General features: G+C 38.2%; 1 long non-coding RNA gene across 1 annotated transcript; it reads right to left on the bottom strand.

Moving 5' to 3' along the window:
- Nucleotides 1-33063: 33063 nt before the first annotated feature.
- LOC108501989 lies at nt 33064-46853 on the bottom strand. Its single transcript, XR_001876324.1, has 4 exons — nt 46655-46853; nt 41693-41758; nt 33645-33785; nt 33064-33230 (listed from the first exon to the last, which is right to left on the bottom strand). It is a non-coding gene; the product is annotated as an uncharacterized LOC108501989 (long non-coding RNA).
- Between the last annotated feature and the right edge of the window lie 25236 nt (nt 46854-72089).

The following is a 72089-nucleotide window of genomic DNA, read 5'->3' as shown; positions in this document are numbered from 1 at the left end:
TTCCATGGGTGAAGAAATGACCTGACATATCTGCTTCATAAAGTCTGGATGTGGAGGAAATTGCTGAATGAACATTTCAAGGACAGTATATTTCTGGGGTGCTGGAGGATGCTCTGTAGTTTGTACATTGGCCTAAAAGCTGCCTTTCCATTAAAAATCAACACACACACACAAAAAGAACCCCCAAAACACACAAACAAAAAAACCCAAACAACCAAAATAACCATTTTCCTCCATTTTCTTTCCATTTAATTTTCTTAATTTAATTTAAAAGAGTAGATCTTGAAACTCTGAAAGTCACTAACACTAAAAACAAAACCACCCTAATTTTTAGGAAGGTGTTTGTCTATCAGATGGAAATGTCAAATGTTATTTAACACTGACAGTCATCTTGTAGAAACTGTACCATAGATGAGGATACAAAGCAAACATTCATTTTCTTCATTCTCTTCTCTGTCCAACATAAGACAAGAGAAAGCAAAAACATGGCAGGGGAATCTTACAGCAGACAGGGTGAATCATTATAGAGTAATAGAACTCAGAATTGAAAACATGTTAAATTATCTGATCTGCTCCTTTGCCAGGATTGAATTGATTTCTAGCATGTATTCCCTGCAGTTATTTCCAGGTTAGTTTAGGATTTCCATCAAAGGGCCACAAGCTTCAAAGCTGTCATTTAGAAAGATTGAACACTTCTAGGAAAAAGAATACTTTACTACTGGAAAAATAAAACACTAAAAATCCAGATGTCATTAGAAATGGTGAAATTTATGTTTCACTACAGAAAACAGACAAAAAGAGGTGGAAGAATCCCTTTCTTTGAAATTTAAAATTACTTAGGACTGAGATGAGCCTAACTTTATCTGCGCTTAAGGCACTTTGCAAAAGCTTATCCAAAGCTCTTCAAATTCCTGAAAAATTTGAACACTGGCCACTCTATGTGTATCTCAAATCCATCAATTCCTGGGTAACATTTCATCAGGGCTTTTCAGAGCTTACATTTTGGAAATACACTGACTACATTGCCACTTGTATTTGAATTCACCCAAAGATGTTCCTTCTCAACTAGAACTGATGTAAGACAGAAATAACATTAGATGATTGTTCATTATAGTCATCTGTTCATGTTCCTTTTATATATGTGGATATTGGCCACCAAAAGACAGTAGAAAACTAGTCTGAGGTAGCATGTGTGCTTCAAGGACCATAACTACTGGAATTAATGTCTTTTCCTTGGCAGCCTCTTCTAATACAATATTGACTGTAAGGTTGTGAATGCATAAACAACTGAAGACCTCTGGGACTGTATTAATGGACATCCATCCCACCGACATCATATCTTCATCCACTTGCAATAAAAAATTTGTTCTTGATATATTGTAGCAAAAATAAAAAAAAATTTAGAGGTTGCAAATATATTGCAGAGTAGACCAATACGTAGAACCAGATAGAAAGACCTGTTAAATACAAATCCAAAAGATTAAAAAGTACAATAGATTAAAAAATATTGGGATCTATGTTAACCCCGTGAACAACAACACAAATCATAACATTCTTTAGAGAAAGGCCGGCATTCAAATCCTCCAGTGGTGACGAGACTAGACCTTAGCTACTGATCAGTTCCGTTCAAGTGAAATATTCCAACAATAAAATATATGAACTTTGACTTTATAGAATGCCTATTAGTTCATCTGTAAAAGTGTAAGTGGGGAATGAGGACTAAAAACTGCTGTATTATGAAGGCAGAATGATTTGATTAAATTATTCTTCCCAGGAAAAGCAATGCTCCACAGGAAGAGTGAATAGAGGAACTGTTTGCCAGTTAGATTAATCTCTCTGTGAGCATGATATATTATCAGGATATGCTCTGAGAAAGGATGAATCAGAAATGTTAAAAAATGCATTAAGAAGAAGATGATACCATTTATAAAAGATGTCTATTTCTTGTTTAATGTTGACAGGAAAGTATCCTTTATTTTACAAAACCTACAATTTCAAATTTCTGGGTTCTTTCTAAATCTGTCTGGGTTTTTTGGTTTTTGGTTTTTTTTAATTAAATTCTACTTTTCTAAATAAAACATGAGACCTGATAGTTGGTTCTCAGACCTGAAAATGTCTGTCTCCTACATAAGTCCTTCCTGTTGCTTCCTCTTTCAGGTGCTTCTGCCAGATGGATGGAGATGTGAGATTTAGCAGGGAGGATTAGGTCCTGGACTGCTGAGCATAACTGGAGAATGAGCAGCCCGGGCCACAGAATTCTCCCAGATCCCTTGTACGGTTCAAGGGATGGCTACACTCAGGTTTTGGCTACTCAGACTTGTCATTGTTACTCTGTGTCCTGGTCAATCATCTACATGTTTTGAAAACAGAAACCCTAAATTAAAGATTTTTACATTGTTATTCAAGGTTAGATAGTAGTGCACGCAGTCAAGATCTTCATGTACTGTAAAATACAGCTCACTGGTTTTTAGTATTACATCAGGGAATATGTCAGAGAAATATTTAAACTTTCTGCAAGTGCCCTATATTACCTCACAAGATCAGCATTTTCCCCACCTGTATTAAAGGCTATATAATATCCTATATCTTTTATCAGTTTCTATTCGGAAAAATAAACCGAGTTCTGAAATAGGACATAATTTAATGATGATGAATTTGTTGCAAAGAACAAAATATAAAAGAAATACCTTTGTAACCACAGTTGCTTACATCATTTCTGAGAGTAATTGACATATTAAAGATAGCTGTTGAAGCAAGCAAATCTTGTTAGCATGAAATTACTTCCTCACTGAAAAGGTGCCGGTGTTAATATTGTGTGTAAATACCCTGAAGCCCTCTTAAAGCTCCACAAGGTTCGTTGACCTCAATTTATTTTTTTCCATTTTTACCAGGTGTTAAATTCACCCATTTTCATGTATTCAACGTTGCAGGGAGAGTTTTTTCATGTGGTATGGTACCTACAGCTTCAGATTAGAACATCAACTGAAATGCTAGGTTCTCTGAAATTATAGATCTGGTTTCAATGCAGTAAGAATATTTCTGCTGCATATTTTCACTGCAGCAGAAATTTTAAAATGCATCTTAAAAAGGGTTGTCATGATTTGAGAGCCCCAAAAATCCAATTCCCTAGTCTAAGCCCCCTCTCACATCTCAACCCAATGTAGCCTTCTGTAGCACACTTTCTCATGTACTGTCAGGATGTTGGCAAAATCATTAAGCTCTGCTTAAGTAAAACCTTACAACAATTGCCAGAAAAGCTCCAAGTAACACGTTATTAAATATTCTTTCTTCACAACAGTATCTCTTTTGTTCAACTCCCCTTCCCCAGTTTTACTGCCTAAAGATTACACAGCTAGATCGTTCCCTGTGCTCAAGGGGAACACACAGTCAGTTCCAGAGGTTAAATCATCATACAGTCTAAAACCTTGAGCTCAGGATTAGCTGAATTACCACCAGGAAGCACCTGCTTTTCTCTATTAATTCAGTAGTTGTTTACACATCCTACTTAGCCTTTTAAGACGCTTAAGTTAGAGTGGATAAATTCCACCCTAAAAAATTGTGCCTCCTTCTGTGCCACGTGCTCTTTGTTACCATCCTTTGTTGTGCTGCTAAAGCTCCAGCAGTGGTCTGGATATTGTTTTGGCAACCCTGACTCCACATCTTATTTTTCCTTGTCATTAGTTTAACTTCTATTCACTTTGAAACTATGTTATAAACCATCTACATTTTATTAGTGTTAGTCTCCAAGGAATTAAATTGTTCCATACTAAAATCCTCACCAGCAGGCAGAGGCAACACCTAACAGTCAGAGACTGTTGATTAACCGTTGTTACTCTTAATCAGCCCATGCTGAGCTCCATGTTGTCACAACTTGGGTGTTTCTGGCATAGCAGCTTTCTCTAGTGTCTTTCATAACACTGTGGTTGAGTATTAGCAATGCTTGGAGTTCCTGATGGAGGAGGCGGAAAAGAGAAACAACCAGGCAAGATCAACACTGCATGCAGGCTTGAAGCCTGAGGTAAAACTCAAATGAAGCAGCTCATTTGGTTCACAACAAGGGAACTTGTAGTGATGCAAATGTTTCCAGTGGCTCAAATGAGATCTGTACAGTGCTTTGCACAAGAGTATCCAGCTCATGCACGTGCTAAAAATTATGGTAGCTACAAAAAAAAAAAAAAAAAAGTACAGTGGAAAGGTAAAAAAAGATAATTGTTAGGTTGAAATAGAATGTGTCAGGCAAAAACAGTTAAGCACATCCTAAACCTGGTGTCTTCCAGCAGGGCCCCACTCAAATTGCAATTACAAGTATGAAAATATATTTGAACTCAGTTTAATTACTGCAACATAGAAGATCATGCAAGGCAGGGCCTTTTTCTTGTAGATAAGTAAATGTGAAATGTGAGAAAGCTTAATAAAAATATATTAAGCTAGAATAATTTTTGTGTTTTGATCTCATTTCTTCCTCTCAGAAGCATTTTTGTGTATTTCCCCCTGAAGCAGACAATTCAGAGTGCTCGTGAAGGAATCTCAGCTTTGTTATTTTCCCCATGATTTGCTATTCTTGTGTTTACTTAGAAAAGATAATGCTTTCAATCACAAAAAAATGTTCTCACTGCCTCGAGATAGATTGGAGTAAGAAATATTTGCATGGTGGAAAGCTAGTTTGCCTTTTTAAAGGATTGACTCCTCACAGGACCATGCTGGGACGCTGAGCAGGTGCAAGGGAGGAGCCTGGAGAAGAGGAGGCTCAGGGGAGACCTCATCACTCTCTACAACTCCCTGAAAGAAGGTTGTAGCCAGGTGGAGGTTGGTCTCTTCTCCCAGGCAACTATCAGTAAGACAAGAGGGCATGCTCTTAAGCTGTGCCAGGGGAGGCTTAGGTTAGATATTAGAAAGAAATTCTTTACAGAGAGGGTAATCAGATACTGGAATGGGCTGCCCAGGGAAGTGGTGGATTCTCCGTCCCTGGAGGTTTTTAAGATGAGACTGGATGTGGCACTGAGTGCCATGGTTTAGTAACCATGGTGGTAGTGGACCAAGGATTGGACTTGATGATCTCAGAGATCCCTTCTAACCTGGCTGATTCTATGATTCTATGATTCTATTTGCACCTCTTCAACTATCCTCATTGAGCCCCAGCATTCTCACTGCTCCTGGTCAGCCTTCTTATGGCTTTGACCCAGGCATTCCACTGTGTGCTGAGCAGTAGCACGGACTTGTGGTAATTCACTGTTCTTTGGTGCTTCTCTTGGCCATGTCAGGAGAGCAGAGATTTTGCTCCTGTACCAGCCTGTAGAGCATGGTAAATGCTTTATCTTTGTCCAAACAGAGTCGGAATGGTCATGCCACCATCCAAGACAACAGTGTGTTCACAGACATGGCACCATGGCAGGTGCCATTCTTGCTTTTTGTTTCTTCGTGGCATCATATAATAGTTTCAGCAGCCCACACTCGGCTTCCTTTTCAGCTTCTTATGAGTGTAACTGACATTTAGCCTTCCTGCATTTGAGTGATTCATTTCCTACAGTCTACCTGCAGAGCAAGGATTAGCAGTGTGCATGTATCTGGCATTGCTCTTATGGATTGTGAAACAGGGGATGGGATGTAACTGGTTACACCTGGATACTTTCCTCTTATTTGAGTTCAGGAACAGAGACTTGTTGATGGGAGGGTTCTGCTCCACAGGCAGACCAAGGAGTAGGTTGTTTTTGAAGCTAGGACTCTTCACTCTTCACCTAACACAAAAGGGGTCTACAGTCTTCTGGGACTAGATGTTTGAACAGGCTCTCAGATGTAAGGCTATGGCTAATGAGAAAAAGCTAACCACAGAGTTTTTCCTGCAACTTTTGAAAGAGCATATAGACAGTACACAAATGCTTAGGAAGGTTGTAGAGCACAATATACAGGACAGTAAAACTTTCAAATGACCATTTTTCACAGTGGGTTTTGCTGCACATTTAACAACACTGAGAGAAAGACCTAACCAAATTTCCCGTATTGTTTCCTAATCAAGTACTTCAGCATACAGTGCAAGTGTTGTCCAAAATTAACTTCATAAGCCAAGGACAGCTGCTGCTCTATATCAAGCTTGTGTCCCAGCAAGAAGTACAATTTCTTCCTTGTCCAGCCTTTCCATTTTCATTGACACTGAATATCTTAGGCTGGATTGGTGTTTCATCTTTTTAATGCTTTCTTCAGTTTCAGAACAGGAATACCACTAAACTAGAGAATTTACAAAGGCATTTCTAGGACATTTTTCACACATTTTTCTGCTCTGCAGGTGATCAAAGCAATCCTGAAAGCCATCCAAGGGCCACTGTGTTTCATATTCAGCAGCCATGCCCAGAGCTTGCTTCATGATGACTTGTTACAGTGACTGCCATATGACTACATGATGGGACAGACATATCCATCTACCACTCACTTCTTAACAAGGTAGTCATCAATTTGCCCCAAGACACTGCCCAGAAAAGTACTGTAATAACTGTGTTTGGTTCCTGACCATGAATAGCTGCTTTTTTCCCGTGAATATGGTTGTTCAAAAACACACCGCATAATCAACAGTCCACAGTAAGAGGTGTATTATCTCCCTCTGCCTCTAGATGGATGTTGGTGACAATCACTGCATTAAATTGAGATCTTTCTCTTGCCTATGTTGTGTTCCATCCCATCTCTTAAAAGCACCTTAATGTGCACATTGTGAAGCTAGTTTGGAGAAGTAAGAAGGGTGTAGGGCTAGGTTTATCACACAGTCCTGCAGTTTATCTGTAGTTTCACATACAGCAGGTGTTAACATGTAAATAACAAGAATAATTTCAAATGGGTTAGTATTCACTAAAGGTCTTTTAAAAATTAATCCATTTTGTAATATATTGACATTCCAAAGCCAGTATTCAGAAGTAAAATATCTGTAAAATAAGTCAGCTTTGAATTCACAGAAAACTAGCCAAGTAACATCAACAATCTCCATGAAGAGTAACTTTTCACTTCCTTTAACAACAGTCAGTGCCAGAAGCGGCTCCCTTTGAAAAGCTGTACAACCTCACTGTGAAGCCAAGAAGTGCAATGAAAATGATTTCTCAGTTTGTGGCTAGAGGCTATGCTGGGATTGTTGTTATTACTTGGTAACTTAAAAGTTCAAAAACTATACCCTGAAATAAATGATTTTTATACAACAGTACAATAGCAGAGACTTTAACTTTTAAAGTAAAGCACGAGAGATCACTGAACCAGAAGCAAAGAGGAAGAGGCATCACATTAACAGTTTGATGCCTCCAGAAGACATGAAGACCACAAGATACAACTGCTAAATATTTGTTCTTTTCCTGCACAGCAACAAGGTAAGAAAATGAATTCCACTCATGTTCATTGTATTAAGTTTATCTTTTCCTTATCATGTACAATTGAAAGCCTATTGAAAGTACAATTAAAAGTAGATTACAAAGTTGCCCTTTCTTTTTAAAGAAAATTTTGGGCTTTATCCAAAAGCCAGTCTGGTTGAGTGCTGAAATAAAGACCTTTCTGACTCCTCTTCATTGGTCACTGGTGGTCCCAGGGTCTGAAGCAAGCATGACCTCCCCTGGCATGGTACAGGGCCCCAGCAGGGCTGGCTGAGTGCTGCTGCAGCTCCGTGGTGCATGCCAGAAGCTCAGCACAAGCTCAGCTCAGCACCTCACTGGCTGGACTATTATAGCACCAGCTTCATTCTAGTCAGTGTCCTACTCTCATATCCTTTGCCTTTAAGTGTCTTTTTTTTGCCCTGGTGATTACTTACTCATGCAGTGATGCATCCTAACATTTCCTCTTGATCTGAAAGTCCAGCTGACTTCATAAGGTCCTGCGAGTGCTAATGGAAACAATAACCAACTGCCAATACTTTACATGAATACGTTCAGCCTTGTTCTCCTAGACTTTGGAAGATAAAACCTTATAGTTCAAATTTCAAGTTACAGCTCCCAGTACTGAAAGCTGTTTGTCTAATCTTTCTGCATTGACCATCATTTTCATAGTTCTTTTTTATGGAACCTACTGCACAGGCAGGAGAAACCACACTGTCTGAAGGAGGTCCCAGTTATCTGAAGGGAAACTCCATCTATTTGCAAATATTTTGTGTGACAAGAAGTGCATTCAACTCCCTGGTTTCAACTCTTCGCAGTATTTCTTTTCTACAGGATCCACCACAAAAAAATTAATGCAAGTACTGTGTGAAGATCTTGAGAATTACAGCAAAATTAAATCTCCACTCTTACCAATACTATTTAAAATGCCTAATTTGAGACAGTTAATGAATGAGAAATAATCCAACAAAAAGAAATACTTTGGCATTTACTTAAGAGGCCTAAATGGAAGCGACTTAGCTTTCTAGCAAAAAAGAACTTAAGAAACGAATAGAGTTTTTCAATTATTTTATATCCTCACAGGACCATTTATTTTGGATTTCAGCTCAGAATGGTGAAAGGGGTCTCATTTCTATTTTCAGTGAATCAAAAAACATTGAATTTCTATGTGCATCTATGAAGCTGTTGTGCTTTAGGTTTTTGTGAATTGCACCTTTACTTTCAAAAGTTCTATGCTGTCATCAAACACAGGCATCTAGGAAAAAGAACTACAACAGAAATAAAGATATCCAGATACTGATTACTGCAAACTGTTGGAAAACAGCAAAACAAGCACATGCTGTCTGGGGAAACACTAGTTTGCCTTTTTCTCTCAGGCTAAAATTAAAGTTAATTCTTACTGAAGGCGGGTGGGGGATGGGGGTGTTTGTGCTCAGATAATCATGTCACCAAATCTCTCCAAATATTTCACCTCGAGCATCTGCAGGGCAGTGTCATGTTATATGGAGGTCATCCAGGCAGAAGGCTCTCCAGAATATCTTAGAAGGCAGTTATGCTTTTTGAAATTGTGTTAACTTTGATGGTGTCAAATGTAAAAAAGCAAGCAAGCAAACAAACAAACAAACAAACAAGAACCCAGAAAATATTAAATCAAAACAATGAAAAGATAGCTGGAAAAGATTTCCACGTGTGGAAACTCACAGGATTTATAACATTCCTTCAAGGACTGCTACTACTAGATAAGGGGTCAAGTGCCAGTCTATCTGGCTGCAATCTCACTTCTAGACCAGTCCCACTTCAAGGTTGCCCTATCGAAGATGCATTTACAGCTAGCTGAAGAGCCCACTCACAACTGTTTATTCTGGGAATTACTGATTTCCAGATTGGACAGAGAATCTAGGAACCCACAGCCAGGACTGCTGAAGGTCCAAATTAGGACCTTCAGCATTCTTTAACTGTGTCAAAACCAGCCCCCTTTAAGCACATCTGTCTTCATCCAGACCTCATCCAAAAGCAGTTCAACTCCTTCAGGCTGGGTGAGGTAGAAGCAGCTGTACATGATGGCAGCAGGTGCAAGCAGCCACTTCCAGCCCTGGAGGGACAGAGCTTCTCTGAGCCATCACAAGGACTTAAGAGCAGATTTTCTGTTCCTGATGTGATCCCTTTGGCTGTTTCTGATGCCTTCCTTGCTAGAGGAACTGAGCTACTGACTACTAGCAAACATTTTGCATCCCTATGGTCACTTTTGAGTCCTTGGGGGTTCATGACACATGGTTAAGTGACACATTGTGAAAGAGTAATTGTATCAACTTCTTGGATAATTACCTAATTTTAACACCCACCACATTTTAGTGGAGACAATTTATACATGCTTTGGAACAAGTGTCTTTCTGGGGAACATGGTCAGTGGTATAGTCACAGCTTGCTTTCTAATGCCTGTATGAAAAGGTGCACACACATCCTAAACCTTCTGCTGACTTATTCTCCAGTATATCCCAAAAGACTTGCTGGAGCATTTCTTGGATGCAAAAGTTATCTGGAACTTTTTTCCAAATATATAATAAATACTTTTTCCACATCTTATCTTACGCTTGTTTCAGTACTGCTAAAAATTAATGGGATTCTGGGCAAATCAAAGCAATTTTCAGCATGAGCCATTCTACTTTGAACCTGATTTTCAAACACCTTGAGTATCCCATGACTTTATTCAAAGTCATGAAGTTGGAGTAGTCTTGGAAGTAGATCCCTGAATGACTGACAGGAGGTCAGAGACACGAGTAACTGGAGATGCACTTAAAAAGGCTCTCATCAAGAGAGGTTTGTGATATCTCAGAATATTCTGATATGGAGCACAATCCCATATTTCTGAAATCTGTGGTGAAATGAACAACAAAGTTTGCCCCAGTTTATGGGAAAGGCTGTGGGACCACAAGAGGAAAAAAGGGGACCTGGGAAAACTCGGATTTAGAGCAGCCTGCATGAAGCCATCCTCTCCAGTAGTGCTGGGGTCCTGGGGTCATTGTTTCTTTGGCAACTTGGGAGCTGGGAAAGCAAGGAGAGCAAACACAAAGAGCTTCTTAAAAGCCTTTCCTATATTGCTGAAGGTTTCATGTACAGTAAGAGTATAAGCTTTCAACTTTAACAAACGGTCATTGTTTTCATTGAAATCTTCCGACCAGATCTAAAACTAATTGTTGCAATGCAGATTTGTTGTAGAAGGCTGAAAGCTGTTCTGTAGTTTGCTCACCATATTTTTAACTCCCTCTTACCTGATCTCTTATTCAATTCCTAGAAATATTCGTATCTGTAGCCAACACACTAGCTGGTAGGACTCCTTTTTACTCTCAGAAATAATTCACAGAGACAAGTCTGAGGAGGGGGGAAAAAGCAATTATAATTTATTAAACCTGTAATAAAATCATGTCTAGATACAGAAATATATGTATATAANCCAAAGCCTGTGAAACTCCAGCCTGCCCAAGCCCATTGTCTTAGCACAGCTCTCCAATATGACTCTTGCCTGAAAAACATTTTCTTCTTCTAACAAAACACTAAATGATTCAGGCTACTTGCACAGCAATGTCAGCAACATTGGCTGCAACACATAACCTGGCCAAAGCCATAGCAGAGAGGAACTCGCTCCATGTGCTTTCAGTCTCTGGGCTCAGACCAGGTGTAACAATACACTCTTGGTCTCACATAAATATCCCACCTGTGAAAGGTGCCAAGATGTTTCCATGGTCATGAGAATCAAACAGTACCAGGAATGGATTGCGAAATGATTAGTTATACAACACACTTTTCACTCTCCAAAGGGAGAAAACTCTGATATTGGTATTTGTAAAAGAGGAAGTATTGCAGGCTTGTAGTTTGAACAATGGAAAAGAACCTCACTTCTCTGCAGTTCTTTGTTTCTAATCTTCCGTATTAAATGTTTTGAAATTTTTTTCCCCAGAAAAGTATACCTATTCACTTAAAACCCTTAGAACTCCTTAAAATTCTGTACTGAGGGTCTCTTGTTATTTCCTCTTGGTACCAATCTGCCTTGTGTAGTGTGTCTGAGCTCAGGTATCCCATCTCTTAACTACTCAACTTGCCAAATCCTTATTATTATTATTATTTATTCAATGAATATTTCAGAATTTTTCACTAAATACAAAGATTTAAATGAAGGAATGGAGGAGACACGTAAAAATTATTTAAGTTCAAATACATTGTTTTGAGGAGGAATGCACCCAAGATTTCTGTTTTCTTGGGTAAATGTTCTTACATGAGGTTCTCTACCTGGAACTGATCCAAGTTCTACTGGGGTACTACATCAGTCCATAAGATGGGGCAGACTGTTAGCCTTCAGGCTGGGACATCACCAGGGAGGTATGACACCTGGTGATTCCTTATCTGCAAAAAATGAAGACTGCCGGAATACACCTCTAGTCTGGCTTGATACTGAGCCATACTAGAATGAACTGAGAGTTTGGATCTACTCAGGTAAAAGAGTAGAATCATAGAATCATTTATATTGGAAAAGACCTTTAAGATCATCAAGTCCAACCATTAATCCAGCACTGCCAAGTCCACCACTAGACCACCACCCATCCAAGCTATGAGTAGCCAGTTTCTCCAGGAAAATGATGTGGGAAATGGTGTGAAAGGCTTTACTAAAGTCCAGGTAAACAATATCCAGAGCCTTTCTCTCATCCATTTAAGCATGTCACCTTGTCACAGAAGATCAGCTTTGTCAAGCAGGATCTGCCTTTCATAAACCCATGCTGGCTTGGGCCTGATTCTGGTTGTTCTGGGAGAAGCAAGACCAGTCAGTGTGACCTTGGTGCTGGGAAAGGTTATGGAGTAGATGATCTGGAGTGCCATCAGAATTGTGAGACTTTTCCCAGCTGCTTATGGAATATTTCATCTACCTCTTCAGCCTGGTTAGGTGGTCTAGAACACACTCCCACCACGACATCTGCTTGTTGGCCTTGTCCCCAGTTCTTACCCATAAAATTCAACCTTACTGTCACCATCATTAAGCTCCAGTAGTTTGTTCTGTACCTACACTATTTTAAATAGCTGTTGCAACAACTGAACTGATAAAATAAGTGAATTCTTGTCCAGAATCTCTATGAGTCTGCACTCCAACCCTCTTCAAAAATTGTTTGGCAAGTTCCTACATAAATTGACTAATAGATTTAAAATTACAAAAACTGCATCTTCTCTGCAAAATTTTATTAAAACTAACAAGATCCCTAGAGATGTGAGTAATTTGCATTGACTTTATGGTTATTGTATAATATTTTTTTAAAATACTTTTTCTTAAAACAAGTATCGTATGAAATACAATTTTGCAGCAGCAGCAACATCTTCATAATGACAACATTCTTCATTTTTTCCTGTTGGTATCTTGCTTATAAAGCCCAAGTGTTGGTATCTTGCCTTTAAAGCTTAGGCATCCTAAGCACTTACATGGAAAAGACTCAAAAACATACATGCAAAAAGCTAGCTCATTATGAAAAAAAAGAGGAAAATTCATAAGAACAGGAAAGCATACAATAGGATATCACATAAACTATAGTTGAAAAGACTTTATTTAAGTCACTTTAGAAAATTGTATTTCTTCCTTCACAAAGAAAAACTTGCTTTCTGAAAACAAAAAAAGCCCCAATCAAAATGAAAAACCACCCACAACTTTTATTCTAAAAAAAATCTTCATTCTATAGACATTGCCCTAAAGACAATATATATATATTGTTTATAGTTGAAGATCAGTATTGAAATGACTGAATTTCCAATATTATATTTCAAAAATGTCAGCTTTAGAAAAAGGCAAACAAAGGACCTTAGAAGACTAGCTCACATCATTGGAAAGAGCTGCAGCTGTTACCAAAAGCTTCTTTCTGTTTGCCTTTAACTGTGAGGACATTTAGCCATAAGCCATATTTAAAAAGTTTGCCAAGTAGTTATTTTCCTTTCAGATCAGGTAAAAAAAATCTTTTTCAGCAAAGTCATTTAGACAAGCTTATGTATTTGTTCAACATGTGACATTTTTTTGTGAACGGCTTCTATCCTCAACTGCTTGTATTAACTGCTGAATTTTGGTTTTCTGCAGGATTGTTTTTTGGGGGTGATTGTTTTTTGGGGGTTTTTTCGTGGTGTTTTTTTTTTCATTTTCCCTCCTGCTAAGTGCTGGCATAAGTGACTGGTAGACAGAGCTTGGCTGGCAGATGTTTTTTTCATAACTCCATTGCCCGGCGTAAGAAACATATATTTTTCCTATGAGATCATGGGCATTCTGTGTACCTTTCATAACTATTAAAGTTACTTGGGCAATGCTACAAAACGTCTTTTTGCCTTTACTTTTTCCACAGGACAGCTTCTTATTTTTATCTCTCTTTTCAATGGAAGGATCAGTATATTCGAAACTGGACCTAACTAAAGGATGTCTGGCTTTCGAGTGCAAGTCTGCAAATGCTAATTTGTTGTCAAGGGGAGTAAATGTGTCAGACTGATTGCAGCATTTCAGAATTGACCTTCTTCTAACTCTTATTACTTATTTTGTCATTTAAATCCCATATGCTGGGTTGAAAAACAAGTAGCTATGTGCCCCCTGATAAACACTTCTAAATTCTTCTGTCTTCTCTTTCCAAGTTAATCTGTATTTTTCCTCTTAGATATATGCTTGAACTTCTTGTTCTGGGTATCCTAAAAGGTATGGATTAGCAGGCTGCAGGGATTTCTTTCATAGTATCATAGAATAATTTTAGAGATACTCTTATCTAACTCCCAGTTTCAAGGAGTCAAGTTACACTTTCCCTAAAGCTCTCAGAGAACTTTCCTTTTTCTCCCTACACCTTTTCCCCTTGTAGCCTTTCTATTCCATTTTAAAACCTCTTTGGATATTTTTCTGGTGTATATATATGTGTATACCATGCCCAGCATCAAGAATGTGATCTTAAGGTGATTGTTTTATTACTAAAACTTTGCTGCCTCCACATTTTCCCCTTTCTTTTCCCCTAGTTTTGTTCTTTGGATTGTTTCTGTAGGAACCAGATTTTCAGAGGCTAATCGGCAAATTCTGGGGAAGACTGGACAAAAATAAATGGCAACGTGTGAAAACTAAACTTTGAAGTACGTATAAAAGAGTTTTGCATTTTTCTACCTAGAGTACCTTAGCCCACATATAAAACAGAACAATTCTCAACCCATTCTACCCTACAGTCATTCAAAGCGAGTTCTGCTTCAACAATGTAATACATGCCTTCGGAAAAATATTTTCTGGAGTGTTTCCTTCAACACAATGCAGTCCTTAGGATATATTAATGAACCCTCCATGTTGCAGTTTGTATTGTTGGAGGTGTTATGAGTTAGTAGTCCAGCAAGTGTCTGTGAATGATTGGTGTAGTAAGACCTTAGCAATGTTCAAAGAATACGTGCCAGTTACATAAAAATTGTCTTTTGTTCTGTTTAGGCAGTCACATACGAAGTTGCGTAAACTGAGTGTGGTAACAGTATTTGTAAATCATGCAATCATAAAGGAGCAACTCAAATGATAAAAAAAGGTGAAATGGAATGTGGTTAGTCTGGAGTTAGATAGAAGGCTAGAAAATCTTCAGCAAACTACTGGATATCAGGACAAATCTCCACTGCAATCTTCTATTACTCTTGCAACATACTGTACATTCACAGCGTCATAAAACTGGGATTATATGAGACCAGTCAATCTCTGTCATTTTCTCTTCATTTTAGGGGTTTAGAAAAATCAATTTTCTCATAAGATTCTTCAAAGAGCACCTTGTTAAAAGAAATGGAAAAAAAGTCTTCACAAAATTCTGTTGTCTTAGTGAATGTTGTCTCATTTAACTGCAGAGAAGAGTCGGGCAAAGCTTTCAGTACAAAACTCCAAATCATATAAAACATCTGTTTTTTAATTCTTTTAAAATGCAAAACTCAGACCAAGTTCTTCGAAAGTTTTGCTGAACTTCACAAGCATTTTTGTATTATGAAACACAGTACTGAGAAAAGCTGTCCTGATTTGTGGTTTGAATGGATACCATGCAAAATATCTGGATTTTTCACAAGATTAGGTGAAACTTGGTGATTTTGACAGAAGGTTTTATTTGAATTTTGGGTTTTGACATCAGCAAAGACAGAAAATACAGTGTTTACCTGGATTGTATGGATTACAACCCAAACCCCTTGTGAGTAGAAAAACAATGTTTTGAATCCCAGTAAAAGAGGATGAGCAAAATATTTGTTGTCCCTAGATTTTATGAGACAATAACATAAACTAAAGTATATTAACTATGAATGTTTTTATATGTGTGGCTGGTTTAGGGTGCTGTTTATGAAAATTAAATAAAAATACCAAAGTTCATTGGCCTGATATCAGATGTATATTTGTGAATGTAAATGTTTATTAATTCTGCCTAAATGAATGATAAGAACTCATTTCAAATTTTCTGGTTCTGCCTTTTTGACAGTTTTTCCTAGGAAAAACCCACTGGGAAGAAAGAGGAGAAAAAGAAAAAACAGGAAAAAAAGCACCCAGTAGTAAAACATTCTGAGCTAGTGTTTTTGCCCAGTTCTCATCTGCAGCTTAGGTATTTAAAAATCCCTACAGAAATTATTATCTACAGTTCTGTAAAAGTTAGGTTTTAAAAAGTCTAGAATACTCCCCAGCTCATGCTCTGGTCAAATAATTATGTCCACAATTATTTATGTATAAGTTGAATTAACTTATGTATGTGAATTATTGATTTACCTTGAACTTCATGTACAGTGTCTGTTTCTTATTATACAGGTGATGTTTGTGTTTACTTATGTTACTCAACATTCAAATACCAGCCCAGAAAACTGCTTTAAATACAAATCTCATAATTTCCCAGAGCCATTTCCAAGCTCCAAGGGAAAGGCTGACTACAATAGAACAGGTCACATCAAGACTCTGCTGTCACCAGAGTGCCACCAGCTGAGATCTTAACTATGTTTTTGTTTTTCCACAATGCCTGGTTTTAATCAGTGTATTTGCCAGTCATATCACAGCATTCTTATACTAATTTCAACTGCATTTATACAATTAAATTTTTAATTTCTTTTTTTTCATCTGTTCAAGAAAAAGTTTGCCATATTAAATGGAACAAGAATAATGGCATTGTCTTTCAGAATAAGTATTCTGCCAGGAGGAAACAGAACCAAGACTTGTTTGACAGCAACTATTTCCCTCTACTTTTACCACATCCTAACCCATACAAAACCACCTCAGTCTGGGTATCAGAAAATGTCTAATGTAAATATTACTCTGAGATTTGGCACAAATTTACTTTCCCTATAGTGTGATATTCTCTGCCTTCATGCTGCTGAAATATTCTTATTAAAAATAGAAAAAAATGTCTGATCTTGACTTGATCTGCTTTTTGTCAACAGAGTGGATCTCACAAGTGAAGTGGAGATTGGTGGCTGTCCTGGCCACAGTGACTACAAAGCAATCAAATTTAAAATCTCTGTTAACAAGAGGAAAAGTGCCAGCAAAACCTCAGCTCTGGACATGAGGAGAGCAGACTTCAGGCTGCTTAGAGAACTACTGAGTAAAGTCCCCTGGGAAAATGTTCTTGCAGGTGCTGGGATAAATTAGTGCTGGTCACTTTTCAAACATCACCTCCCAAGGGCACAGGAGCAGGCAATTCCCAAATGTCAGAAGTCAAGTAGGTGAGACAGAAGGCCTGCTTGGCTACGCAGGGATCTTCTCTTGGAAATAAGGCAAAAAAAAAAGAAGATGTATGCCCAGCAGAATCAAGGTCAGGGTGATATGGGAAGAATTGAGAGATATTGCTTGTCACTGTAGGGAGAAAATTCATGCATCCAAAGCTCAACTGGAGTTGAAGCTGGCCAGAAATGTGGGGGGCAATCAAAAGAGTTTTTCCAAATATATTAATGGCAAAAGACAGCTTAGAAATAACATCGGCCCATTAAAGGATCAGGATGGTCACCTCACAAACAGGGACAGAAACAAGGCAGAGGCGTTTAACACTTTCTTTGCCTCTGCCTTCAACACAGATGATGGACCAAGGGGGTCTCAGTGCCCTGAGCTGAAGGACCATGACTGTGAGACTCCCAGTCAACCCTGATATTGTGTGGGATCTGCTGCTCCAGCTGGACCCCTACAAATCCATGGGCCTGATGGCATTCATCCCAGAATCCTAAAAGAGCTAGCTGATGTCATTTCAAAGCCTCTCTCAATGATTTTTAAGAGATATTGGGAATCTGGAGAAGTCCCAGCTGACTGAAACCTGGGAAATGTTGTCCCAATTTTCAAGAAGAGCAAGAAGGAGGACCCTAGAAAGAGTCCTGCCAGTCTCATCTCAGTGTCAAGTAAAATCATGGAAAAGATTATTCTGGGAGGTGTTGAAAAACACCTGGAGGACAATGCAGTTCTCCAGTTCGGTCACAGCCAGCACGGCTCCATGGGAGGAAAGTCCTGCTTGTCAAACTTGATTTCCTTCCACAACAGTGTAACCCACCTAGTTGATCTAGGAAAACAGTAGAGGTAATCTTTTTTGACTTCAGCAAAGCTTTAGATACTGTCCCTTACAGTATCCTTCTGGATGTTCAGCACACAGCTGGATTACCATGTTCTACAGAGGATGAGCAGCTGGCTCATAGATCAGGCACAAAGAGTTATAGTGAATGGAGTAACATCGGGGTGGTGACTGGTCACCACTGGGGTTCTGGAGGGCTCCATCTTAGGCCCAGTTCTCTTCAACATCTTCATTAACAATCTAGAAGGTCAAAGGAATGCTAAGTAAGTTTGCTGACAACATTAAAGTGGGAGGAGCTGTTGACTCCCTTGATGGTAGAGAGGCCCCAAAGAGAGACCTCGACAAATTAGAGAATTGGGCAATCACCAACCATAGGAAGTTTAACAAGGGCGAGTGCTGGATTTTGCACCTGGAATGGGGCAATCCTGATTGTGTGTATAGATTGGGGAATGAGAGGCTGAAGAGCAGCATAGCAGAAAGGGTCCTGGTCGATGACAAGTTGAATATGAGTCAGCAGTGCCCTGGTAGCCTGGAGAGCCAACCTTGTCCTGGGGGGTATCAGGCAAAGCATCACCAGCTAGTCAAAGGAAGTGATTTTCCAGCTCTGCTCTGTACTGGGGTGGCCTCACCTTGAATATTGTGTGCAGTTTTGGACCCCACAATGTAAAAAAGACATTAAGCTATTAGAGAGCATCCAAAGGAGAGCCATGAGGATGATGAAGGTTCTTAAGGGGAAGCCATATGAGGAGTGGCTGAGGTCACTTGTTCTGTTCAACTTGGAGAAGAGGGTACTGAGGGGAGACCTCATTGCAGTCTACAACTTTCTGATGAGGGGAAGTGGAGGTTCAAGTACCGACCTCTACACTCTCGTGATCAGTGACAGGACTCAAGTAAACAGCATGAAGCTGAGTCAGGGGAGATTTAGGTTGGATATCAGGGAAAAGTTTTTCACCCAGAGGGTGGTTGAGGCTCCCCAGGGAAGTGGTCACTGCACAAAGCTTGAGTTCAAGCAGTATTTAGACAACACTTTCAAGCACGTGGTGTGATTGTTGGGGTGTCCTGCACAGGGCCGGGGGTTGAACTTGGTGACCCCTAACACTAACCCTACCCCTAACCCCAACCCTACCCCTAACCCCTTCCAATTCAGCATATCTTATGATTCTATGACCTTCCTCTGTCTTTCCTCTCTCACTTTTTGTCATCCCAGCAACTAAGCAACAACAGATACAATACACCTTCCCATAAGTGCAGGGGACAGATTTCAGAATTCCAAATTTTCAAAAAGGTGCTGCAAGAGGTTCCAAACAAATTATGCTGATCATTTTTCTGATCTCCCTGGTGAAAGGTAGTGTTCAGAATGCAATATTTGGTCTGAAACTTCAATTAGTAAAAAGGAAAGCTGAGAGAAAAAGCTCAAAATCTGCCTCTTTGGAGAAATCTAATATTTTTATGTTTAATTTCACCCTTAATAAAAAAAAAGTTAAATATTTAAACTCACTGTTTTAGCAGTTCACAAAACACATCCCAAGCAAAATTAATAATTTTGACATTGCAATTTTGTTTGGATGTGAACATAACTTTGCCTGAAATGCACAGGTACCTTAAAGGGAAATGTTTGGTTTGATGAACAAAACAAAACTCTGTCCCACTGTGGGTCACAAAACCTTTATAATCAAACCCCCACTTTTCTTTTCCTCTTTCTTTTTTTTTTTTTTTTAATTTTCGGGTTTTAAATTTTATTTTTGTTTTCACTAAAAAGCATTCTGAGAGGAAAAATCCTTGCATTTAGCAACAGGGAGCTACTGCCAGATGTACCTCCCAATTGCCAGAATCCTCAGTAGAAAGTCATTAGTTTTCTTTAACCTAACCATTTTGCTGGTAATTCTAGGATTTTATTCTATGATTCTATAAAGAAATGCAAAAGAATGACTGTGGGAAAATTTTATGTTCACAGTGAGGTATATTCGTTCATTGTTGTTATTGTTATTAAAGAAGACAGTCTTGGAGACATAAAAAGTTGTAAGACAACTCAGAAATGATAGAAAGAGATGGAAAAAAATCTGAATAATTAGAAAGAAAAAGAGAACCAAAGAAAAAAGCAGTGCTATGCAAGAATCCAACTCTAGAACCAAAGTTAGGGCTTAGACTGAGTGAGCTGTTTTGAATATCCTGTGCAAACTCACTCTTTCTCTCAGTGATGGAAGAACCAGTGATGTCTGTTTAAATTATCAGACATTACTTTCAAACACAGATCTGTTTGGTCACATAGAGTCTAGCAGAATTGTGAAAAACATTACTGTAGGATGCTGTGAAGTCTATGTATGGTTTAATAATTTCAGTATCAGATATCTCAAACTGATGGAAGCTAGACTATTAGATGGAATGGTCAGGATACAATTTCTGTAACAGGATATCATTAAACCTTTGATTGATCAGGGCTAAAGAGACATCCCATTTTTGCTATTTTTCCCATTAAAATCCACTAGAGACCAGTGATACAGACGTGGTACCACATACAAACTACCTATCTGATAGTACAAATTCAGCCTATATTTCTGTTTGTGATTAAAATTCCACTTACTTCAGGAGTAGTAGTAGACCTAAACCAATTTCATTGCCAAGCATTCCAGAAAACCTGGATGTAAGTGCAATATAAAATGATTCTTGGTAACCCAAGAGCAACTTGGTAGCAGTGACTGCAGATCCTCACTTCATTACTTAAGTGAGCACCAGGTTTTCAAGATGTATATCCTAGGCTGAGCTTAAGCTGTGGTGAAGTCTGAATTTTGTCTTTTNTCTGGCAGAAAGAGTAACACCACAACCTGTAGTTTTGCTGATGTGCTTGTTTTGATTATATTGTCATTGTTGTTTTCTTTTTCTATTTAGTTGTAACAGTAACTTTGACATGTATTAGAACTGTTCAAATATTTTCTTTGATCTTGTATTTCAGTCTTCCACTTTGGCTTATCGTGACAAAAATTGCTCTAAGAAATGACAATTTTTTGTTCATTTCTTATCTCACACTTAGTTTTATGTGTTCTTTGACAATGACAAAACCTTTGCGGGCTTGTTATTTCCCACATTTCTGCCAGGTCTTTTTGAGCCAGAGGGGAGAAAAACCCTCACAATAATGTGTCAGGTTTATAGGATGATCTTGAAGTGGAAAGATAATCAAGCTTGGCTTATTTGTTTGAGATTTATTTGGTTGGGTTTGGTTATTTTACACAAAGCATCTTCTTTTGCAATGAACAGGAGTTTTGAAAATGAAGTAAAAAAAAAAATCAAACAAATCACTTCGGACTTAGGCATTTTATTCTCTGGCCAAGTCTTTCAGTTCAGTATCATTGACAGCTTCAGAACTGCTGCCTAATTCCTAAACCCTTTAGATGCCTGTATTCTTGTAGGTAATTGCATGCAGGTTACATAGACATTGGGAACAGAAAAGTGTTTTTGAATTGGTGGGAGCCTGTATTTGGTCCATGCCCCAAGACACTACAAAACAAAATTACCAGTCTCGGAAAACACTGAAGTTAGTAAACAAGACCCAAAGCTCAGTGTGTGATCCCTACTAATATGGCAGACACAAGTTCAAATCTGTCTTTCAAATGGGGAATTAGACCTCACTGTTCATACCATAGGCCATGTGGCATTCAGTATAATCATCCCTTTCCTTTGGCATTGAATTCCAGAGGAAGATTCAGAGCTCAGGATACAGACAGAAGACCTGAGTCCCTATCCAGCTCCGCTGTGTCACTCCTTGTTAGGTGGGTAAAACTCATCCTTTTCCTCTGCATTTCACCTCAGTGTACCCTAGAAGTTTACTGGTGAGGAGTACTTTCTGAGGATCCCTCTGTGAGATAAAATGTAAGGGGAGCTTAATAGCCAACTCCAGTTCTGCATTGCTCAGGCTGGACACAAAGCTGGAAGCTTTTGTGTGGAGATGTCTTTGCTGGACTTTCTCATCCATTATAATTTTCTTCCATTTTATAATGCCAGGTAATTTCCACAAACCGTTCTTGAACAGAAGAAAGTAATACAATAACAGGTTATTCTGCCACAATGTATTTTTGCAGAGAATTCTCTTCTCACACAACATGGCTAAGTGTATCAGTCTAGATTCAGAAAAAGTGAATTTTAAATATTCAGTTTATTAGGAAATTTGCAAAAGTTTAAACAAGTTGCATCTGTAAGATCCATTTCAACTTCTGTCCATTTACCTTCCACTTAATGAGATAACCTTTGCTTGTATCACTCTCAATTGCATTGCTAAAGTTCAAAGATAAATCAAGATGATTTAAGGAAAGACTGAGGAGCTTTATGTATATGTATGTAGAAAATTTTTGTTAGTTAGATGTCATCTTATGCAATGAAACTAGTTCAATCATCCACATTCCTATCAAAACCAGTGAGGTTTTGGAAGGATGGGCGATTATACAATTTTGTCATCAATCTACAAATTTTTGAAAACAAAGTCCAAAGAACTTCAGTATTATTGAAAAAATTATTAGTATTCCAGACTTTCCAGGCTCTGGGAACAGGAAATCTCCTGCAAAAACTTAAACTTACCAACGATGGGATTCAAGTAAAGAATGTTTTGCATGTTTTTCAGCTGTCACATATTCTGCTTAAATTAATTCAGTTCTCAATAATATTATAAAATATACCATAAAGGCCTCTTCTTGATTAGTTTGTTTCCTTTAGAAAATCTAGGTGCTACTTAAAATCAGGGAAAAAATTCTTTTGCAAAGAAGACTTAACTCTATAATCATAGCATAATGCAGCAGTTAAGTATGAAGATTTATAGGCATGTTGCCAGCCTCTTGAAATTCATAAAAATCTTTTTCTTTGTCTCGGTGAATTCTGCCTAAGGAAAGCAATCTATATATGCCAGGTACAGGAACATCTACAGAATGCTTAGCAAGAACAATAATAACACTGAAACCTGGAAGTTCGTCCTGAACATTGAGAGTATTTGGAAATACAAAGCAGAACAGAGAATGAATTAGAAAATCTCATGGCCCAGTCCAGAAAGTCGATGGCACCAGCTACGAACATAAGCTTATTACCACTGCTGACAGCAGCTGGAAGGGAACCCAGATTAATAAAGTGAGAAAATGACAGCAAATCATACACACTTTGATTTTAACACTCATTTTAACATCATTTTTATCTGATAATAAGGTCAATACTGTTGAAGGATTTTAATGTGATGACCACTGTGGAGTGCTGACCACTTTGTGTACCCTCTCAGGACAATAAATCAGAAAGGAAACTTCTTGCACTAAAGAATCTGACTTAAGGTAAATGGGAAAGTCAGAAAATTTACTTGTATCTGATACACATTTGAAGAGAGGTGAAATGCTGTACTGCCCAGATTTGCAGTGATTAAATGGTATCTTCCCAAGTTTACCCTATAACACTGATGATTAAGCAACGATCTTAGAGAGTGAATTGCATCTAAAAATTAATGCTCAGCCAAAAAGATTTCTTTGGAGCCAGTACTTCTCAAATCTAATCAAAAAGGAATCTTGCCTTGTAGCACTATTGATATTGACTAATAGTAACCATTTTTATTTGTTAAATAGTCACCAAAATTGTTCAATTTTCACTAAATTTCACCAGCGAAGCAACATTTAGTTTCAAAAATAATTGCAAGAAATCTAGGTTAAACAACTACAACCTTTTCCACTGATATTTGAGGAAGTATCCAATCTAAATATTCATGAAGATTTCCTCACAATAATTCAAGATAGTCAGAAACTGATGCCCTCTATGTTTCATAGAAAAACAAAGAAATAAAATTAACAGCCCCCACTCTTATTATTTGTGCTTGAAGAAATTAACTGTGTCTTGGGTCAAACCATTATATACAAACATACTTCTTTTTCTCACTTCTGAGAAATTGCTGTTACAGAAAAAGTCTTAGTTCAATGAAAATAATCTGAGTTCTTTTCCAGTTTGAAATGATGGTTTGTTCCAAAATGGAAGTTAATTATGATTAAAAAAAAAAAAAAAAAAAGAGATAGAAAGACAAATTAGAAGTCATCTGTAAAGCTAAAAGTAAACATTCAGTTACCTGGAAACAAAAATTTGCTGGAGAATGAGAAAAGGTCAAACATTTTAGATGATTTCCTGAGCTGAAAAATCACTGTCCTTCTAGTTTTATACCTTTAATTTTAATATAAGTTAACTTCCCTCTGTTCTTTTGCATCTTTCCAATGTCTGTTTTTGCTATTTTCTTTTACATTTTGCCTGAACAGGCCAATTTGCCAATTGTTAGTCTGAAGCAGTGGCTGCAGATGGGGCTCAGAAGCTTGAAGAAACTTAACAAGTTAGGAGAGTCCTTCATCTTGTGACCAAGCATTCAGGACTGATACCCTGAGCTTTTGCACAGTCATGTTGTGGCTACATGGGAATGCCATTATTTTTATCTGCAAGTATTTCCTGCTGAGGTGAGATGGGATTTTATCCCATGTTAGGTCCTCCTTAGGAGCTGTACTAACCTTCTCCCAGCTGGAAATCATTCATTCCAGAGGCCCCTTAATTTGGGATATCAGAGGGTATGATGCCCATTCAGGAACTGATTAACTAATTTTTACATATTATGTGCATTCTTTATTTATTTCTAAAAGCATTTAACATGCACCTGCTGAAAACTGCCTCATACTATAACACTACATGCTGATAAGGCACCACTAGTAAAGAACAAGAAAAACTTTGCTAATGAGAAGAAAAAGGATAAAGATTTCACAAAGGACTATAAATTTAAACAGTTTTCTAATGACTGTTTTGATTGTTGGATCTTTCTAATATTGTTTTGGGTTTCATGGTTTTGACATAATGAGGGGGAATTCTTTGTCCAAAGAGACTCACACCCACATCTGAATCAGTTGTCTGGCCTTCTTTTTTCATCAGTGAAGGAGAAAAGGTCTTCCAGGAAGACATAGCAAAGTCATTTAAAGTGGGTGAGGTGGATTGCGGCCATTTTTTGCTATTGACTACGCAAGATGCCTGAGGATACTTGATGACTGTAGATGCCAAAAGCTGTTTTGGATCCCAGGCACCCCGAGAGACCATAGGCCTCCATACTACAGTAGTGGTTTCTTTGTTTAAGGGCCTTCTGATTAGTGGGGTGAATCCAGGCTGTATCTTACTGCATTTTGGAATCTGCAACAGACGTGTGGTTGTCATGTGAGATCTTGGTTTCACTTGACAGTATCCATCCAGCTGGACTGCTCTTACATAGGAAGGTTTTCAGTGTAGTAATATTTGTGTTAAGGGTTTCTAAAAACTTGTTTTAAGCAAAGTTTCTCTTATGAAAGATTTTTCTCCTTTAAAAACAAAACTGCCAAGTGATTAATTTCTTCAACTGTTTAATTGAGAAAAAATATGGTAGTAGCTTAATTTTTTCCTAGCATTACAGAAGTGTTTTAGATATCACTTCATTATCACTACGTGAATTTCCAGTTAACCCTTTGCATATTATCTAGTGATGTTTATTCTTAAGGTCATCTCAGTTGATTGTCACCTCTTTTTTGTCCTCAGCTATTTTTGATACCATTTCTTCTTCCCTGTCTTTGGCACTGCATACTTTTTTTGTGCTTACAAGTTGGTCATTTTGATTCTAAGTGCTTTTCTTAATCCTTCCAAAGTATTTCAATAACAGCCAGATGGAACAGCCCTGTTTTATTCTGATCATGGGATGAAACAACTGACACTGAAGTTTTAAAGGTAGTTCTTATAATTAAAAGCCTTCAAGGAAACTGTAAAATATAGCAGCAAATCCTGACCATGGCTACACAGTAAGCATGGGGCATCTGTATTTCCTGTATTCTGTATGCCTGTATTTCCTATAACTCCAGACCCACAACTCTGAACATCTGAGCCATGTAGTCTTCCCATGGACCTCCTTCCCTCCAGAACTAATTAGGTTAGCAGCAGACTAGTTTACTTGGTTGCTTTATGCAGTCTCCTATGCTTCCAGCCATCATATTTAAATCAATGGGAACATCTGCGGAGAACAGAACAAATTAAGGAATTATTTAATTTAGATTTTAGCGTAGAGCCCTACTATGCAGTCCTAAGTATCTTGCATTTATTTTTCACTTTCTATTCACATACATTTTTGCACATGGAAATAGCTCTAAGAGACTGATACATGAAAAAGTACAAATAGATCCTTCTTCCATCTTGACCTCTAAAACAGTTGTGCTATTTAGCAGAATTTTTAAAAACAGAATTCTTGTATAACCAGCAGTTTTATCTTACATTATCATCTACTGGAATGAGACAAATGTAGACAAAACAATGTGCTTCAGTAAGAGGGTGCAACATAAGCAGATTAATGAAAGGTCAGTTATACAACCTTTTAAGTTTTGAGATATGCAAAAAGGCATGGTACTTTCTGTTGTTGATAAACAATAAAATATTAAATATTGAAAAAATACCATTAATTCTGTTTTTTATTTTGCAATATTTGTAAAAATACTTATTTAAAACATGGAAACTAATTTAGATTTTTAGCACTTCTCTTTAATGGTTTGAATTGCAATGAGTTTAAGTTGCAGAGTTACAGTATCAAGATACCCTGCTAGTCAATACAATATTATCAGTGTGAGCTTCAGTCATACCAGTTAACTAATTCCAATTTTAATAAAAGGGTCAGGTTTCAATTATAAGCATAAATAATACCCTTCATGGGATTAGAGAGTCATCTGTTATGCTCCTAAATACCTGGAACAGCCCCTAATAGCAGTCACATCAAAATCTTTCCATTCTCTCTGATCAAGTGTTCATTAAACAAATTCACATCCTGCTGCAATAATAGCAAACTCTTTGCATATTTTATTGTGGTTATTGTTACTGATTTTAAAGCTCACTTGTTGCATTTGTCTATGGGAAAGAAATGAAAAGCAAGTGCACAATAAATACCTCACCCTTTTAGTAAGGCTTTGAAAAATTACTTGAATGTCATGGTCACATGGAATTGCCCTATAACTCCAGTCCAGAGTCCCCACATGCACCTTACAAGCTGAAGCCAGCCTGTAAAGAGGAAGGCTCAGCCTGGTCCACTGTGGTAGCGCAGCACAGGCCACATACACAGGCTTGGGAACCCAGAAGTGAGGGGAGTTGCTGAGAAGTGGTTGTGACTCCGCAGGGAACACATTACTGAAACTTTCCCCAGAACTCACAAGTTCTGCTTTTGTTAGTGGCTTCCTACAATGTTTGCTAAATTCTACAGATCAACTTTGGAGGAAATTATATCTCCCACTGACTATTTAAGAAGAGTGGACAAGTGGTATGATTTGTTTCACTTTATGCAAAGACAGAAAATTTTATGTTCTGCAAAACCTTACCTGCAGTTGCCTTTCAGGATCTCACACTAAGCCCCTGAAACTCATTCAGGTTGATAAACAGTTTGTATTGTCATCAGGAAGCTATGGGTTATGTTGTAAAATCTCCAGTCTTTGAGGATATACAAAATCCTTTACATTTATCTGTAGGAATTACTATGGAAAGATGTGCTGTTTTACCCTTTTTTTTTTTTTTTTGCTAAAAAGAAGTTCAAAATAAACCTTAGGAGACATGCAACAGGCCAAAGACTGATCTTCATTTTCCCCAGCAGACCTGGCATTCTTATCCTGCCATTCCAGACTGATTTAGGAAACATCACTCTACCTTTGAAACAGAAGCTTTTGCTCAGGGAATGTTCTTGAATAAATTTTTCAATGTTGACTGTACTTTCTGTGCTTCCTATGCTAAAATGAATGTCCTCATACATATTCCAGTGAGGGTTTTTTATTGAGTTAGCAGGTCTCTGTGAAAATTTCTTTTTATATATGACTAATGTCACTTCTTAACATGTGTCTGAGTTTTCTGACATAATATAATCCTTGTAAACTCAAAATCCAGAGGAACTGGCATAGGAAATTGTATCTGTAGGAGCATATTTCTCTTATTTTGTACCACTCAAAAGTCAATGATACATTGTTAGTTGCTCAAGTTAAAAAAAAAAAGGCCTTGAATTCTGAAGTATCTCTTATTTTGAATTTTGTTTGAAGAATATGCCATTGTTTTGATCTCACAAATCAGTCTGCCCATCCTAAACTCTGCCCTTTCCAAAAGAAAATCCTTTCAGCATTTCTGTTTTACTACAGTATAAGAGAGTTATAGAAAATTACATTGGGAAAGAAAAGCTTGGAGAGGCAAGATGTTTCTCTGACTCAAGCAGGATCCACTATCCCTTGTAAGTGCTTGCAAAAGTATATCAAAACATCTCTGAAAAAACTTTAGTGACAAGAACTTGCCCAGCTCCCCAGACCATACAAGCTAGAGCTAATCAAACCCTTATGTAGCTGGAAAGTTTCCATAATATTCAAGTTGAATTTTCCTACTGCAATTTAATATCTTCCCATCCTGTCCAACAGAGATCTGAAGAACAGATCCCATTCTCTCTATTTATAAACTTGAAGACTGCCATTTTTTCTTTCTTTCATCATATTTCTTAGACTGTCCAGCTGCTTTTAAACCATGTTCACAGGTAATTATTTCTGTGTCTTTATTTCTAGACTTCTCAAGACTGCAATAGACTTTTTGGTTGGAATGGGATGAAGATCATGCATGAAGAAGGGAGGAAAAAGTGATAGGTTGGTTTTTCTCTTGTGAGTGAACCCAGGATACAATCCAGGAGTTCAAGCCTTGGCTGGAGGGCACAGCATGAGAATCCCAGGTCATTCACAGGGAATAGGATTTAGTCAGGATGAGTTAGGACAAGGAGTAAGCTCTTCACATTGTTTTTTAGGGGGTGTTCTTTAGTAATTTTAAGTCATCATCTTCCTAAATGTGTGGTGAATAAAACAAGACAATATTCTGTCCTCTGGCCTCTCAAAAATTGAAATGAACAGTAAGATGATTTCATCTTTTGTGCAATTGAAACTTCTCTTTATATATCTCTTGTTTTTCTTCATATATCCCAGGATGATGATTGTCTCTTTTTTTAAGAGTGTGATGTGGCTAACTTTTGTTCAGCTTGTCATCTTCTATAAGTAATATTCTCTCTTTCACAGGTCTGCTGTAACTTTCTAGATTTTTTCCTCCAAACATGGATATGTTCTTTCATCCTTGTAGTATTTAATCCTTAATATTTTTCGGATTATTTCTCCAACTGGTGAAAATCATTGTGAATTCTCTGTCCTGCATCAGTCTAGCAATTCTTTCCAATTTCACTTCATCACTAGGCCATACTACTTGTAAACATAATGAATATCCTCTTCAGCCAAGGATATCCTGGGCTGCATTAGGAAGAACATTGCCATGTGGTTTATCCTTCCTCTCTACTAAGCTCTAGTGAGATCACCTGTGAAGTGCTGGATCCAGTTCTATGAAACCTAGTACAAGAAAAATATGGACTTACTGGAGCAAGTCTAGCACAGGGCCAAAAAAATGATGACTAAAACATCTTTGATATGAGAAGGGGTTAATAGCTGGGACTGTTCAGCCTGGAGAAGGAAAGGCTCCCTTGCTGAGGTCACTTTGTCCAGAACGCCTTCATGACATCACTGCCAACCCTGGCCACCAATCTATTTGCTTTCCCAGACCATGACATCTGGTCCTCCTGTGCTGCCAAAGATACCCATTGATGCTGCTCTGCCTTGAGGGATACTACAGCCAGATGAGATTGGTTTTCCCTGGATTGCGGGGCCAGACTGTTGGTGTCTTGTCTCTCGTTACAGACTCAAATGTGCAGTCAGAGCTGACCAGCCCCATCATGACAGACAGGTCAACTTATCCTGCAGCTCCCTGGCTCCTGAGAGAAGTAGCTGAGCAGACAGAGACTAACCGTATGCTTGTTGTAACTTGCCCATGGTCCCACATCTCTGTGAATTCTATCCACTCCAAACAAATTAGGGCTGATTCAGTAGCCTTGCAAAGTGGTGGAACCCAAACTTGCCTTTTATTTTTATTTAACTCCTTCATATTAATTATCCTTTAATTATCGGTTTCATTAGCTCTAATTAAAGAATACCTGGTACATTATATTACTGATACATTTGTGTATATATATTTAATATTTTTATCTTAATGTTTGGATATATAAATAAATATAAAGTGCAAAAACAAATAAAATGTATTTATGCATGTTTGTACACTCCTATCTATAAATAGAGAAAAATATATATAAAGGTATATGTTTTTATGTAACAGCACTTCCATACCCAAAGGAAACAAGTAGCCAGTCAGAGGATGCTTTGTGATCACATGGGTATTGACAGGTTCAAAAAATGGTAAACCTGCCATATGAAAACCTTGAGGTTATGACATTTTTAATGATGGTGACTTTGGTGTATCTGGTAGGAAGGGGCTTTTTGTTCTCCTGTATTTCAGGGTAAACTGGAAGAGGCCACTCTGGTCCTGCCAGCCAGACAAAGGGTTGCCTGCCAACACATGGAAAAGCCATTTTACCACAGGTGACAGAAGGAGGCGAAGTAAAGAGACTTCATGACCAGAGGAGGGGTGGGACTTCCAGGGCAGATAGGACATGGTACAGCCAGCAATGGTGGAACTTCCCTGAAAGGCAAGGGACACCCAGCACTCCTAATGTTGCCTCAAAGATGTCCTTACCCTCCTTCCCAGGAGGGTGGAAGACGATTTTCAAGGGGAACAGCAGCTACTCTGCTGTCTGAGAAAGGAGGACAATCAAATATTCAGCTGCTGTTTGAGAGGGCCAGTAGAACAAGACTGCACTCGCTATGTCAGATCCGCAGAGATTGACTACATGCACACTGAGCAGGGAACCGTTGTAGAAGAAAAGCAAGTCACAGCCACTCAAATCTGGAGAGGAAAAATAAATTAAAATCATTAAAACGAGGCCAGTAGATTAAAGAGTAAAATGTGTAGGTTTTGCTTTTCTAATTGGTTCATCAATAAAATTTATATATTGAGTAGTATCTTTAAAACAAGGCATTTTATAACTTTCCATTCCATAGTGAAGCTGATAGGACACTATAAAGTTATACAAAGCTGAGTTTAGAATGTCTGCTTTCTCTAAGTACCTTAATTAACTGTAATGCATATGCTGCATCCTGATGATTACTGACTGTTGAAGTAAATCAATCCCAAATAAAAATAGATAAAATTGGTACTCAGCAAGGACTCTGCACATTTCATGCATAGATTTGAGAGTTGTTCTCTAAATCTTTTGTAACAGAAACCTATATAAATTAACAAATTCTGTGTTTGTGTTCATATTTGCATTTTATTTCATTTTGTTATATCAGAGGATCATTTTTAGGCCTCCTTTTGGGGATGTCCCAAAAGATTATTAACCCTAGGGCTGAGTACTTTAGATAGCATAGGTAATCAACATACAAGTACTAAAACCACCTACCTTTAGGCATTAAACTTCTAGTGAATAAATTCCAGTTAATCAATTGGGTTTAATATCACCACATCATCTATAAATATTAATAAAAGAAGAGTGCCAACAAGATATTTTAATCTAGGGGGTTTTGATAGTGTTTTTAAACACATGCTTGACATTACATCAAATTGGGAACTTGGTAGAACTTGATTGGATGTACAGTGCAAAACTGGATTTTATCTTACATGGAACAAGTGAATTGGAGTTGATACAGAGAGCTATAAAGTACCATGTAAAATAAATATAATAAAGCTAAAGAAATGTCAGGTCTTCATAATGAAACGACTCCATAAACAAGATAGATCTAAAATGAATTTTTTATTGACAACTGATTGTCGACAATCAGTTGATGTCAAAACCAAAGTTCACCCGAATTAGGTACATTGTCGACAATCAGTTGATGTCAAAACCAAAGTTCACCCGAATTAGGTACTGAGAGTGTAAATCATCAGTGACTATTCCAAAACTTCTTTGGGGTGCTATAGTCTTTCAAGAAAAGAAAATTCAACACAGCCAGATACATAACAGTGCATGACAGGGCATCTTTCTTGAGGTCTATATAGTTTTACTGTCTTTTTCTTTCCAGAAAACCTTATAAACAGGAGCAGCTCAACTTGCAAGCCTCCTTGAGAAGGGAGAAAGGATTAAATATATCTTCCTCTGCAGTATGTTGTCTGTATCAGGACTGACCTTTTTATTGATCTTGTTTACTCACTGACTGTGATTAGTTTGTTCTGCAGATTTTCACTGGGGACCCCTGGTGGTCTAGTGGTTAGGATGCAGCACTCTCACCGCTGCAGCCCGGGTTCGATTCCCAGTCAGGGAAAATCTCCCCCAGGCAGATGGAGCTCGTCAGCCCTGTAAGGCAATCCATCTAAGAGAAGGTCACTCTAAACAAACCTGCGTTCTAAGGACCTCACTGCCACTGTCCAAGCTTGCTCGGCCCCGGCAGATGAACCTTAGGATTAAAGGGTGGGCTCAGTTCAGCGCACACTGGGTCTCACCTAAAAAATCCATTGCGCAGGCTCGAAGGGTAAAGACCTTTCCCAAATCTTCGCTCGCGAAGACTGGCCATACATACAGATTTTCACTGGTAGTTTTATGGAGTGCTTTCATAGCAATGTTTCATATGCATCTCTCTCTTACTCCTTCTCTTTTCAGATCACCAATGTGATAAAAATTGACCAATCTAGAACTAAAAGGAAATAATTTATACTAATTTTCCTGTAGCTTCCCACATAGTTTCTGATATTTTCTTTTGTCTGACATGAAAGCTTTCTATTAATCTTTTCTGAGAGAGATTTTCTAAATAGTTTGTTGTATTTAATCAGTATTTTATTTTTCATTTGACTGCTAAACATGATCAGTTCCCAGTAGAACTAATTTGAGGTTATAATTTTAATGCTATTATCGTTTTTGCAACTGCGTAATGGTTTTGCTGAGCAAAACTATGTAGGGAAAAAATTGCTCATCTGAACTTGAGGCAAAGGCTAATTAATTTCAGAATATTTTAATTGTACTTCCTAAGAACTAGGAACAAAACATCAGGATTATAAGCAGCAAAACTAAAACAAACCCTCTTTCTGCCTCATCAGACAAAGAAATATAATTATTGTATTTTCCCCAATACCTATAATGGTGGAGGAGAGAAGGTAGTTTGGATATGAAATTTTTAATATCCATTCTCTTATTGATTGTCTTGTCTTACTGCTTAACAAGTCTTAAGGCTGACAGAATTTGCAGGCAAATATGCAATATGAATTCTCTTTTCCCTTATTTTATTCCCCTCATTTTCTTCAGGTCGAAACTTGGATGATGAGGATGATGTTTGTTGATATTCAGATGTTGAATGCAGAATATACTTCCTGCACTCCTTATTGAAAGTTTTCATGTTCCAAATATATAGTTGTTTCTGCATAGAGGTACCAGGTGATGTCATGTAGTCTTATAAAATGGAGACACATGATATACTCAAATGAGATTTACTTTATAAACAGTTAAGCGAGATAAAACAGTTAAACCAAATAAAGTTATATCAGCATTTGAATACAGATTCATGATGTCACATGGAATTGGTACTACATGAATGACTTAAGAATTCTTTATGTTTCAGAAGGATAACCCATAATGTACAATCATATACCCAGTCAGTGGAGAGCTCTCAACCTTGTGGAATTACATTGAGTAGCAATCTGACCCAAGGGGAGAGGGTCCAGCTGCAGACTCCCTGCAGACCCACTGCTCCAAGGAGGACCAGCTCAACTGACCCGCTCTGGTGAGGCTCCATTTATATAAGAGCTGAGTCTTGTCTGTGGTTAAATATGGTCCCTTCAGCCTTCATTGGCTGGAGGGTCTTACCTGCCTCCCACAACAGCCACCATGCAGTCGTGATGGGGGTCAGCCTGCACAGGGGCTGGTCAGTGTTACATGGCTGCAGCCAACTATTACACATCTGAGGTCAGACACAGGTCACTGGCTAGAGGGCTGCAGCAGGTGCACCTGTCATGGGTGAAAACGTTCAGTCAGGACACATTAGATTAGGCAATATTGACCTGTAAATCAGGAAAGAAAGGTTTTTCAGAATCAGATGTCACTTAGTTTTTACAGGTGTTCATATTCCTATCTAATCAAGTAAGTGCCACGAAGATAATCTTACCTAATAGAAGGAGTAAGGCCAAAATAATAAACACTATTTGCTGAAGATAAGTGACTCTTTCAAACTCCTATTATTTGCAACAATTTATTTTCTACTTCCTATGTTCCAAATACAAAGGCCTCAACCCCTACAGAGACCTAGTTGTTACCACATTTCTTCCTTCTCTTTGTTTTCTGTAATGCTATCAGACAAGGTCCTTTTATGTTACCAACTCTAATCTTTCCTTTATGTTTTCTGCCAGTCCACTTGCTAGTAAGTCCTTGAAATAATGTCTGTTTTCATGCCAGATCTCACTTTGACATTCTGGTTCCATATTCCTATCTATCTTCCACTCAGCATCAGTAACCTTGACAACCATTCTCATTCAAAGGGTGACGCCAGGTCTTGCTTTGCCCGCTTCCTGACAGCAAGTAATTCCCAGAATTAAGGCCCTGGCTCTTCCCAGGACTTCCGAGCAATGGACCTGCAGAATATATCAGGTTCCTATGTAAGAGAGAGCATTTCAATGCACAGTAAATGTGTGTGCCACCTTTGCATTCATGGACACCAGCTTAATTGCTTCCAAAGTTTTCTTCGTCCAGGGCTGAATAAAGTATGACTGGTTGTGCTAGAAAACACAGCCCTGTGTGATCCTCTTTTTTTTTTTCCTTAGAAGAATGGATTCTTTTGTATGAGAAATATAATTTTAATATTCTCACTCTATAAAAGCACTATTACTGTCAGTGATAACCTTTCCTTAGCTTTTATAGTTATTAATATTCCAGTCCTTAAAAGTAAATGCCATAAATCTTACCCAAAGAATTTTTAATGTGGCAGGACTTTGTGATCAGTTCTTAAGTTCTGTCACTAGAATAATCAATCCAGCTTTCTTTTATTTCCCCTTTCTCCTTTTTCTTGACTTATATTATTTTGTTTTACAAGTTTTATCCACAGATGAATGGACAGGTAAGTAGGTGTCAATGTGCCATCACATACGTAGAAATACATTTACAAATACATGTTCAAATATATGCATTAAATAAGACACAAAATATCTTCTAATCCCAACATTCTTGTGATACAACCAGTATTGTAGCAGTAATGTCATTCTCTCACCTTTCTCTACAACATTAATTCAAAAACACATTTTAAAGTGTCCACAGCCAAAATCCCACAGCCAAAGTCATTGCATGACTGTAGCAGCAATAGTGGTCCTTTGTCCTTGAAGGATTTCCTCTGTACTTACTACCCTAATAGCTTGTCTTCTAAATATAATTTTGGCAGCATAAGCATTTTAAACATTGAATCAAAAAAAAACAAATTTTGCAGCACTCTTACAAACTTATTCCATCTTGTATTGACTCTGCTGGTACACCACACCTTGGATCAAATATCACTTCCTGATTTTTTAGTTTCTAATTATGCTAATAACTTCACAGCATATCAGAGAGGTAATGAGCCTTTGAATTCTTACCTTGAACCTAAACAGTGTGAAACATGGAAGATACTATAAAATTGTAGAGAGTTTGAGAATGTATTGTAATCACAGTTTGCGATGTCATATCTGTGTGAAGTGTGTGAATGTGTTTTGATACTTTCAGTGAATAGCATGCTGTCCTAAAAAAACCTGCACTGCAACAAACCCCCACAAAACTAAAGTGAAGGAGTGGGACTTTGAGTAGTTCTAATATATTGAATTTTATCCAGAAGCAAATGGAAAGTCAGACAATCACAGAATCAGGTATGTTGGAAAAGACGTCTGAGATCATCCAGTTCAACCCTCGACCAAACACCACTATGTCAACTAGACCATGGCACTGAGTGCCATGTCCAGTAGTTTCTTGAACACCTCCAGGAATGGTGACTCCACCACCTCACTGGGCAGCCCCTTCCAATGTTTAACCACCCTTTTTGTGAAGAAATTCCCCCTGATGTCCAGTCTGAACCTCCCATGGCACAGCTTGAACCTGTGTCCTCTCATCCTGTGGCTAGTTGCCTGGGAGAAGAGACCAATCCCCACCTTGCTAAAAACCTCCTTTCAGATAGTTGTAGAGAGTGATAAGGTCTCCCATGAGCCTCCTATTCTCCAAGTTAAACATTTGCAGCTTCCTCAGCCGCTCCTCACAGGACTTACCCTGTATACCCTTCATCAGCATCTTTGTCCTCCTCTGGACACACTCCAGCACCTCAGTGTCCTTTTTGAAGTGAAGGGCCCAGAACTGGACATGGTACTTGAGATGCAGCCTCACCAGTGTTGAGTACAGAGGGACAACCACTTCCCTAGTTCTTCTGGCCACACAACTCTTGATGCAAACCTGCTGGCTCTTTTTCAGACACTGTCAAACAGCACCCCCAGGTTCTTTGTAGCTGGGCTTCTTTCCAACCACTCTTTCCCCAGCCTGTAGCTCTGCAGAGGGTTGTTGTGGTTGCAGTGCAGGACTCGGCATTTGGCCATGTTGAAGCTCATACAGCTGGTCTCGGCTCATCTCTCTAGCCTGACCAGATCCCTCTGGAGAGCCTTCCTACCCTCCAGCAAATTGACACTCACACAACTTGGTGTCATCCACTAATTTACTTAGGGTACATTTGATCTTCTCATCCAGGATAAGAATAAATAAAAATAAATAAAGATAATTCAAATCTGCTTGTGTTGGTTAAAAACCAATATGCCAACACGTTGACAAAGCTGGAGTTTGTGAGTGATGGATATTCAAGGGGTTATATAAAATGCTAACTTTTAGATGATCCAATACTGCAGTCTTTTCTATAAGACATATGTTGCTTGTCATTGATGGCAAGATGGTGGAAAGTGTTTCCTCCTGCTCCTGTCTAGTTATCAAGTAGAATTGAAACTTAGTTCTTACAAATTCCCAATATTTTGACAGAGCCAAGAACACAAAATATTTTTTCTTTTAACATCTTATAGCAATACAAAAGGAATTTCTAGAATGACTTTCACAGCGACTGTGGTGTTTCGACTCAGTTTCTCTGTGTTCCCTCTAGCATTCACATACTTTACAGTGTGAGAGTGCAAGAGCAGTTAAGTTAAAAGGCAAACATTTTTCTTCAATGAGAAATAATTTCCAACTTCCAGTGAAGTCACTGGATGAATGACTTTGAACAAGCATCTCTGTCTGTCTCTTGGCTTACATCCCTGACTTTATAGCACTCACTGCACACCATGTTATTCATTTCTGGGAGCAAGCAGCATCCAGCCCATCAAGGAGAGAAAAGAACAAAGGAAGCTAAAGTGTATTTCCAAGAGGGAGTTACTTTCCAATAGAGATTATAGTGTTCCAGAGCTTTTGGCAAGCCATTTGGGGGATGTCAAAACAAAAAAAAAACAATGTTGAAAGGTTAGATTCAGTTCTTGGATAGGTTTTGATGAGCTACTGGAATAAGAGTATAATTTAACAACTCTTATTCTAAAACCGTCTATCCCCGTATTGCTGTAGGAGAGACTAAATTTTATAAGCAAAAATGCAAAGAGGGTGATCTGGTTCAGATTTAAGATTCTTGATCCTGATTAGTATGGCTGTTTAAAAAAATCACTTGAATGAAAACTTTATATAAAAACCTGACTGAAATGTTTGGTTTCAGGGAAATAATTTATTAATTTTACATTTGCTTGCTTATAAATTAGTTTAATGTGATGTGGTTCAAAACAAGCAGGATTCATCAGACCTTAAACAAAAATACTTCCTCACCCATAAACAGTCATAATTATTGACAGTGCTTTTAGAATCCCATTCAAAGATGAATTTTCAAGAATTTCTTTCCAGGAAACTCTGCCTAGAGAAATTTGAAAAATTATGTTTGAAAAGACTGCTAAGTGCTGTAATGTTTTCCTCATATTTTGTTTCTTCAATATTTAAATTGAAGATTTGCTCTTTTAGAGAATTAATTTTTTCTTTTTCATGTAAGATTCATTCATGCTTAACCCTTTGAATTAAGCAACAGCACAACTGGATAGCACTTTTTACAACCCTGTTGTAACCTTCCATTTTCCATAAATCCTGCTTGTCTACAAAGCGGTCAAAGACATAAATTACATATCTCAGACAATGACAGGAACAGTGGGAATTTCTTCTTTGCAGGAGCTAGCAGAACTAAAACTTGGGTTTTAGTGATCAGGTGATTCAAATTAGGTGATTCAAATACTGACATCCAGTTTTCTGTCTTTGAAAAGTATTATGTCCTTATGGGCCCGTGTTCCCTCTGTTTTTACACCTTTGATAAATTAAATTAAGATATGAGGATGCAGCACACACCTTCAGACTTATTTGGAAGGCAGTGTTTTAAATTATTTCAATGGAAAATAAAGAAAAAAAGACAGGAAATTAGAGTAATTAAATATAATGGTTCATCTCTCTTATTATTTGTTTGTAACTCAGGGCAAAGCTAGTTGTGCTTCGATATTTACAAGATCTCAAGTTCATGCTCCATTACACTAGTCTTAGACATTATAATCCAATCAACTTTGCTGGAATTGCATAGCTTTCACTGGAATACAATAAAGCCACTGTATCACATAGAAAATACTGTATGTATACTGTGCTTAAATGTCTATACAAAAAGTATGGGAATTAAAGATGAATTCAGTGAGTAAGAGGATCTCCAAGTATAATACTGACCCTGCTTACCAAGTAAACAAAGTCAATAGCTGTTTAAAATTAAAACCACACATTCTGAGTCTGGCAACCTAACTGGCAATGATATTAAAGTAAAAATTACTGTAATTTCAAAATTATTTAGAATTCAGAATCTTTAAATAAGAGTCATTGCACACACTTTTTCTGAATTAATGTTGCTTATGAGAGCTGAAGAATGAATCATCTCACAAAGAAGCTTAGGTGCCAGTCCCCAGTATGTACAGACAGTGCTGTCATGCCATGGAAACTGTGTTTTTATATGTAGAAACAGTACATCTGCATGACTTACTCTGAAGTAAAGCTGTGTTTTCAGTCAGTGGCATCTGCCAGATTGTGGGTGATGCTAGATCATGGCAATATGGTTGAGGTTGTGAGTTTGTGTATAATTACATTACAGAGGAAAAGAATGTGTTTTCACTGCCAGAAAAGAAGGAGAGAATGAAAGAGTGAAAAGAGCTACTCAGTGAAGAGAAATTCTGCAACACAAAGCTAGAACTGCTTCCATATTCAGAATCTGCATGGTGAGAAATAGTGAGGACAACGTACATGGTAGCTTTTCACCTGAACTTCATTCTTCCATTTTTTTGTGATTGAACCAGTCACCTCAAAAGTTGCACATCTTTTAGCTTACCATAGGAATATCTTTAAGCATTGTTATTATCAGGCCAAGTATTAAATTTCAGCTTCACAAATTTTCAATGTGTGTAAATTCTCCTATGTTGGATCTTTGACATAGATGATATAGATATTACCAATTTATGGTGTTGGTTTATTGCAAAGAGGGAACTGAAAATTTAGCATAAAAGGAAAAGTTAGTAGTTTATTCTCTCTTTTTTTTCCTAGGTAAGTTTTTTCTGCATGGTCCCTTTTCTCTTTTCCTTTTCCCTCATCCTTCCTATATTCTCTCAGTAATCCATACACTCCAGTTCTCTTCTCACAAGGAAGCATGAGCCCTCCTTAGAATACTGAATACTTCATACAAAGTTTCTGCTTTGAAAAAACGCTAGTTACTGTACTGCACAGTGCAGCCTTCCCCATCGTACTATTCCTTAAATGGCTGCAGGAGGTTTCTTTCAGAAGCAGAGAAGACTTTTCCCTTTCTCTGCTAAAATGGGGGCCAAAACAATCTCTTCACTTCTGTAAAATGACATATGGATAGAGAAAAGCTCTGATGTCAGTCATAGCACCCAGGACTTGCCTGATGGGTGAGAGCAGCAAAAACAAAACAGCTATTTGCTTGCCCTGTGTTGGCTCCCAGTACAGAAATACTACAAAGTTTTGGTAAGTTTATATAATTTTCCAGACATAGGCATCATAGAGGGTATGATTGTTTAACCCTGGTTAAAGGTCCCTGTGAAGCTTAAGTTTCATATAACTTCACTAATTTTAATGCTTTTGATTTGCAGTATTTTCCTGAGACATTTCTCACTGAGGGAATGAAAATAGTACTGGTAACTTTAGCTCTCTGACTCATCCCCCAGTGATGAGGGGGAGAATGTAGCCTTCTAACTCATTCACTTTCTGTGGTCTAATGTTCAGCCACGACATCTTGGCTTGTGCCTACTTTATCTGGGACTTCCAGATGGTCTCTTATCCAAGTACAGGACAAGCCCAGGAATGCTTAGTCTCCAAGATCATTTGCATGAGATGCAATGCAGTTGGAATTGCCTTTACTCTAGCTCCATCTTCAGTGGAGTTTAGACCATCTGAGTGTGTCTATCCTTTGACATACAATAAGTTAAGTTGAAATACTAGAATAGTTTGCTAATTGTGCATTGTATTTACTGGAGAAGACTGGAGCAGGTAAAATAAATTCTATGTTTTGAAACAATATTTAGAAACAAGCTGAAATTTTTTCAAAGACTTTCTGAGAAAATCTTGTGCTTTTTCTCTCTTTTTCAAGAGAGGCTTGATGTTGCTCTTCAACACTAAAAAGCTCCTAGCTTAATTCATCAAAAAGTACTCCAGTTATGTAGGTGATGAGAGGTGATTTTTCATTTAGAAGCACATCAGACATTGCATCAACCTCCCACACAGATATAAAAATATGAAACTGGAGGTATAAAGTCAGAAAAATAAAGCAATATAATGGCTCATGAATCCTATGTCTGGTTGCAGCATAGTTAGGGCAAGGTCACAGACTTCAGTATGTCCAGAAATGTGAAAACAAAATTTCCTAGGAACAAAACTTAAGGATTAATCAACCCAGAAGTATTCAAGCATATTTCTTCCTGACCTTGTTCTTAGTCTCACAACATAATATCACATCAGGGAAAGAGTATGACAGAGAAAAAAATGCTCACATACTCCAGCACAAAAACTTTGCCACAGGCAACATTTACTCTTGCCTAGAAAAAGGCAATACTGTTCACCTCATTAATAAATGTTACAGTCTGTCCAGTGCTAAGCCTGGACTGCAGTATGTTAAAGAAAGCATCAGCTGTTCACATATAAGAAGTGGTGGGATAAGAAACATTGGTTTTATTAGTTCTGAGAAAAGGCAAAATCAACATTTATTATTCCTTTTCCTCTGCCTTCCTGCATTCTCATCAGAAGGAAAGTTGAGAAAAGGTTGTAAAAGTTGTGTGCAAAATAAGCAACTGTGGTGATCTGGGACTGGCAAGAAACTGAAGAAAGGCAGAAAATGAATTCTTGCAGGTTAAAAGGGATCAACTGATGAATGCTTTAGGCTGTTGGCAGCAGGAGAGTATAGGAATAGGTTTGTTTAGTCCTGTCGTTTGAAACAAATAAAAAATCTACCATGAAAATCTCCCAGAATATATTTCTTATTTAAAAGTGAAAAAAAGAAAAAGTTACAGTCTCAAAGGTGAGCACTTGTGTGTCAACAGATCCTGTCAGCAAGGAAAAACAAATTTGCCCCAAAATAATAATTATGTGCTTCTGAAGGATGAGGAAACCAGACTTCTGTAGAGGAAGAGAAGTGCAATATGTGAATACAACGTAGCCACAATAGATTCAAAACTATATATAGCATCACATGTAGTGTATGTAATTTCTGAGAGATACCAGAAGGATTTTATATATAAAAAACAATATATTTTTTTTATAAAAGCAAAGCATTCTTCTTTTTTTTCATATTAAGTGGAAAAATAACTTACTGGAATGAACAGCCCTAGACCCTGGAAAAACTTCATGTGCCCATGCGGTCAGAAGAAATATGTGCTCTAGATGGGAAAAGAGGATATTTTTAAATTATTCCCTTATACTGGATTTGGTTACATTAAAAACTTTATATTCTCACTGATGAAAATGGATTCTGACCAAGTCTTGTATTTAATCCTCAAGCTCGGAAAATGTCACTTAGAATAGCCACCCATGTTCTACTGAATAGCTGTAAATTAAAAGATGATTCAGATCTTACTTATGGAATCGCAAATTAAATCTCTCCATTGGTTGTAACACAGCTTAGAAGAACACAGAATCACAGAAAATGCTGAATTGGAAGGGATCCACAAGGATCATCAAGTCCAACCCTTAGCCCTCCACGGGACCATCCACAAGAGTCACACCGTGTGCCTGAGAGTATCATGTTTCTTGAACTCTGGTAAACTTGGTGATGTGATCACTCCCCAGGGAAGTAGTCACAGCACCAAGCTTGCCAGACAAAAACATCTATGCCAAAATCTGTGGTACTGCACATCGATTCTGACACCACACAGAGGAGTATTGTCACTGTGAGATTGGTCGCAATAAGCATGTCTCAGGAGTCAATACTGTTTAATATTTTCATTATGACCTACATAACAATGAAGTCAAATGCTCCCCCTGTCACAGAATCCAGATAGATTTTACCCCTTTATAGTCTGATAACACTGTGCACTGGTGTCTACTAGAACCTGTGGGTCTAAGTGCCAGGCCAATTGGATCCACACAGTCCAATATAAACTGTGTCATACTCTTATTCCACCTGGCTGAAGGTAGATCCCCTCTAGTCCAGGACACAGTATTTGTAAGTCCCTTCCTGTACATACAAATGAGAAGTATCTTTATTAAGTTCAGAACTACGATCAGCCTTTCTACTCTTTTTGGAACTGCCCATTGGAAACTGAAGCAGCAATTTTCCTGGAAATTTTGCACAAGAGGGATTCTCCTTTTGTGACTGTTTTTCCTTGCAATTCAGATACCCATACTTCTAAGGCTGAGGTAAATTTTCCATCCCATTTCCTAGTGTCCTCCCTGTGGAACCACAGGTAAATTGTAGTTACTCTGGGGAGTATATCCAGTATATCCTCCCTCTTGAACAGAGGAACTCTTACTCCTCATACTTAAGGTACTCATTTGTACAGGTGAGGAGTAGGACATATCCTCTTTGAATTGCTGGAACTCTCAGAACAATTTTTGCTTAAGTTTAACCTTAAGCAAGACACATAACACATTAAGGAGACATAGTAGTAGGAACGTAATGGTTGAACATCCCAATGATATTCAGCATTCTCAAGAGCTATTATAACTAGCCTGGAGGCTACTTGTCCAAGAAGAAATGGTATAGATGTAATTATTAATAGTTTCTGATAGGTGGTTCTTGAAGTATAGAGACAACAGCAATACTGTGTACAAATGCCGGTTTAGTTTCACAACTAGTCATTTTATCAAATCATAAACTAGTATTATACAAAAGGTACAGCAAATTTGTAATCTTAATCCAACCCCTGAGATGATAAACAGCACAACAGGAAAGATGCTGCATAACACAACCCTGAGAACAATTGCATCAACTCTGAGAGTAAATAAATCAACATTGTAACCAATGACTATTAAATTAATAAAATGAATACTTGTAACAAATTTATTTTAGCAAATTGTTCTGTAACCAGAACAAATGTTCTGGTCAGATCTGTCATTATCTCAACCCTTTAAATCCCACACTGGGCCCCAAAAAGGAGTGTTGGGATTTAACCGGGCAGGCAGCTAAACACCTCGCTGCTCCCCAGTAGGATGGGGGAGAGAACTGGAAAAAAACGTAAAACTCATGGGTTGAGATAAATACAGTTTAATAGGACGGAAAAGGAAGGTAAAATAATAATAATGATAAAAGAATATACAAAACAAATGATGCACAATGCACTTGCTCATCACCCACTGACCAATGCCCTGCCAGGTAACAGGCCATTGCCCCCTAGCTAACTCTCCCCAGTTTTTTTGTTCAGCATGACATCTTATTGCATGGAATATCCTTTTGGCCAGTTTGGGTCAGTTGTCCTGCTTGTGTCCCCTCCGAGCTTCATGTGGCCCATCAGCCTCCTTGCTGGCAGGGCAATATGAGCAGATGAAAACTCCTCGATTTACTGTAAGTACTTCTCAGAAGCAACTAAAACATTGGTGTGTTAACATTATTCTCATCCTAATTCCAAAACACAGAAAACTAGCTTTACCACAACCAAAACCAGGACAAAGAGTAGGATGGACAAAGTGTAGCAAAAGTCTGCTGCAATTTCTTCCAGGTTTTAAATTCAGCAGCAAGCAGTTGCAGACTGAAGACTTTGAGAATACAGAAATCTTGTTAGACCAGGATGTTTTTAAATGTTTAAAAGTCTGAAGAACAAATGCAACTATTTCACTTACATACACACAGAGAAAGAGCTTTTCTGCTACAGACATTTTCTTTTTGTTCCTATTTTCTCTTTAACCCCAAGGGATTTAGGCAGTTCTAAGTCTCCTTAAATCTTTCCTTGGATTGAAAAGAATGGTTTCTTTCTATTTCCTGGTCATTCACCTGGCTGCAGAAACAGCAACCAATCATCTGAGACTTTTTAAAACAAAGGTTTTTTTTATCTAAGCAATAAGAAGGCCCGAACACATAGAAATCAGTAGAGCAAGGAATATCTTACCACTGGAAAGCTTTTGGGTAAAAGATGCTTTTCAATCTCTGTGATATATACCAAATAAGCAGTTGGAATAAGGCCACCCAATACCCTGACTCAGCTTCATGCCATTTCCTCGAATGCCATCACTGGTCACTAGAGCGTAGAGATCAGTACCTGCCCCTCCACTTCCCCTTGTGAAGAAGTTGTAGACTGCAAGGAGGTCTCCCCTCAGTCTCCTCTTCTCCAGGCTGAACAAACCAAGTGATTTCAGCTGCTCCTCATAAGGTTTCCCCTCTAGAACCTTCAACATCTTCATGGCTCCTTTGGACGGTCTCTAATAGCTTAACATCTTTTTTACATCGTGGGGTCCAAAACTGCACACAATATTCAAGGTGAGGCCACCCCAGTGCAGAGCAGAGCTGGAAAATCACTTCCTTCAACTAGCTGATGATGCTTTGCCTGATACCCCCCAGGACAGGGTTGGCCCTCCTGGCTGCCAGGGCACTGCTGACTCATATTCAACTTGCCATCACCTAAGATTCCCAGGTCCCTTTCTGCAACGTTGCTCCCCAGCCTCTTGCTCTCCAATCTATACACACAACCAGTGCTGCCCTGTTCCAGATGCAGAATCCAGCACTTGCCATTGTTAAACTTCTTGCAGTTGATCAAGTCATTGAGGTTGAAAAAGACCTCCAAGATCATCAAGTCCAACCTTTGACTGAACACCCCCATGTCAATTAATCCATAGCATTGAGTGTCATGTCCAGGCATTTCTTGAACATTTCAGGGATGGTGACTCCACCATTTCCCTTGGCAGCCCATTCCAGTGCTTAACCAAATTCTTCCTGATGTCCAGTCTGAACCTCCCCTGGCACAGACTGAAGCCATTTCTTCTTGTCCTGTCACTTGTTGTGTGGGAGAAGAGTTCAAACTCCACCTCCCTTCCTACAGTTGTAGAGAGCAGTAAGGTCTTCCCTGGGCCTCCTCTTCTCCGGGCTAAAAAACCCAGCTGTCTCAGCTCACAGGACTTACTCTCTAGACCCTCCACCAGAATCTCAATGTCTTTCTTGAAGTGAGACCAGTATTATGACCACCAAACAATTATTGAAACAAGAATTTTGGCCATACCACACAGAAAAAAATGTGTTTCATTCAAATCTAGAGAAATCGTTAACATTTTAAAGGATAAATTCTGAACCAAAGGTCAGAGTGAGTACAAAGCCCTCTGTATTTGTAATAAATAGCAAACCAGCTTTGAAAATCCAACAGACTGTACTTAGTAGGACAAATAATATAGCCTTTTATTTGAGCACATGCACTCAACCAGCAAATTTATAACTCTCACCCATAAAAAACCAGCTTTTTTTTCTTTAGGTAAATAGATAAAGCTCTCTCAGTATTCCTTTGTTTCCTCTATGGTGTATATGGTGCAAATATTGGGCTAGTGGGCTGGGATACACCTGTTGAAAATGGGAACCATTCCATTGACGTCAAAGGCACTAACCTCCAGCAGCACCAAGTGAGAAACTGGCCTAGAGCGTGTTTTGACATTTGCTAAATGTTAACTTTTTAAGTTTCTCTCCCTTTTTTCAAGAAAAAGTCTTGAAAATGTCTCAGTTGCTGCTCAGCTCATATACAACTGTGAAATAGTCTGAAACCCAGAGCTGTACTGGAAAAAAAAATTAAAGGAAAAATTAAAAATAAATGGTCCCTTTTCCCACCTGCTTAGAAGAAGGATCAATCAATAAACAGGGGAAAAAAAAAGGAAATATTTCAATTAGCCTTTCCCTGCCTTTAATTAACTTGTTCTCTTTAATTTTACACACTTTATAATTAACATTCTGCTTGTTGTTCAGGCTGACAATAGCAACTACTCAACAATTTATTATATACTATTTAAAAGGCCTTCTCAGATTAAAAAAGCTTCTCAGAAAGAAAAAAACACCGAGATAACAAGAATCTAATTCCTACTTTGAAGTGTCTTTTTCAAGGCTAGGACTTGGACCCTAATTTTCCAAGCTATCCAAAACTCATAACTTCTGATGAAACAGACACTGGCTTTGTGGGACTTAGTGCATGTGCACCCTGTATGGATCTGTCCCAGTGGGAAGGGACTCTGAACATCAAGACTGAAGTAAAAGCCATGCAGTGTAAATGTTGCACATATATAGGGCACAGGCTTGCCAAGCTGGTGGTGAAGAGGGCTTTGAATTGAACTTGCCAGGGCAGGGGAACCTCAGCCCATCCCACTCCTACCAGTTTGATGCCAGCATCAGCAGCAGATGCTTGGAGTCTGGAGGGGGAGCACAGGTCAGCAAGAGAGCATCTGAAGAGCAAAACAAAGGAATTCCAGCCACTCCAGCCAGTAAGTCAACCTCATCGGGGGCCCAACTTAAATGCCTCTAGGCAAACAGAGGATGGGAAATAAGCAAGAGAAGCCAAAGACATGCACACGCCTGTAGGACTATGATCTTATTGGCGTCATGGAGACATAGTGGGATGGCTTCTAAGACTGGAATGTTGGGATAGAAGGACACTGGCTCTTTAGGAAAGACAGGCAGGGGAGATGAGGAGAGGGTGTCGCTTTCTATGGCAATGACCAGCTGGAGTGCATAAAGTTTCACCTAGGGATGGATGAGAAGATGACTGAGAGCTTATGGGTGAGGATTAAAGGGAGGGCAGGGAAAGATGACATTATTGTAGAGGTCTGATACAGGCCACCTGACCAAGAAGACCAAGAAGATGAGGGTATAAGCAATCCAGGAGGTTCCTGAAATGCATTGATGATAACTCTCCAAGTGGTAGAGGAGCCAATGAGCAGAGATGCTATCCTGGACCTTGTTCTTGCCAACAAGGGGAGGCTGGAGGCAAATATGAGGCTTAAGGGCAGCCTTGGCTGCAGAAACCATGAAATGTTGGAGCTGAAGATCCTTAGGGCAGCGAGTAGGACACACAGCAAACTCACTACCCTGGACTTCAGGAGAATAGACTTTGGCCTCTTCAAGGACTTGCTTGGTCGAGTACCATGGGATAATGTCCTGAAAGAAGCAGAGCCCAAAAAAGCTGGTTAATATTCAAGGATCGCCTGCTCCAAGATGTTCAACTCTATACTCTCAGCTCCAGGCTCTCCAGTATGTTGTCTTGGACACAGATGCTGACCTGTCATTAGACATCTGCAGGATGCAAGAGTTCATTATAGAGCTCTTTCTATAGACTCTTTACAGTCAAGGGAAAGAAACAGGCATTCCTTGTCTGGTGTGCCTTCTTGGGACATCTACCTTTGAGGAGGATCATCTTAAATGCATGTATTTTCTGCATTGATCTGCACGTCTGGAGTAATTTTTTCGGACATAATGTTAACATTAAGGACATGCAAACTGAGATACACAAATAAAAATAAACTCAATTAAAATGTAAATAATAATAAAAACAATACTGAAAGAAGATACTGTGGATCTATACTGTCACAAAGATGTAAGGATGGCTCTGCCAGCCTAGAGGACCATGTGGCTGGAAGCAGTGCTATGATAGCCAGTGCTAACAGAGACCAGGAAGCCTGGTGTGCAGAGGGGAGTCTGTTCCATGACATCTTCCTTATCCCCTCTCTCTCTCTCTGGAGTATCCCGGCCTTGGATACTCCATAGAATAGGGGCTTTCTCAGGCAGATGTTGACCAAAGAGTCACATCAATCACCAATATTTTCTCAAATTCTTTTTTTTTTGCACTTATTTTATACAGTTTTGTCCTCCAGCACAATATTTAACCTACGAACTCTGACTTCTACAAACTCACCATGCATTTCATTCTTTGAAAGATCAAGGGTTTGTTCTTCTTGACAGTAAGTTGGAATTCTTGGGACAGTGAAAGTTGGAGTTCTTTGGAAGCGTTTGTCTGTTGTAACAGTTTGATTTCAACTCACTTCCTCAGTGCATCAGGGGCCACACGTGCCCCCTTCAGTTACATATAATACACTCAAACATGCACAGGGTTGAGGACTGTTTCAGCTCAAGGAAATTATTAGGGTATTGATTTTAAGTTTATGAATGAACTTATCTGCAGCCATAAATCAGTATTGCTCTATTTACGTTAGGGAAGAATTGACATACACATTTATATATTTTTATTATGACAGATTATTTTCAAAGTATTCCTCTACTTTGGTTTACTTTATTTTGAAGACATTCTAAACATTTTTTCTCATTGGACTTGTTTAAGACAACGAGTGTCTTTTTAGAGTCTTTGGGGAGACTCCTTTGGTAGTTACGATGATATATGATAAACAGCTTTATATATTGGATATTTATATATTGGATATAAAAATTCAGCTTTACTTGAATGCACAGGGATTATGGGCCTGTTGTGAAGGCTATAGTGCACTGCATTGTGGAGCAGGATCAGTACATTGCAGGTGACTTGAAAGCAATAGTATTATCAAATTTGCACACATAAGCCACTGTGATATGATTTCACCTTTAGCTGCCTGAGCTCAGACACATGCTGGCATTGTGACAAAGAGCCTTTTGTCTCTAAGGCCCCATTTGGAATGCAACATAAATTGGCAGCAAATAAAGTAGGTACCTAGCTGCTGTCTCTCACCGGTTTGTATAAAATTAATTGCACGCTGTCACATATTTTTAATAACGTGGTGTGAAAAAAACTTAATGCTACCTGTCAGCACTTGCACCTGTTTGACCATGAAACCATTTTGAAATACTTTTTTGTGGAGTTAATGCCAGAAGAGACCAATAGAAGACCTACACTGATCTCCTCTGTGTCACAGGTGATTGCATTGCTGTTAGTTATTCTTGTCTTGAGTTCAGAGATCCAGGAGAGGCCAGATCTGCCCCGTACCAGACGTGGCCTGTTCCAGTCAGCTCCAGCATATCCACCACAGGGCACAGCTGAGCCCAGCAACCAAGATGGTGGTGCCTTGGAGAAAGTGTACTTAGGAAAGGGCAAAATGCTGCTTGACAGAGAAGGATAAGGAAAAATGTGAGAGAAACAGCCCTGAAGACAACAAGGTCAATGGAATAAGAGGGAGAGGAGGTGCTCCAGGTCCTGAACCACGAGGACTCTCCAACATTTGGAGAAGACCACAGTGGTGCAGACTGTTCCTCTGAATCCCATGGAAGTCAACAGTGGGGCAGATATCCAAAGAGTAACCTATGGAGGATCCCATGCAGGAGCAGGTTGTTTCACCCATGAAGGAAGTTGCAGCCGGTGGAGAGCCCATGGAACTGTGGCCTATGGGGAGGAGCCCAGACAGGGGCAAGTTTTCTCATAGGAATGGTGAACCCATGAGAAACCCATACTGGAGCAAGGGAAAAATGTGAAGAGGAAGGAGCAGCAGAGGGGAGCTGAATTATGGACTGACAACAACTCTCATTCTCCATCCCTACGCACCACTGAGGGAAGAGGGATTATAGGAATCAGGAATGGTGACTAAAGCTTAGCCTGGAAAAGGAAAGGAAAACTGACTAAAAATTCCCTCAAAAAAAAAACCAAACCCAAAACAATAAACAAATAAAATTAAAACAACAAAAAAAAAAAAAAAAAAATACAAAACCACAAAACAAAACAAACAAACAAAAACACGTTAAAAAACAAAACAAAAAAAACCCACAAACAAACCAAAGTCATTCAGATACTATCTGTATTAAACCAAATGTTTACAGAGATCAAATTTAGTTTTAAGGAATCCAAAAAATGTCCTTTCACCATCAGCCCAGAAAGTTGTTTTGAGGTTTTCCTACCTTTATGAATAGAAATTCTTAGGGTAAACTTGTCAAAAGTCAACTTTCAGTCACAAGGTGCTGGAAGGTTTTGCAAAGTAGATTAAACAGATGTAAGGCTTGTTCTCTGCCTGCCAGTGACCAGGTACAGGGTGCTGGTTTGCCTCTTAATATTCTTTTTTGTTAAACCAAAAAGAGCCACCTTAAACCACTTAAGCTTCACAGCAGAAGGGTTTTACTCCCAGACTCTTGATTGCTTTGTAGCCCTTTCCTGAACTCTGAACTATCCTACATCCTTCAATAATTCTGGTTATCAGGATGACTCTAGCAGCATCTTATTAAAGTTGTGTTTACTAATGCTATGTTTACATGTATTTCTATACTCTTTTTCATATGTCCGGAAAATTGTACCAATTGTATCTTAGCCAGCATTGTCTGGAGTCATTTATCTAAATAAGTCTCTAAATTCTTGACTCTCCCTGCATACTCGATTCTCATGTGATATTTGTATTTGCCTGTATTTATTGATATTGTACGGATTGACACTCAAAGTATGAGAGAGAGAAGTGTCTTGCAACTCTGTAATGAGATGGGGAGAAAATTAGAAGTGTAAGGGGGCATTTTTTCTTATTTTTTTGGCTTTTTGCTGAGCTGCATGAACATCTGCTAATATAACTCCTGGAATGAGTCATAACTTTAAAAGCATAATTCTACAGCACATAGAGTGTTCACTAAAACTAAGTGGGTGTGTGATTTCTGTGTAAAATATTTAATCTATTTTTATTATACAGAAATGCCTATTTGCCTCAATTTGCCCAACTTCTTTTCATTTCTAAGCTGGTCCTAGCAGTGTTGAGAAGCAAGGGAAGGCACCTTGTAAAGAGAAAGAAGAGAAGCAGGGTTCCCACCTTCTCTTGGGGTGCACCAAGAGCAGGGAGCTGAAGCTGGGGCTGAGTGGCACTTAGCCCCACGTGCTACCACTGTATCTGCAGGCGATGCATGACTCACTCTCACAGGACCAGCAAGTGACTGCCAGAATTAGCATCCCGCCTGCAGTTTGGAAAAGAGCTGGGTCCTCTTTACTGTGATAGTTTATATTTTATCCTGGGATCCCTTACAAAGCAGTATATTTACTTGCCTCAGTAAATCACCCATCAACAGCGTCTGGTTTTTTTCAAGTGCAAAAATAGCGCTTTTTCACAGAGTTTGTACTTCTGCTCGAACTTCTGATAAGAGCGTAAAATTTATTGCACACAAATTAACTCAATATTGTACAAATGAGGGAGGTTTCAGGCGGAGGTTCAAGAAGTACAGCTACTGAAAGACCTGGATTTGCCTTATTTTTATTCCTCTTGGCTTACAGAACTTAAAATTCGTGTTACAAGGAATAGCCAGATCCTATGTCCACATATATATTTAAAAAAAAAAAAAAAAGGCCAGGCTTGTACCAACAGGACAACCTTCATCTCAGTTGATTTTTATTTTTAGAATATTATTTACTATAATACACCAAAGAGTATTCTGGCTTTACAAGCAAGTACTGTGTGGATTTATTCAGGTGACAAACATCACAGTATGATTTTATCAGGATGATAAAAGAAATATGTTTACCTTACTGTGATGTAATTTCAGGCTTATTTTAAAACACTCTAAAAGCTGATTGAACTAACACAAATATTTATTCTTCACTTCTCTTTCCCTCAAATACTGATTTTAATATAAATTATAGGAAAGTGCTTTCTAGATAATTTCACAGCATGAGCTGGTTTTAGGTGGATATGATCTCCTGACTAGCATTTCTGTATATCACTGGGGTAACTCTTACCTTAAACTATTGAGCACTTGAAAATAGCCAAAACTACACAGACAGAAATTGATATTGCTATAGGCATTTAGGAACATAGCAGTTCAGCGCCACAATGCACTCTAAGCTAATTTGAAATCCTACTGGTCATGTATAAAGTATCTATTCTGGCCAATTATTACTGCGGTTGAGTATTTTTGCAGGTTTTAGGGCCTTGCAACAGAAATAACTGAAGTCTAAAGAAACACAGGATATTCCTTATATTTAAGCCCTTCTTAGAGTTTCCAGTCAGAAAAGCTCACAGTATCCAGAAAATATATCATAAACTGGGGAGGTGGCGGAGGAGCAGGGGAGGGGGAGAAAGAGAAAAAGAAGAAAAATATAGGCCATGTCATAATTATTTTCTTTTTATTACTGGTAATTAATAAGCAAAATAGATCACTTATACATTATGAAGCCAAGTGTTTGCTGTCTAGTTCTTGATTATTTTACATGTTTTTGATTTTGTGTTTGGATTGGAAAAATCTTAACCCAAACGTCAACTTTTCCCTTTTGCATTAGCACATTTTTAATGCTCTAGTGATATTGCCAAGAAAGTTTGACAAAAATGATTATAAGGTAACCTGAAATGGCCCAGTTCATTAGCCCTTCTGGCTGTGAAGTATTCTTTTCCACAGGCAACTTCTAACAACATAGACATAGTGCATATGGAAAGATCTGGAAATATCAATTAGAAATACACTAAACAGATCTCAGTTTTTCTAGTAATATACTGTATTTGTTCCACTGGCAGAAACTACAGTTTCTGGTCCAAATTACCTTAATAGAATTCGATCAAAAGAATTTCCCAAAGTCTGGTGTAAAACAGAATAAGTAACCTAGAGCTATGTAGAAATAATTTTGTTTATTCTCCTTCCCTAAATTATTTGGAAATACTTGGTGATCTATAAAAGGAGAAGAAGGTTGGCAACACTTCAGAGTGTATCAGGCCACCTTTGTGTTATGCCTTTGTTTTGCAAGTTTAAAAATGAAACTATTTACTTGAGCATCCATAAGCTTGAAAAGGCTTTTATGCGTTCTCAGCAATGCAGAAAAGAAAAGCCATTTTTTGTAAGCTGTATGCCCTAACCATGACAAGATGATTCAAAGCCAGAGCTCATAAGCAAAAACTGTGTTCACAGAAGTCATTCTCTACCACGACCATCTAATGAAACTAAAAAGATGAAAAATATGCTCAACCTTTCCTGAGAAATAATCAAAAACAGGAGGGGGGGGGGGGTGCAATCATTTTCCTCAAAGTAAATTTTTCCTTCTACTATTACAAAGGAAAAAAAGGAAAAAAAAAAGGAAAGAAAATATGTGAAATATATTTAACTTCAAATCCTTCCATAAAAAATGAGAAACTGGGAAATTTTGGATGAGACCATTACCTCATAGAAATCGGCTTAACTCATGCCTTCTAGTGGCTCTGTGCTGATTTTTACTGAGGGCAGATTTGGCCCATAAATGTATCCAACACATTTTAGGCTTGTGTCACACATAGTCTTGTCAGTAGTACATTATATTGTAAATAAATCTACTACTTATTATCACACATGGTGACTCAGAAACACAGTTTCATTTAGTCCAGTTGGTTCAAAGAAGCTGATTATAACACACATAGCCTAAAATTGCCAGTGTTGGCTTTCTCCAGGGGGGAATCCTCTTCTCGTGTCAGATTTCCCAGCAAGTGGTCAGCAGGGTGCTGGAAATCGATCCTCTTCTGCACAAAGGAGGTTATGTCTGGCAGACCCTTCTCTATGAGCACTCCAAGACTTAGATCTTACTTCTCTCATTCCAAAATAGTCTGAATTTGGGGACCTTCCAAGACTGCTAAAAACACCATCTGTTTGGGAAGTGGGAGAGCTTGGAAAAGGCTGAAGGTGTATTTGCTACAACAGAGAAGGGCAGAAACAAGCTTTTGTAAATAGCTGACTAACTGATCTTTTGTTGGACTGGTCCTCTTGTTGCCAAGTCTCCACCACATTGCTAATGCTGATGTAGGGTTATAAATCTTGGAGAAAGGACTTTTCAGTTATTTCTAAAATTAAAAGTGTAGTAATTAACTGTGGAAACTCATGGATATGAAATAAGAAAGTCCTACCATGCATACTGTGCGCAATTTCTGTGATTTCTAATGCATGAAACAATTGGTTGAAGACTTTAAAAAGTATTATTGTAGAAACATTGTCAAATAAAAAAAACTAGAGAACTTACTGGAACCTGCATTGAATGGTACTGATTCATTTTCACATTTGATTTTATTGTTGCTGAATCTGTCTGGGCATTTATGTCATTCTAATGCTGCATCAAGATGCTCTTTGGTTCTTAAAGGACCAAATTAATTGGAATTATTTTGTAAATCTAAGGGGGGAAATGCTTGCTGTGCTTGTCAGCTCTGTTGCATAAATGTAGGTGTTCAGTGTCATATGAAAATAAACAATCACACTGAGCTTCCAGATGCTTCTGCAGAAAAGGTTTTCCTTTTAGTCACATTTCTAAGCTTTTTTCAGGTGCCTTAAATACCATCAGCTACTAAATAGCACTAGATGTGAAAACTGAGGTACCTGAATTCCTAGCTCAGACAGCTGGTCAGCTGCAAGTCTCTTGCAAGTCCACTGATACAACAGGGTTATGACTTTTATGGGAGCTTGGGTACTTTAGTTGACAACAACTAAGGTGTTTGAACCTGGAGCTGAGTCTTACATTTGAGAAGGAATTACTTGGAGATTTTGTCAAAGAAATCCCTAACTGAATAGAACCAGTGGGATTTTTTTTCTTCATTCTTCTCTCTGCACTTTTCTTGAGTTCGCGTGGTTGGAAAAATTACATCAGTTCAACAGTAAGCATACTGCAAACCAGACTGACTTTTCCAAAGGATGTTTCAGTGGCTTCTTTAGAAAATCTGGTAAACACTGTTCCAGAAAAAAAAAATCATCAGCCATTGAGAGAAGCAACATATCATGGTCATTGTAAGAACATGTTCTATCATTTTTATGTTTGCAAGACTGAATAATATTTGCATTTTTGAATCTCTGAAGAGCTTTGTCCTTCTCCCTGAAATTTAGCAAATGCACATTCCTTTTAAGTCAAGATTCTCATGTTTTCACATTCCAAGAGTCAAGGCATAGGCATATGTTGCCATTTCCTGTGACATTGTTTTGACTGCTTTAAGAGTTTCTGCTGTATTTATTTGGGAATCTTTGAACAAATCATGGCACAAGAGAAGACAAATGGAGCTAAGAAACATTCATTACCACGGATGAATCCTAGGACCTCAGTGCTATGAAACAGTCAATAGATAACAGTTTATGTAAAGTACTTAGGAGGATGGATCTAAGGGAGATTAGGGGAATTAACAGATTTCATCAGGGTAAAGCAGATCTAGATTACACCATAGATATTAAATGGCACCAGTAATAAAGGCATTCAAACAAACTGCTAAGGGAAGAGATCAGTTTGCTGTCACTCAGGCTGGCCTTCCTCTCCCCTAAATTAAGGACCCAAGGTGTAACACGCTTTCCCAAACTACAGTATTCAGTTGCCATGGATATGCCATCTAATTCTTTCCTAATGTAAATGGATGGCAGACTAAGTAATAGGACTTCCCCCGAGTAGTATATCTCCTCTATGCACATCTGGACACAAGGCAAGTTGGGTTTGCCGTGGCTGTGCCTGGGCTGTATATTACACAGTGTCCCTTCTCCATGACTGTTTCTGCACAGACATCCTTCACTGTCGCTATTGTGACTCCCTGCCCCAAAAACGCTTTGGAGCCACGATCATTATTCTGTCCCTACAGATCCTGCATGTAAAGCCAGGCCAAGAAAACCTGAGACATTCACACAGACCCCCTCCTGGACACAGAAAGCAAATTCATTCCTGGTTTTCAAGCATGGATTCTTTCTACCCCTTTACTCCTTCACTAATGAATTGCAATCTGTCTCCACACCAGTTGTCTAAGTCCCCTCACCTCTTCATTAACTGCCTGTATTTTGAAATACATGAGTTTCTTGCTTCTTCCACATCACTGGCTCCAGTGCATGGCCTCGTCTAAACCTAAGATTTGGAATATCATAGGTTTCTGAGTGAATTAGTCAGGGTAAAAGAATAAAACAGACTAGTCTCTATTCAAGTACACTACAGAGGAAAAATATCTCTTCCAAAGTCGAGTTGTGGTCTCCAGTCCACAGTCAGAAAACAGGAGGGTGTCAGGAAGCACTCTTTCAATCATCCAAGGACTCAGCATAAAGTGCAGGACTATTTGCACTTTTCCCAGAGACAGAGTGAGCAGAAACACACCAAGTTGAAAAGAAAGAGGTGAAATTATAACTTAGAGGGAAAAATAGGGAGAGGTGCTGATCATGCATAAACATGTATTGGTAAACAATGGTAAACTGCAAACAATGTATTGGTAAGCACAAAAAAATCACTCCCCTCATGATAAAAATTCGCAAGTCTTTAGAAACCTGAATCAAATTTGCTCGCTTCTGTATGAAAGTGTATAAATGCAATTTTTTAATGAAAGCATGGCACAGTTCTACATACAACATCATTTTGAGTGGTTGCTAATCTTTAGGGATGAATGCTTCAGCAGGTACCTTACGAGTGAAATACGTGTGTTTTCCTCTACAGAAATTGCTACAGAAGTACTGAACACCACAGCAGGTGGATTAGCACACAATGAGCAGTGTGTCTACACTGCAAAAAAAGAGGATATCACCTTTCAATAATATTTACATAAAATCCCTTAATATCTTCAACAAGAAGCTGGGAAAATAATACCAGAGATTTTCTACTGACATTTTTTAAGAGCAATTTAATTTGCTTTAGTTATGTTCATGGTCCTTTTGGATTTACTTTTTGGAAGTATGCAAGTGATTGCATTTCATGTTCATGGAAAATGGATTTCAAAGTTACATTCATAAGTAGTTTTAAAAATCAAACTTCAGTGTAATGTTGGAAGGCATTGAGATTGAAAGTCTGTGCATGCTCTTGTAATCAGGGAACAGGACAAGTACCTTATGTTTTATCTGCACTGCCCTGTAATCTTAACATCATCATTTCAGTTTGTAAAACTATGGTCCATCAGTAGAGTAACATACTCGGGGATCATTATAGAATAGACTTGAAATACAGATAATTTAGAAAGAAATCAATCTGTTCACATAAAACAAAGCTAAATTCTTTAGAAAGAGTTAATCTTAAGAATAATTTGTTCTCTTCTTTTGAAAATGGAATATGGTCCATCAAAACTCAGTTTTACTTCTCCATACAATATAAATATCTGGAAACATTGAGTTAAATGTCAGCTAGAAGGAATCCCTCTTGCATTTAACTGAAATAGAAGCTTGATATAAACTCTTATTTAAAACAGTTTATTTTTAATAAGACAAAACCTTAAATCTAGACTGACATCTCAGATTTAGGCAAGGGATTTCTACAAATCCAAACATTAGTTTAGTGCCATAGTCATTTCTATTTGACATCCAACCGAGTCTTGTTTCTACTATTTTTGAAATTACAGACAAAACCACAGGCAACTGGATCTCTCCTAGGAAAAAACTGGAGAAGAAGTAGAAAGAGTTTAATATTCTTTCATCCTTTAGTCACAAAAAGAATATTATTCTTATTTCTGTTCTTCTCATTTTCATTGTTCAATGGTTGTAGCACTTAAAAAGAAAAAAAATTATATATATGTTTTTATTGCTTATTGTCCTAAATATTCAACATATTTTAACTATATTGTAACTCTTAATAAAAAGGAAGGTAAAGCGGGATCCCTCTTCTTTCTTTTCAAGATGAAAACATAACTGTTTCAAAGAGGGTGAGATTGGGAAGAATCCCTCATTAAACCAGTGACAGAGGCAAATTCTGAGATAGAGTTGAAATGTAGCTAACGGGGACATATTTGTAATTTTCTCCCAAAATATTTTTCATTGTATTATCTTCCTAAATCCCAAATACTGTTTTTTAATATAAAATATGCTAAAACTCTTCTTGCAACTTATTGTTCTCACTGTAGTTTTCAGATCTGCTAAATGAATAAAATACCTTCTATGAGTAGGAATGAATAAACTGGATTCAGTCTGGAAAAGAGAGAGCTGGGAGGTGGGGGATGGAATAGAAGCCTCCAAAATTATGCTGACTTAAGGATAATTGATAGGGTTTGACTGTTCCTTCAGTTTTGTAATACAGAAAAAAGTACAGGACGGCAAAGAAAAGAAGAAGTGAGATTCAAAGGGAAAAAAACCTGACACCAGACACCTGGCCATCAAAACTCCTTGCCAATGGATGCTGTGGATGCAAAGTTTATGGGCAGCTAAGGACAGTCTGAAGAAACAGGTGGAAAAGACATTTTGTGATGGTCACTGAAGCCCCAAAACCCACATATAACTCAGGAAATTTACAGAACCAAAAATAACTGAAGTCTAGGAGAGAATTATTCCATACTTTTCTTACCCTCTCCTTGCACAGCTACAGTCTGCTGCATACTTACTGGGATACCTCTACAGTTGCTGACTCAGTATGGGCCTGTTTATTTTCTCATACATGTCAATGAATAACAGTAGGTTAATTAATAAAGAGTGGCTTTAATAATTTTCTCCACAATGTGTTTTAAAATTAATTAATATAGTTTTAAAAAAATCTTGATTTCAAGGTATGCATTTGGGTGTGAAATTGTATTATGTGTCATGATCTACAGAACTAGGGTCCGGAAATGTAAGATTTGCTGTTGTTGTATTTTATTTTTCTGAATGAATGGATGAATGCATGAATGAATAAATTAGTTTACATTAACTATTTCTTTAAATCTAATCAGTACAAGAAGTAAATTTTACAAGATTAAGAAGAATAATCCTGTGCTTTAAACAGATTCTGAAGTTCAGATTTTTAAAGGTCTTATTTCCATTGATCCTTTGAAACAAGAAATCCTACAGAAATTTTAATCCATATCACTTGGTGCAAATCATAAATAAACTGCTTGTTATTTGAAACTGAAAAACTGACCTCCAAGTAATCTCCAATATTCATAACGCTCGGACTATTACCTTCAATGAATATCACCAAATACAAATGGATAAAAACAATGCTTTACACTTTCTAAAGTTCAAATATGGTCATTCCCAAATATCCATATCTAACTTTCCATTAATTTTCTGTGTTAGATCACAGGGTTCAATCACATATGAAGACCTGTAGAGTGTCCAAACGGGGAATGGTACTTTCAACCTCAAGCTGCTACTGTCCACGTTGACTTATTAATTTTAAAAGCTGCTGACATCTGTCTGCCCAGTGTTTCCATTGCTGGTCATAAAGCACATTGAAATAAAGTTGCTTTGTTTTTATTTCTGACTATTAAAGTCTCACTGAGACTATGGACCTCATTAACCTGTCAAGGAACGTCAAGTTGACATGATTATAGATTGCCTCAGACCAATGATATAAACGCTGAAGGACATTTAGCTCTATTCCAAAAAAAAACAAATTTCCCCTGGGTATATCAGAGCTAAATTTGTGAAATAGTCAGATTCCTTCTTATCAAGTCATGCCTTCCTTTTCTTGCTTTTCAAATGCACAGACATATACATCTGCCACAATGCAATTCACTGTACCTTTGTACCTTGTACCCCCAGTTTGTTTTAAAGTTTCTGTAGCTTAGACCAAGGGACACAGACTCTTGGAAAGAGCTGACATTTCTCTGTAGTTCAAGTGTGCATACCTTTGAATGAATGCATACTTTATACAGTAGTGATCCCACCTTTCCAATTTCAAATGATATGCGTATTATCAGATCTACATGTAGATCTACATGACCCAGATTGTTTCTACATGTGTTAGAAACTATGCTAGAGTCACTGAGCTTGTATCATTACTACAGATTTCTTGCATCTCCAAATAATAAATTACAGTGTATACTATCGACTAGCTATATGTCTTTCTTGATATATATATTTGTAACCTACTGGATTTGACAATTAAAACAAAGTGTTAGGTTATAAAAGAAGTACTCAAAATCAGGACTTGGGCAGTATTTAGTGACCTGAATCCCAAACCACTGTCATAAATACCTCTTCTCAGGCAGTAATTCTACTAACTATCCCAGTCCTTTAGACGCATATACTTGATAGCTCTCCTTCTCTTTGGCAGGGAGTACTTCGCTCATACCCATGTTCTGATCTGCCTAAGTACGAGCAGCCTAGAATTTACCTCCTTGGCCAGTCGGTATTCAAACACAAGACTTCCTTTTGCATAAGTGGAGCCTCATCTAATAGGGACAGACCCCTAAAATTCAGTGAGAAATTTTTCTTTGTTTCGCAATAGAACTTCTGAAGGAGGAGATTGGAACAACTTTCTATCTTAGCTTAGTGATTAGAGTACCCATACAGAAAAAAGTCTTTGTTTGACTGATGGTATTCAGGTCCCTATGCCTTAAGCCATGATTTCATAGGCACTATCAGGATTGTTCCTGTAAAAACTGGTGCACTCTGGAGACTGGATGTCTGATGAACAGAGAGGACTGTTTAAATCCGTGGTTGCAGCAGTTTCTTATGAGAAAATATATGGGTTTCTGATCTTTGCTCCCCTTGTTCTTTTAGCCCTATATTTCAAGTCTGCCTAATATAAAATACATTAAAAGTCTTAAATTCTAAAACCATAATCTAGATTACCTTTCCAGCCTCAATGCTCCATGCTGTGTTCTGTTTTTTTAGCCCAATCAGTCTTGAACTATCTTCTAAATAATTCAACTTGAGGAGAATGTTGGAGGAGCCTGAAATCTCTCTCTTTTCCAAGTTCAGAGGACTGTGGGAGAATATCACAAATGCACAGATCTGAAAAGGGTCAGTGTCACTCTTCTTGATGAGTTTATCAAAGCCTTTCCCATATCTTCCTTTCTGTTTCCATCCCCTCTTACCTCAGCAATCAGCTTCCTAGAGAGAGAAGGCAAACCTGCTCTTCTGGGGCTAATGAGTAGTGGCTGTCCACTCATCCAGCCCATGTTCCTGGCAGGAACCAGTATCTCCCTGCAGCCCTCAGCAAGATACTTGATCCAGATTTGACCATATCACCAGTACCTGGGTTTTCCATTGGATGGTTTCGGAAAGCTCTCTGGTAGAGGTGGTGATGTGTTAAATGTCTCCAGCACTCCATCTGGAGCTGAGCCTTCCCAAATGGGTATTATTTTGCTTTTCAAATTTTGTTGTGTGCTTGCTGGAGTTGTGCACAGAAGCAAAACAGTGCTAACTTTGTGGGACTGATATTTAGATTTAAATCGTATTTTGCTTCTGCCCCTAAGAGGCTTGAAACAGACTTTTAATCACATTGAGTGGTTTACCTCCTAAAGAAAGAAAGCCAGACAAAACTTCAGGTCTGATGCTAAGATTGAAGATGCATTTTAGTCTTAGTCTAATCCCAAATGAGTAAGAACTCAGAGAACAGAAACCAGAACCATGCAACCAGAGCCATCACAAAAAGTCTCAGCCGAGGAACTAGGTACAGTCATAAACCCTATCACCCACAAATGACCTTTCTCAGACTGCTGCGTTGTGGCTGCTGAGCCACTTATCCACATGACATATTGTGAGCAGGTGCAAGCTGTGGCTTTAACTTACATTGCAAACATTTGGCTGTTGTTAACACTGTAGTGAAACCACAACGCAAGTTATGCTGTCTCTGCAGCCATGGGCTTATTCCATAAGGGTCAGTGATGACTTATATTACACCTACAGATCATTCAGTTTAAGCTGATCATACTGTAATACATAGCTGTAAATACATATTTCACTAAGAAATACCACAGCCCAAAGGCAGAAATCCATCTTTTCTTTGTCAATATCTTCCAATGGTCAGCTGACCTCCACCTTCAAGTTGAAGCGACAAAGCATAACTGTTCATATGTACACAGCTTCTTATTAATAATAACAAAATCTAGCAGAAACTACTGTAGTATGCTTTCAAGGAATTATGAAAAGGTATAAAATTCAAGGCCCGCATTCCACTTCTGATCTTCACCATTGAAAACTCATTAAAGGAATTACCTTGATTAAATTAGAAATGACCTGTAAAAATAAAAAAAACCAACCAACCAAACAAACAAAAAAAACCCTATCTTTGAGCTGAACATCACATATGGTATTTAATATCTTATTGATAGATATTATTTCCTCATTTTTCTTCAGAAAGAATAACTGGAAGGTCCTTAGATCACAGCCTCCAGAGCCTGCTGTAAAACAACTAAAATGTATTTAGGATGATATATCTTCTAAGGGGTATATAATCTATTAGTTAAACATTTCAGTTTCTTATGCTGAATGACCTTTGATATTCCTGCACAATTGATTGCAAAGTGTCTGTGCTGATTTAAAGGTAAACCAGCAGGGGAAATGAACCCAACTTAAAATAGAGATTATAAATCAGAATAACAATTTAATAAAATAATACAATAAGTACGATTATACAGACAAACAATTGGTTTTAACCCACAAAACCCGAATTTATAACCCACCACCCTGGGGCATGAACAGGGTGGTGTTCATTGGACCCCCTGAGTCCAAAGTAAAAGGAGGGGGGAAAAACCTGTTGGTGAGAGTGCTGTTGCAGTCTGGTCAAGAGTGGTGATTGCAGTCCGGTCAAGAGTGGTGGTCTGCAGTCTGGTTGAGAGCGGTGATCTGCAGTCTTCCTCTGGATCCCACGAATGGTTTAAAAAAGTCCCAAGACCCCAAGATTATATATCCTCCAGTTCAGGCAGGAATGCTCAGTACCTCCCTCAGGGTGGGGAGTTCCACAATGGGTGTGAGGACAGGAGCATCCTCTTATCTCGAAGGCCTCTTAACACCCAGTCTATAGCCTGAGGAGTCAGGCCTGTTCTGGGCAGATGGTGTAAATGGTCCACTGATAACAGTTTCTGGGAAATGGCATGGAAGGCTATAGAATACACAGTTTTGGGTTACACCCATCCAGTGATGAACTGGTCCCAGCTGTTCTAACTAGGACAGTGTCATTTATGGAAATTTATCAATATAATACTTATCAATACCCTCTCTTGAGGGGGTAACCTCTGAGCCTAACTATAAGGGCTACGTTAAAATACTTCAAGACCACACTTTCGAAGGGCAAAATATTGTGTGAACTGACATCTAGGTCAAAGGTGGAAGAACTGTTTTACAAAGAAAACAAACTAATCATTTTACTCACTGAACAAGGAAGGAGCAGACCTAAGATCTGGTCTGCATGGGAAATTGACAGAAAATTGTATTGTATTTATCACAAATTGCAGTGTTAGGTAGGGGAAATATGCCTACAAAGGCTTCTTCTGTTACAGGCCACCTTGCTTGTGCAAGAAGGGAAGCTGTATGTAGATCTAGGTAAGGAAACACAGAAACTTTTTTCCACCCAAAAACACATTCTGCAGGTACCAAGAAAACACCAGCTTAGGTTCTGTGAGAAGTTAAGTCTCATAGAGGAAAAGCATAGTATTATTTCTGCTTGCCCTAACTCATCACCATGTTTGACACACTGAATCAGATCCTCAGTTTGCATAAATCAGAGAAAGTCAATAAAGCTCTATTGATCCACACAAGCTTATTTTTTAACACAGTGGTATTTCAGACCATATAACTCTGATTTAAAATGGAGCACAATCTCTTACATATTCCTAAAAGAAAAAGAAGGTAAGGCAATACAATAAATCAGAGTAAACTGAAATATGTGTAACCACATAACTACACTAGCCAAAAGCAACACTTCATTATTGCAGTTGGAGTTACATTTATTAAGTTTGCCCTTTTTCCTGTTCCTTTTAAAACTTTGCAATGGTATGACAATAAGATCCTCTGGGAGAGTCAATCTTGCAGAGAACATGGGCCTTTCATATGTCCCAGGCTAGAATACAACATATTTTCATACAAAAATCTCACCTGCAAAATTTAATCTACGGGAAGTAGAGCTAAGGCTTTTGATTTTTTTCCCATTTTTGTCTCTTTCTGTCAATACAAATCCAGAACTATAAAAGCTTTTTAATACTTTGAAATACCTACAGCTGTGTGTAATTAGTCCATTCTGCTTTAATATGTTCTCTTTCTTGAGTTCCAACTTCTTGATATTCAAGTTAAAAGGACATTCTGTAGAGAAATATGAGTTAAACCAGGAAAGCTAGTTAAAATGTCCATGTGAAATTATTTGAGTACCAAAACATGGATCAATCCAGGAGAGGATGAGTGAATAATAGTAGGGGAATTATTCACCAATTGGAAAGAAAAGTTGTCAATTTCCCTCAAGCTACATTTTCTGCCTGTCGCTTTTTGATATGTTTGACGCAAAAATGTAACCATTAAGCTGTAAAAAATGCAGTTCAACTAAAATCTGCTTGGTTCAGAGAAGAAACCTGTAGATATTCAGTAAAATTTTGAATTAGGCTGGGGTAATTTTGTCTGCTATGGTAAGCCTATATAAAAACTCAGTCTGCACATATTTGAATAATTTTATATCGTGATGGTCTGAACTCCTGAAGGCTAAATGGAACAGGGTACACTATATTAAGCAAGAAATTGTATCAGGCCAAGGGTTAGCAGGTAGCATTATGAAAGATAAAGGAAAAGAACAAATGATCTAATAAAAGAAACTTCAGAGTGGAGCAATTAAGTGAATGGTATCAAACCAAGATACCTGATGGCATTTATCCAAGAACCCCGGAAGAGACCTCATGTGTGGAACTCTTGAACCAGTAAGCACAGCATGTAACCTATAGCTTAAATCACCAGAAGGATCAAAGCAGCAACAATGACAGCAATTTTTTAAAAAACCTTCAAGTATGATCCTGGAAATTAGAAGCCAGCCTGATGGCTAAGTTAGGTTAACTGGTAAAAAAAAAATCGTAAACCAATAATTAATAGAAATAGTATATATATATGAGCTATTCAGTCTTTAAATTTTTGAAGAAAATAATACCTCATAGGACATCTTTGAAGGAGCCAAGAACAAAATTCTCTTGCTAAAACCCCTTGGGTAATCATAAAATTATCCGCGAAGACCCTTATTGAAGATACGCAGTTGCCTTTGGATAAGAACTAAGGTCCAAAATGGAAAAACAGGGCAGATCTGCAGAGGTTTCCCTGAGTATACTACTTGTGAGTATAGTGAGGTGCAAATACTGCTGGTTGAGACACACTTAGTTGAGGGAGTTAAACCTGAAGAATTTTGTAAAGAACTGAAAAATATACAGTAATACTGCAGAGATGAAATTCACTGCTGATGTGCGTGGAGTCATGAGCAAAGGGCAAAATTCCCCTCAGATTGCATACACACTGGTGGACTCTTATTTAAGAGCTCTAATCAGCAAAAGGCTCTTTGAGACACCATCAACAGCTCCCTGAACATGTTGACTCAGCAGTGATCACAAAGGTAAAAAGAAGAGCAGGATTACTGGGGAGGAACGAAGAATAAAGCAGAGGACACCAGTATGTCACTCTACATATCCATGATCTGACCAGCTTCTGAGTAATGCATGCTTCAGTAATCATCCCTTTTCGAGAGGGGTCTAACACAAAAGAAAGATTAAAGAAATGATGATGAAAATTATCTGAGACATAAAACAACTCCTTTTCAAAGAGATATAACATAGATTAGCACTCAGATTGGAAAAGCTACTTCTCTACTTGGGGTAGAGGAGGAGTGTAATGCTATACACAGTCATGAAGGGGATAAAGAGGGGTGACTGGGGAATGATGATTCGTTATTTCTCATGGTCACACCTAGCCCAGTGATGGTTCACTGAAATTATTGTGTAGTAAAAGAAAAGAGGAACAAAAGGAATGGAAAGAATTCTGAGGGAGCAGTTATTTAGTCTTGTCCCAGATTTCATTCTCTTTCCCTGACGGAGCAATATTTCATGCTAGATTGATCTCTGGTGTGATCCAAGCTGGCAGGCCTTATAGCCATATGTTCCATGGGCCTCAGAAATTCAGGAAAGTAACTAGATATAACAGTAAAGAAGAATATGTAAATCTGCATTCAGAAAAGACTGGAAACAAACAGGTTAAATTTATTGCAGCTCTCATTTTTAAACAAAACCTTTTCACCTTGCAGAATTATTTATTCAACAGTACAGTTTGTTACATTGCTTTCTTCAAAATTATGCATGCGAATGTAATTTTCACCCTCAGTGCCTTTCTAATGTAATGTTTCTAGTGAATATTATTGTGTATTTGATGAATAATTTTTTGTCATCTGTCTTAAGAATTGTGCCAAGATCATTAAAATACCAAAATGGAAAACTACAATTCGATTGTCTTTTGTCTTCTGTCTTAAAAATGAAATATCCACTGGACTAAATAATCATTTCCACAAAATAAATTTACTGTATTTTATATTTCCACAGTACTACTACTACTGCAATCTTGAATTCTATTATTTCAGTTAATGTCGTGTATTCTTCAAACTGCAAATCATTGTCACATTTTGCAGTTATATCACATTGCTCTGTGCTAAAACAATTTCTAACATGAACCAAAATTATTCCTACCACTCAAAAGGATCAGTAGCAGACTATATGTCTTTCCAAAGGATTTATCCTGAACTTTGAATATATAAGAATGATAGTAATTTAGTTGCTCCAGTAGACACAACCATACACCCTGTGCTAGGCTGCAGGATCCCACTAACAACTTTGAAATTTGGAAAATTACTTCATTTGCATTAGAGTATGCTTTCAGATACAACCCTGAGCAAACAGAGTAACTCAGAAATATCCCTGGGACTAGCTGTCATCCTGCAACAGATTTAGGCATAAAGTCAGGTTTGTATGGCCAGTCTTCGCGAGCGAAGATTTAGGAAAGGTCATTAACCCTTCGAGCCTGCGCAGTGGATTTTTTAGGTGAGACACAGCGTGCGCTGAACTGAGCCCACCCTTTAATCCTGAGGTTCATCTGCCGGGGCCGAGCAAGCTCGGACAGTGGCAGTGAGGGTCTCAGGACGTAGGTTTGTTTAGAGTGACCTTCTCTTAGATGGATTGCCTTACAGGGCTAACGAGCTCCATCTGCCCGAGGGGCTGGGAATCGAATCCGGGTCGCAGTGGTGAAAGAGCTGCACCCTAACCACTAGACTACCAGGGGCCCCCAAACTCAGTTTTAATCATGCAAATAATCCCTTCTATACAAAAGACAATGCACGTATTTAATACCAGATTCGTGCTTGCATGCTTCAATGCTTTGGAACATCATCAAGATAATATTAGTGCTACTATGTATGATTTTAGGTAAAAAGTTTGGATTCAAGTCAGTAATTAAATTAATTGTTGGGCAAAAACTTAAACTGTACTGTTTCACTTCCAAACTATATCATGCATTCCAACTAAAAATTAGAAAAGTGAGGAAAACCATGATGGGATGGTAGATTTGCGTTAGTTTCTTAAGCATATGAATGGAGCTGCTATTCCGTTAATCCCTTCAAGGAGACATGCAAACTGACTCGTGATTTTGTCTTGAATATGGTAACAGAAATCTTAATGCAACTAGTACTGCAAGTGGAAAATATTTTCCACATTTTTGAAATGAGGTAGAATAATGCAGTCAACATTTCTTTTCTCTAAATACCTCAGCAGAACTCCCGCTGTAGGACACTATAATCTGGTCACATAGTTCATTTTGACCACCGTCTTTTAATTAAAAGCTAATAATAATGGTCAAAGCAAATGACAGTATAATTTATTCATTACTAGACAAAACCATAACTAGAGGTGTTGTGCCCAATGGCATATAATAGATGGACTTAGTTTTTCTCAGTTTTGTTTCCCTTTGTCATTTTCAGTATTAAAGAACAACAAAATCCAATAATGTCTTCTTTCTTCTTAGCACTTTCACTGCAGGAAAAGAACAATTCTGAATAACATTTCCAAGTCAACTTGCCTCAGAAAAGAAAAAAATAAAAAGTCTTGAATCAATGAGGTTATAAAAGTAAATTTAATCCATTCTTAACGGCCTATGGACACAATTCGCCAAGGTTCCTGCCAGCAATTTCCTGCTGTTCCTTTGGGAAAAAAAAAAAAAAGTAATTAATGAAACAAGTTGAAACTTGTTGTGTAATCCTCTCTTGAAAGTTGTATTCATACATTTTTCAATAAGAATCAGCAGTTGATTAAAAATGTACATGTCTGAATGCTTGGAGCTGTTGGAACAGAACCCGTTGCTTAATATTGGGTTTATTAATACTGCATTAGCCTTGTTTCTTTCTCTCTTTTTTTTCCCTCTCTCAATCATGGCAGAACGTGATTTGCTTTCAGTGAAGGCATCTTTGAATGAACTAAAGTTCATTAGACAGAAAACGTGTATCGGTGAAACCTGCTAAATGTAATTACAGACAGAGAGTTTACATCTAGTTTGGATCCAAGTTTTCAGAGAATAGAAATTTCTCTCCTGGGAGACATGGACATTAATCCTTTGATCCAAGGAAACAACAGCAAACAAAGACACCATTTCACACTTGCATGTGTGTTGGTTGAGAAATCACGGTAGCTCAGTGCATGCACCCCACCTCTGGTGCCCATATGGCTCAGTCTCCCCTCCTGAGTCACCCATGGCCCTGTGAGAATTAACCCCCCTCTACCTCCTTCACTTCTGCAGAGGAGAGGACACACCTGGAAACGCAGGAAAGCACTGAGTGCAAAGCTGAGACCTGCGCTGCTGACGCCTCCACTACTCATCCCATTATCTGGCTAATCCAGGTCTTGGCATTCCCCTCCGTATTGCCACAATTAAAAGAAAAGAGCAACACCTTGGATTTTCTGAAGGAAGAGTGACATTATCTACTTACAGGAGAATAGCATAGCCCCTTGATTCAAAACAAACAGACCCATCACCAGCATCTCTGAGTCATATCTTTAAGCCTTAGTCTAGAGGAAGGATTTAATATATTCAGGATCTGAATTCCTGTATGTTTGTAATCTAATATTGTAATTAAGCCCCTCAGAAGCCAGAGAACTGTGCTAGAGGTTCTACTTGGAGACTAAGCTATGTACATCTTGTTTGCTTGTTAAATGAAAGAAATGCAATGCTAGCAAAAAGAGAGATTATTTCAGTAAAGTTTTCCCTTGAACTCCACTGTCTTGAGCATCCTTAAAAGGAAAAGACTGATGCTGACAGAGCTATGACAGTAACATTTTAAAAGTGTAGAAGTGCAAATCGAGGTTGAAACTTGATGTATATTACTCAAGTTGAGTTTTTTCTAGCTTTTCTCTGCTAGGAGGTACTTGCTTCTAGCACCAGCTGCTTTGTCAAAGGCTTCTGCAAGTTCCTTCTCTCTGATCCATTCAAGTTCCTTCTTAGAAGGATTCAGTTCTTGATTTCCACTATGCACTGTTTTATTTTACATGAAAGACCTGATGGGGGAAAAAAAAGTCAGAAATCCCTTCCAAAGTGCTTATAGCTGTCGAGGATCTGTGAAGATTTATATCTTCCAGGTATATTCCAGAAGATTCATATATTCCATTAAATCTGGTACTGAGAGTTTCTGGAAACAAAAAAGCTGAAAACTCAGCAGATATTTCTTCCTCCAGCTCCCCAGCATCTACTAGTCTGCACTAGTAATCATTTTTTTCCTTTTTCCCATTACCTAAACGTAAGTGCCATGGATACATAAGCATCTCTGTCAATGCTGTAATAAGCAGTAGCACTATATTGACAAGGAGACATGTAGAATTGATTTAGAGCTTGGTTTTGCAGCTGCTCAAGTTTGGAACTACCACTGCCTTCAAGAGGAATTCTCAAGAGGGAGTGGCTACAAATTCAGGCCCAAAGAAAGCAGTAGCACATCAACAGCTCACACATCCAGCCAGACTCTCCCTCTTCTCTATGACCTGAGCTGACCCAGCTCAGGGGATCCAGGCAGAAAAAACAAATGTTGGCTGGAAGGTGATTTACTGAAGATGGAGTTTGTCAGCCATCTCCCATTGCCACCAACATCGCCACAGTCTGTAAGGCCAGAACCAAAGACTGGGAAGAGACAGCTGGACAAAATAGTAATGGAATAAACTTTCATTACAACTTTGGTAATTATGAGGCATTAGAAATTTAGATCATGTCCTTTTTCTCTCTCCCACCTCCAGTCATTTCTACAGTTTATCCCTTTCTGCAGCCATTTTATAGCCCAGTTTGAAGCAAAGATTAAGATTCTGGAATGTACAAATTTGAAAGAGCATCAAATATAAGACTAATTAGCAAACAAGCAAAAAATGCACTGAGAATTCATACAGAGTGACCCCTTTAATTTTTTTTGATCCAGGTATTGCAAACATGCTGTGCTAGTTTCAGGGCCTGGACATGCAGGGATTCATGTAAGAAAAAGCTCTGCATTTTTGCTGAGTTTAGATTCTGTTATGACCCCAGAGCTGATACTGGTAACAGAGAGGACCATCAAAATTCAGACAAAGCATTGGAAGATTCATTGTGCACCATTTTTGGCTGACAAAACTGACCCCGTTTTTTCAAAATGAGAATAGAGATCTGCAGTGAAACTCAGAGCTGTGTTTCAAACATGCCAGGTTGAGGTGTGTTATAGACAGTGGTGCTAAGACTGGACTTATTTCATGGGATTCAGTGCAAAACTTCAGCCCAGAGATTTGCTCACTGTCTTCCACAAGATTTAGAAGCTCTAGGCTTCTGTAATTCTCTGTTTATCCTCATGCTGAAAGCCGCAACTTAACTCTCTGCAAGCACATCCTTTCTAAGGTACATAAAAATGTCCTCAAATATTTCAGTCTTGATTTTCTCCTCTTTTCTGTACACCTTAGTAGGAATAAAGAATGTTAAAGAGCACTGTTCAAAAGTAGAAGTCCTCTATAAACCCAGCATTACTGCCTACCCTAGGCCACTTAATGAAGAGATTATGATTTCTTCCAGTATGACCACTGTTAAGAGAACTCATTAGCACCACCCTGTGATAGGGGAGTTTGTATTTAGCAAGACTGTACATGTAATTGGGTTACTTTGCTGTGTGGCATAGATCTTCAAGGGGCAGAAGCAGAAAAAAAGTCTTCCAGGGAAACTATCCTGGGTTATTGCAGCAAGACAGATATAATAATGATAAATTAAATACATGGTTGGAAAATGTAGCGGATTTAATCTCATTAATTTCTAAATTAATGTTTCTGGGATTTTTTCTGGCTGGTTTGGAATACTTTTTTGGGCAAATATTTCTGTGATCAAATTTCAACTTGTCAGTTGCGAATAAACTGTAATTTTTTCACTTCCACCTGAACTGTGCTTTTGGTCACTCAAAAGCCACAGAGCTTCACAGATTTACATCTGTTGAGAATTGAGCAGATTGTGTAGTTTGACTTTCCTGACAGATGGCCTAAAACCCCTTTTTTAATAAATAGACTACTTCCATTTCTGCCCAGAACTAATTTATTTTGCTCATGAAGTAAATTTGATTTTCAGATTAGTCAATGCTTGCTCATAAGCTTAACTTCATAAACATTCAAACAAATATTTTTATGAAAGTTCTTCAAAAGTAAAGATGTTTATATCAAAGAATGGTCAAAGTGGAGATTTCCGTAGTAGCTTTTCAACCAACTGTGAGCAACATTCTTATTGAACACAAATTTTAACCCCCTCTGCACTCAGATGGAGTCTTTCCATGGACTTCAGGGGGAACTAAACTGGATTATTATGAGTCTAGTCACAACGAACACTGTAAAATCTCAGAAAATCAAGTATATTGTTCTTCAGGGCTTTTCTCTAAGTCTTTAGCTCCTCGATCTCTAGATTTTCATATTCCATGTACGTACCTTTATTGCCAGCTGGTAATAGCTCACTTCTAAGGCAGCTGTTGCTCCTTTGCATTGGATAATTCTATATATACAGATATTAGAATCTGAATTTGCCCAGTTGTAGTCACTCCGGTAGAGTTGGGTCTTTAACCCTATTAATGGAGGCCTCCACCTAATAAAGGCCTCCACCACCACTGGCACCCATCTCCAGACTCCACGTGCTTGATTTTGTTACTGCCTCCAGACTTCCCATATTTCCTCTTCTGCCTGCTGATTCACCCCAGCCCTGTAAAATGACTCCAAGCTGTTTTTTTCCAGCTTTAAGCAATGGCACTTCACTAACAGACAGAAGTC

This window comes from Lepidothrix coronata, unplaced genomic scaffold, assembly GCF_001604755.1.
Source record: "Lepidothrix coronata isolate B3197 unplaced genomic scaffold, Lepidothrix_coronata-1.0 Scaffold4, whole genome shotgun sequence".
Taxonomy (NCBI): Eukaryota; Metazoa; Chordata; class Aves; order Passeriformes; family Pipridae; genus Lepidothrix; species Lepidothrix coronata.
The sequence above is the reverse complement of the archived record's forward strand: the minus strand, read 5'-3'. Positions and strand labels throughout refer to the sequence as shown.